Here is a 69,693-nt window from a genome sequence, read left to right on the forward strand (position 1 = left end):
GATGCTCATAGCTCCTTGGATGTCTCTCTCCATGTGCTTCACACCTCATCAGCCCACAGCTCAGAGTGGTCCCTTCCCCAAGATTTCTTCTAAAATCCCTGATGTCTGTTTCTGGCCAGGACTCTGACACGTCCACTCGTTTTATCCTCCCAGCCACCAGGCCAGGTAGCTTCATGACTCCCATTTTACAGATGAGAAAACTGAGGCCCAGAGAGGGTCTATGAATGACTCCAAGCCTTGTGGCCAGGGCATGCCAGGATTTAAACCCACATCTCTCTTACTCCAGTGTCTGGGACTTTGGCCCCAGGCAACACTCTGTTTAGCTTTTCTGATGATCACAGGACTAAAAGCTTAGAATGCTCAGGTGGAATGCCCAGCAATTAATAAAAGGAATCAGAGTCATGTTCCCTGACTCTCCGGCACAGCCCCGGGCCCTGGGCCCATTAGAAGAGTCCTTTTCTCTCCTCTCCCTGGCGGGGCTGTGAAGAAAGGAGGCTGGGTGGGCGAAGAGGTTTGTAGTAAGGGCCGTCTCCATCCTGCAGCCGGGGTGGGGGACAGGGCTGGGGTGCAGACAGCCCCCTCCCAGGGGAAGTCCCCGGCCGGTGAGTCCAGGGGCCAGACAGGCTCCTGAACTCTGCAGGTGGCCGGGGCTGCTGGATGACTTCATGGGCCTTTCCCACCCCTGAGTCACCCACACCTCACTCACTGGCCTCCTGGGCACCTTTGGAGGGAGAGGAGGCGGCTGGCTGGGCTGGCGGGCGGGGCGGGGCTCTGTTACCTAACGGTGCAGGGGGAGATAGAAGAAAGAGGGTAGAGTGCCGCCGGGCTCGGGAATACGCCATCCCCTCTGCGGGGGTCATCGAGAATTCCCCGCTCCTGCCTGCGCAGGCCAGAACCAGCCAGTTTAGGACCGTGGATGTGGCCGCACCAGCGCGAAGGAAGGAAGGAATATGTCCCTGTCTGTCTGTCTGTCTGCCTGTCTCCTCCCCGCCCCGCACAGGTGTGAATCAGCCCAGGTGAGGGAGCTGATTCACCTTCCCCACCTGGCCCTAGAGGAAGGGCCACTTTCTCTTCCCTGGGGGTTGGAATCGAACTTGACTGTTATGAAGAGAGCGACCCTGCCGTGGGGGGTGGAGAGACTCAGTGCCAGGCCTTAGGGTGTCGGGTCTCCAGGAGGACGTCGTGAGCACCTACTAGGTGCCCAGCTCGTGGCATCCACTTGACACACATCATCCCAGAGAATCTGCAAACCAACCTGCTGTTCATGCCCTCGTTTTGCAGATGAGGAAACTGAGGCTGGTCAGGGGGGTGACTCACCTAAGGTCACACTGCCCAGGTAAGTGCTTGTGGGTGGAGGTCTGACCTAAGCCCGGGCTTTTTTTTTTTTTTGGCCACACCGTGAGGCATGCGGGATCTTAGCTCCCCGACCAGGGGTTGAACCCACGCCCCTGCAGTGGAAGTGTGGAGTCTTAACCACTGGACCGCCAGGGAAGTCCCTAGGCCTGGGACTCTTGTCCTTGGAGGAAACCTCTCACCCCATCTTACACCCCCAGCCCTCCCTGTGAGTGCAGCCCCCCTTCCTTAGAGACCAGGGGAGGCTGGGAGGGGTGGGGGTACAGAGCCAGCCTCCTTCACATCCCTACCTGCATCACAGGGTCCAGGGGTCTCCTGGGAAGGAGTGATATCCTCCTCTGTGCTCCCATCACGGGTTAAGCCTTTCCCCCCCACCCCGTTCTGCTGTCGTTAACTTTTAAACAGCCTGATGGTTAATTAACTACCGAGACTCAGAGGGGCTCGGTCGAGTGCACCCGGAGCCTGTGACTGGGGAGCCCTCTCCTCGGCCCTTGCACCCCAGCCCCCAGTGTGAGCAGGGGGACACACAGGCAGGGCCCGCCAGAGTCCCAGACACAGGTAGGGGTGTAACTGTCGTTACTGTTGGCAAACCCTGCTCTGTCTTGGGCCCTGGCCATCACACAACCTGCAGTTGGCAGGGGACAGGGCAAGGGGCATGGCAGGGGCTGTCAGAGGAAGGAGGACAGACCACGAGGCCAGGCAGGGCGAAGAGGGCTGCTGGGGCCTCCTTCCGGCCTCTGCTGTGTGGGTCTGTTTGAGCCCCAGTGCGCCCTGGGAGATGGGTGTCATTGGCGCCCAGCTCCGTGCTGGCTCCGAGGGCCCTGTGAGCCCAGTCAGTGTCTGCTGACCGGACAGGATGGGCCCAGCTGGTTCTCCCTCTGCCCCTCACTGGTCTGAGCTTCGGATTCCCTCACCTACCTCACTGTCCTGCTTGCTTCACAGGATCAACTGGGAAGAATGAATCTGCAGTGGAAACACTGGGGGCTGCAGCTGCTGGGCGTGGAGAGTTGGGGGCAGGTCCTTGCTGAGAAGCAGTGGGATGGGACACATGGCTTCTAGTTCAGGAGATGACCTTGGCCAAGTCCTTCCTTCTTTTCCAGCCTCAGTTTCCCCATGTATAAAATGAGGGGCTGGGATCAATGAATGCCCATGACCCTGGGGAGACTTTCAATGGGTGAGCGGGTTGTTCGTGCCATGCGGAGCCCCCAGACCACCACTCCCCTTCCCGCCACCACCACACCCTGGGTGCTCAGCTCATCCCCTCGGGAGGTGCTGGGCTGTGAACACCAGCGGCCATCTCTCCAGTAACACGGGAGGCTCATGGTCTGGAGGTCTGAGGACCCCCGGCGACTGACAGCCTGGTCAGCCGGGGCCGATGTGGGAGAGCACAGTCCTGTCCACGGTGACCATTTTTACCTCATTGTTGGGGGGACTGGGCCTCCCAGGAAACCTGAGATGCTGGCCCTGGGAGACAGGGGATGTTGGAAGACATCTGGTCTTCTGGGATTTTAGAATTTTTTTAATTAAAATGAAATAACACACATAAAATCTAAGTCCATAAACACACCTTCATCATAGGAAAGCACATTCACCTGTCCCCCTGAGTGGGTTGAATAGTGTCCCCCAAATTCATGTCTACCCAGAATCTCAAACTGTGACCTTATTTGGAATAAGGGTTTTTTTGTTTTTTTCTTTGGCAGATGTAATTAAAATAAGGATTTCAAAATAAGATCATCCTGGAATTGGGTGGGTCCTAAATCCAAGGACAATGTCCTTATAAGAGAAAGGAGAAGGATTTGAAAATGGAAACACGGAGGCAGGAAGCAGAGAGACAGCGTGAGACGGAGCAGAGGCAGGAGGGATGTTGTCACAAGCCCAGGGTGGCAGGAGCCACCGGAAGCTGTAAGAGGCTGAGAAGGGTTCTCCCCTAAGCCTTCGGAGGGAGCCTGGAAGCTAGCCTGACACCTAGCTTCCAACTTCTGGCCTCCAGAACTATGAGAATAGATGTCTGTTGCTTTTAGCCACCCAGTTTGTGGTTGTTTGTTAGAGCAGCCCCAGGAAACCAACACACACTCCAATTGCAGGGCCCTTCCCAGTCCCCTGTCTGTCCCTCCACGGCTTCTCTCCGTTCCCCCACACAGAACTCTCTTGCATACAAGAGACTGTGCTTTTCAAACTTTTTAAAATTAATTAATTAATTTATTTATTTTTGGCTGCATTGGGTCTTCGTTGCTGCGTGCGTGCTTTCTCTAGTTGTGACGAGCGGGGGCTTCTCTTGTTGCGGAGCACGGGCTCTAGAGCGCAGGCTCAGTAGTTGTGGCGCACGGGCTTAGTTGCTCCGTGGCATGTGGGATCTTCCCGGACCAGGGCTCACACCCGTGTCCCCTGCATTGGCAGGCAGATTCTTAACCACTGCGCCACCGGGGAAGTCCTTCAAACTTAAATAGGCACGCACCGCACGTAATGTTTTGCAAATAGCTATCGCTCCCTGCCACTGTAGCTGGGAGAGGGCTCCGGGTTTTTACTCCTACAGCAACTTCATCCTTTCTAGTGGTTGCAGGTAGTCCGCCGTGTGACTCTATATCCCTTATTTAACAGGCTCTCGTGGATGGACGCGCAGGAAGTTTCCAGCTTTTCGTGATGATATGCAACGCTACTATGAACATCTTTGCACTGTCTCTTTTGCATATGCGTAAGGATTTCTGGAGCACAGAAGATTCCTTAGAAGGAGAATTACTGGGTCAGAGTGTGAGCTCCTTTACAATTCAATTGGTTTTATAAACTGAGTCGAAATGTATTAGAAACTTAGATTCCTGAGAAGGAGAGAAGCATGGAAATAGACTTTTGGGGGTTATAGTGTTGAATACTTCCAACCCCAGAATCATGAAATTTTAGGGCATAGGGAGAGGGGTCCTTGGAAAGGACATCTCTACTGGAGTCTCACTTGGGGTGACCCAGGAGCAACCACTCCCAAACCCTGTGTCCCCCTGGGGTGGGCAAGGAGAAAACAGAGGAGCTAGAACTGGGGGAACCCTGCGGGGCCCTGGGAGAGCTCTGGCAGGAGAGAGGCACCTCCCCAACCTGGGCACCCAGCTCCTCTGCCCCACTGAGGCCGCCCCATTCCAGCCAAGGTGCCAGGCCAGTTGGGCCTCTGTAGCCACCCACAATGGTCCCTCTGTTCATGGCACGAAAAGAGACATGAATGGAGAGGGCAGGGTGAGGATGGAGGAAACGACACCATCTGCTCTAGGACTGATCTGCTAGCCCTGGCTGGAGGGCTGAGGTCTGGAGCAGGGCAGGGGCATCTGGGCTAGACAGAGGTTGCCTGCTTTGGGGCCACCTCCATCTTTACTTTGGTGGTTTTAGAATATTCCCTGCCCCCTGCTAGTTGACAGTCTTCTTACAGAGGGGTGGAGGTCTGGGTCCCCTTCCCTTGAATCTGGGCTCTGTGGGTGCTTGGGCAAAATGCTGGAAGTGATGCTGTGTCAGACCCAGGCTGTAAGGAACAGCAGCTTCCACGGTCCATCTCCCAGGATGCTCACTCTTAGAACTCAGGCACCATGCTGTGAGGAAGGCCGAGAGCTCAATGCAAAGGCCACATTGAGGGGAACAGAGGCCCCCAGCCTCTACCCCAACAGGGCCAGTGCGTCCTCTAGCCCCCAGTCGAGTTGCCCCAGCTGATGCCATCTGGAGCAGGGATGTGCCTTCCCCGCTGAGCTCTGCTTAACTTGCAGATCTGTGAGCAAGACAAATGCTTGCTCTTGTTTTAAGCCACCAACTTTTGGGGTCCCTTGTTACACGGTGATAGATAACTAGACACCCTGATGGCCAAGAAAGTCACCACCAGGGCCTGAACATGGGCTTTGGGGTGAGTCCCACCAGCCGTATGCCAAGACCTCTCTCAGCCTCTTTCTTCCTCTGCAAATAGTGTTTATAACAGCGCTTGTCCCGCGAGGCGCTGAGAGGGTGGAATGAGATGAGGGTGGAGAGGCTGGCATGGAGAGCCACGGCACCTGGCGCCTGCCGTGGCTGTTGACTGTTGCTATTATTTTCATAGGTACCAGAAAATCACCCTCTCCAGACTTCATTAAAACAGGCAAATCCTTCACTGATCATTCCTTTAGGAGCCTCCTCCTCCAGGAAGCCTTCCCTGGCCACCCCCGGCTGAGATGCCACCTCCTTTGTGCACCTACAGCCCCCTACTTTCCCCCTGCCACTATGTGGGTCCCACTGTGTGGTCATGGCCTAGATGGGCCGGCAAGGGTTTGAGGTGTCCCAAGCGAGGACAAGGCATGTGTGCACACAGGTGGGGGCCCGGGGGTGCTTGCACAGCTGTGTGAGGCTCAGCCAGCCTGGGCACCCCGAGTGTGCACTGGGGTGGGGCTTGGGCGCAGGCCTCTGCATTCTGGCAGACCTGTGCTCGTGAGGATGCGAGTGCGCATGTCTGTAGTTACACGTGGGTGTGTCTCTGCATGCGTGTGGGCGCGTCCCGTGCGCACACCTCTGTGCATGAGCATGTTTGTACGCATGTGCTCATGGATCTGCATGAGTGCCGAGCGTATGGGTGTGTCCGTGTGCGTGTGCATGCGCGTGCTCCCGGGGCAGGTTGTGGCAGTGCAAATCCTCCCTGTAGCAGCTGCTTCATCCAGGTCTCACCGCTCCTCATTTGGGAACTAAAAATAGCCCGTGCCCAACCCTGTCCCAGCAGGCAGGGGGCTGACGGGCAGCCCCACAGGGCACCCCAGCCAGCTTACTGCCCTCCTCCCTTCTTGGGCCACTGCCCTGCCTGCCCGTCCCCGCCTCGGTCTCCCATGAGCTCATGCAGGCTCTGCTCAGCCAGGCCAGGGAGGGGGTGGGGAGGTGCCGAGGCCCTGCCCACATCCAGGCGGCTGGACACAAGCAAGACCCGATAAGGTCAAGCATGGAGTGGGGTCCGCCCCCTCCCTCCAGCCGGGGCCAACCGGGCGGACATGAGTCAGCACAGGGGGCATTGGGCAGCCCAGGCCTGACCACTTGCTGGTGGTGGGGAAGGCCCTGGGGGGGGGGCTGGCCTCCCTGGACAGGGCAGGAACTGGCCAGAAGGAATCACCTGCTGGCATCGCCAAGCCCTGACCTCATTCTCCACCTTGAGGAACCCCACCTCCACTTCCGCCCAGAAAGCCCCACTTGGGGGCTTCCTGCCCTGGTCTGGTCATCCGCTTGGCCTCCTGAGGGCTTACACCCACCCCGCAGAAGGACGCTTCCCAGTTTAACTGCACTGTCCCTGGGCCTTCCATATGCCCCTTCCTCAGGAAGTCCTCGCTGACTCTCAGGCTGGCCTGGGGTGTCCTCTGGGCTCAGGCTCCCTTTCTCGAAGTCAAACCTGTTTATTTGTCTCTGGAACCTGAGCTTCTAAGGGCAGGGAAGCATATCTTTTCCATCTCTGTGTTCACATGTGGACCCTCACTTCTTCCCCGTCACAGCCTACGAGGTGTCATTCTATCCTCCTCTACAGGGTAGGAAGCCGAGACCTGGCTAGGATGTGACTGGCCCAAAGTCCCCATTTGCTGTGTGACTTTAGGCTAAATGGCCTAACCTCTCTGGTCTCTTTATCAGAGGAATCAATGGGGCGCTAATCTCCTGGCGATCCTGTGTCTTGTCTAAGGGACACCATGAGTTCTTGAGGTATCCTGCCTGCAAATCCCACCCTGGGCAGGATGTAATGGGGGATCCCAGACACAGGCTCCATTGGGGGCTGTGTAGCCCCCAGCTGGACCGGAGGTTCAGGGCTGGAAATGCTTCTGGCTGGAACCCAGATGGCCTCCAGACCTGGGGTTGAGCCATTCCGGAAGGAAACTAGCTGCTCTGAGCCCAGCTTGATGGGCAGGAGCGTGAGGGTGTGGCTGGGGGGCCAGGAACTGCCCTACTAACTCTCAGGAAGGAGTCTGAAGAAGGAGCCTGGGGCCTGGGCTGGGCCATGACAGACCTCAGGCTGTGGATCTCCAGCGGAGAAAGGGAAAGGCCTAGGGAGGAGCAGGGACACCCTGGGAACCTGGGCCCTGAACTCTGAGCCAGCTTCCATAACATCTGGTCATGCGGCTCAGTTTCCTCATCTGTAAAATGGGGTCATAACTGCCTCACCTCCCAGAGTTGTGAGGACTGAATGGCTCGAGTGCACAGGACCTTGGCACATAGCAGGCCTCATGGGGGTAGCTCCCCTCCCCGACCCTCTCTAGCTCCCAGGGAGCTGGCCCCAGACCCCAGGACACCTGCAAATCCCCCTTCATGTCCCAGGCTCAGAGAATGACACGAGGGGAAGAAGAGGGGGCAATGAAAACAAACCAAAAGCAATACACTTGTTGAAGATGGTTGCTCACAGGTCCAACAATCAAAATACACCAAAGGGGGGAGAAAATACATCAAAGGGTGTGGAGTGAAAAGCTCCGACCCCACCCCCTAGTCCATTTCTCCAGTCTTCTCCCAGGGATGGCCTAGGCAGACACATGCAAAGAAAAGTTTATATTCTTTCCTCTCCTTAAACACATACTCATAAATGGAAGAGCTCTCTCTCTCTCCTTCTCACCTTGGAGAGTGGCCCCTATCGGTCCCTGCAGAGCTTCCTCGTTCTTTTCTATGGCTGGCCTGCAGGAGTTCCCTTGTTTGTTTGACCAGACCACAGACAGAAGCTTCCTTCCTTCCTTCCTTCTTTCTTTCTTTCTTTCCTTCTTTCTTTCAGCAAGGGTACAGCGGAATGGAAGCGTCCTCCCTCGAGTCAGGAACAGGAGACCTGGGTTTGGGCCTGAGCCCTGCTTTGCACCACGTGGGGGCCTTGCACGTCTCACTTCCCCTCCCTCAGCCTCGGTTTCGTCACCTGTAAGGTGGTGGTTGCTTCCGTCAACGAGGTAGCATCGCTAACTGGTGGCCCACAGGCTGTCTCTGTTTACGGATGTGTTTTGCTCTCCCAATTTTCCCCACATCTGCAGATTTCACATGAAAATCCAGATTTCTGGCTTCTCTTAAAAAACAAAATGGCTGGCAACAGCCGCCTGCAGCCAAGTAGCAGCTGCGCCCTTGGGACAGGGCAAGGGAGCTCCACTCAGCCGCAGGACCCGCCGTCCTGCTTCGCTCACTAACGCTCCATCTGACCCACGGGAGGGTCTCTGATGCTGGGGTTAGAGTCATGCAGACATAATGGGGGCTTTGGGAATCCCCCAAGGGCACGGTCCTCAGTGCCCGGCGCAGGCTCAGCCTTACCCTCTTGCCAGGTTCTCGGGTTGTCCGGGACTCGGTAGCCAGAGCTGTGAGTAATCCAGGCCTGGGGACCTGGGCCTTGAACAAGAGGCTCCAGAGGGTCTCCCCTACCAGAAGGGAAGCGGAAGTGCCGGCACCACGTCCGGGATGGGCTTTGGGCTCTGAGCCAGGCGGCTGCATCCTGGGAGGCGGCAGCTGAGGCTTCTTCCCTAGGTTGGAACCGGAAGCTAGGCTACAGGCGCCTGGAGTTCCCATCTCCGGGTCCCCAGGATGTGGATTCCTGCGCACGACCCCCCACGCCTTCCTCTTCCCCACCTACGTTTGGCAGCCACATCCGGTAGGTGTGGGCCAGGCCTGAAGGGGAGACAGGGACAGGGTTGGAGTCCCAGCGGGAACCTCAGGGGCATCCTTTCTCAGGGGCGGTTGAAATCTCTTCTTGGCCACAGGGTGCCTTGGAACACAGTTTGAAAACCACTGATGAAGCCTTTTTTGACAGATGGGAGAGGAGAGGCCTGGAGTGGGGAAGGGTGGGAGGGCCAGACCCCGGGGGCCTTTGTTGTCTCCCTCCCCACAAAGTCTACTACAGAGCCTGGCACATGAAAATGCAGCTAATGGTGCCCCAATCCATCTCCCCTGGAAAGGCTGCCTCCTCTACCCCGCACGCTGCTCTCAAATGCCCACCAAATGCCCACCTTGTGGGGTTGTGAAGAGCAAAAGAGATGATAGTGCAAGTAACAAGGCTACCAATCCTACCCACTACCACCCCTGAGTCTAACCAGATGCTGGACAGGCAAGCTTGGAGTATCTCAGTTGTTAAAATAGCTTTATTGAGATATAATTTATGTACTGTAAAGTTCACCCACTTAAAGTGTATGGTTCAGTGATTTTTAGTATATTTACATAGTTGCACAAACATCACCATAATCTAATTTTAGATTGTCCCATAAAGCAACCCGGTAGCCATTGGCAGTCACTCCCTATACCCCCGGCCCAGCCTCTGGAACCACCCATCTATTCTCTACGGACTTGCCTATTCTGGACAATTCACATAAATGGAATCATACAATATGTGGTCTTTTGTGACTGACTTCTCTCACTTAGTGTAATGTTGTAGCATGTATCAATACTTCATTCTTTTTTTTTTTTTAATAAATTTATTTATGGCTGCGTTGGGTCTTCGTTGCCGTGCACGGGTTCTCATTGCGGTGGCTTCTGTTGTTGCGGAGCACGGGCTCTAGGTGCACGGGCCTCAGTAGCTGTGGCTCGAAGGCTCCAGGGCACAGGCTCAGCAGTTGTGGCGCACGGGCCCAGTTGCTCTGCGGCATGTGGGATCTTCCCGGAACAGGGATCGAACCCGTGTCTCCTGCCTTGGCAGGCGGACTCTTAACCACTGCGCCACCAGGAAAGCCCAATACTTCATTCTTTTTTTTTTTTTTTTTTTTTTACTTCATTCTTTTTTATGGTTGAATAATATTTCCATTGCATGGGTATATTACTTTTGGTTTATCCATTCATTCATGGATGGACACTCGCGTTGTTTCCACTTTTCGGCTATTAGGAAGAATGCTGCTACCAACATTCCTGTGCAAGTCTTTGTGTAGACATCTGTTTTCATTTCTCTTGGTGGGGAATTGTTGGCTCATATGGTAACTCTTTGCTTAACATTCTGAGGGACTGTTCAACTGTTTCCAAAGTGGCTGAATCATTCTACATTCCCACCAGCAATAGGAAGACTTCAATTTCTCTACAGCCTCACCAACACTTTCTTCTGTCTGCCTTTGATTATAGCCATCCTTGTAGGAGTGATGTTTTAATTTTTATTTCCTTAACCACTAATCATGAGCATCTTTTCATGTGCTTATTCACATACATTTTTTGGAGAAATGTCTATTCAAATGGCAGCATCTCATTTAATCCTCACAAAAACATCATGAAATTTGTACTATTATCAGCTCCCCTGATGGCAGAGGAGAAAATCGAGGTTCAGAGGAAATCGTGAGGGATGGTGGGGACAGGGCTGGCGAGCTTCGGCCCACCACACTGGGGCACAGAATCTGAGAGGAGGGCCTTGTGCATCACAAAATCATGGGAGTGGAGGGCACAGGTGCTGGGGGGGACAAGGAGGTATGAGGAGTCCCCTGGGGGATTCCCTAAGGTCCAGGTGTTAGGGCTCCACGCTTCCACTGCTAGGGACCCAGGTTCAATCCCTTGTGGAGGAACTAAGATCCTGCAGGTAGCATGGCACGGCCAATAAATAAACAAACAGACAAACAAAAGAAAAAAGGGGCTTCCCTGGTGGCGCAGTGGTTGAGAGTCCGCCTGCCGATGCAGGGGACACGGGTTCGTGCCCTGGTCCGGGAGGATCCCGCATGCCGTGGAGCGGCTGGGCCCGTGAGCCATGGCCGCTGAGCCTGTGCGTCAGGAGCCTGTGCTCCGCAACGAGAGGGGCCACAGCGGTGAGAGGCCCGCATACCACAAAAAAAAAAAAAAAAAGGAGTCCCCCTGGGGCTGCAGGCTCAAAGAAATGACCCCTGAGTCCTATTTCTGTCTTCCTCTGTTTCATTCTGTGACCTTGGACAAGATATCTGCTCCGGCCTCAGTTTCCCCAACTAAAATTTCTTCTGCCGTGAGCATCAGATTTGGTGCTATAAGTGAACTCATTGAAAGCAAGATGGGGGGCTTCCAGACTCCCAGGGGGGCTCACTCTCTAGTCACTGGCCTGCCAGGGCCGGCTGGGGGCCGGGGTCTGTGTTCTGGGTCTTGGGCCAGCCTGTACTCCTGGGCCCCAGATGCTGGGAGGTTCTGGTCCTGCAGGGAAAGCCTCGCTCAGCCTGGTGATGGGCAGAGAGCAGGCAGGCAGTGCCTGGGCTGCTGGTGTGCGGGAAGCAGCACACTTGTCCCTGGGTGAGCGCCTCCTCTCCACCTGCTGCTTCCACCTGGGTGTGTGGGTGAGTCAGGAAGCTCAAAAGCGTGCTGAGCTGGGGTCAGGCTGGTGAGCAAACTAGGCTGAGAGGTGCTCCTCTGGTAAGAAACTGAGCAGATTGACCCATTCACTCGCTCATTCATTCATTCATCAGACACTCAGCCCACCCTGGGCACTGGCCTTCCACGGCTGGTGTGCTGAAGAGGAACTTGCAGCAGCTGAGGGATCTGGGTTTAAGCCTTTGCTCCACTGTCAAGATACTGTGTGACTCGGGCCAGCCTCCCAACCTCTCTGGTTTAGCTTCTTCACTGGTCAGCCAGAGGACTGCATCCGGTGCTCTTGCAGGGCCGTTGGCCGGGCTGTGTCTCAAGGCAGCTCTGGAGAGCATGCGGCGGGTCAGGGTTGGCTCTCTGGGGGAGGTATGGGTGGAACCAGGCTTTGGGAAGGGTGGCTGCAGCCTACGGGTCATTTTCCAGGGGACACTGGAGACTTGTCCCCCTCCCCACCGGCTCTGGCTGGCTTATCATCTGCCTGTCTCAGGCAGTTCTTCCGAGCGGCTCCTCGGATTTCAGCCCGGAGTCTATGATAGTGGGAACGTGGGAGACCCAGGGGGTAGGTGGGTGGCCCCGTTGCTAGTAGGGCTCTGGGCACCCCATCTCCCCTGGGTTATCTCTGGTCTGAGACAGGCTGGGAAAGTGAGAAGCTGTGTTATCTCCTCGACTTCCCTCCGGAGATAGGGCTGCCTCAAAGCCCTCTTGTTCAGCCCCCCTCACACCCAGCGGTCCCCTGGGAAGTGGGGGGGCTCCCCGGCAGCACGGAGGCCATGGTGGGGGGCCAGAAGTGAGGCTGAGTGGACTGAGCACTGGGCAGGAAGCAAGGGGCTGAGAGGGTTTTCAGCTCATTGAGCACCTACTATATGCCGGAGCAGAGGAGAGATAGAAAAGCGCTCACGCCCAGTGCGGCCCAGGCAGCGGCCAATCAGGTGACCGGGGGGGCAGGTCCAAGGACCCCTTCTGGGCCAGGTGAGACCCACTAGTTACCAGCTCATGAGGACGTGCTGGGTGCTCGGTGGGGGGATGGAGGTCTGAGCTACGTGGGGGCATCTAGAGGCCTGGAGTCAAGACTGGTTACCAGTGAATTTGAGTGTATTTCAGGATTTTAGCAGCCCGGAAGGCCCCCGTGGCTCCCAGCCTGCAGTGTCAGGGGGAGGAGCCTGGGGGCAGAGACACCTGGGGGCTAATGTGCCACCGGATCATCTGTAAAACGCGTCTGGGAATGCCTCGTTCTGCACAGACAGTGGAGGTGGAAGCAAGGTCCTCCATGCCTAGTTTGCCAGCACAAACTAGAGTGACCAGACGGAAATTTCTATTCGACCATTTTTGACAAAAATGGCCCTGAGTGCTGGTGAACGCAGGAATTCAGGTTTCCCAGGGCCTCGTTCCAGGTACTGGGGACACGACAGTGAGCAAGGCCGACCAGACCCTGCATGCAAGAGCGCAGGGCCAGTGGGTGGACAGGTAGTTGCCGGTACGGGGTGGCTAATGGCTCCAAGGGAGGCGTGGCAGGCAGAGCCACAGCGTCTCCCCCCACCCCCATGATGATGGCCAGGTCGTGATCCCTGGACATTTGCCTTACAGGGCACAAGAAATTTTGCAGATGTGATCTTGAGATGGGAGCTTAGCCTGGATCACCCAGCAAGGCCCAATGCAATCACAAGGGTCTTTATCAGAGGGAAACAGCTGAACTGCATCCGGGACTTCGCTGGTAGTCCAGTGACTGAGAATCCGCCTTGCAATGCAGGGCATGCCGGTTCGATCCCTGGTCAGGGAACTAGGATCCCACGTGTTGCGGGGCAACTAAGCCCGTGCACCACAACTAGAGAGCCTCTGTGCTGCAACTACAGAGCCCACACGCTCTGGAGCCTGTGCACTGCAACTACTGAGCCTGCACACCGCAGCTAGAGAGAAGCCCACGCACCGTGACGAAAGAGCCCGTGTGCCGTAACTAAGACCCGATGCAGCCAAAAAATAACTAAATACTTTTAAAAATAATGTAATAAACCACAAGTCATGGAATTGTATACTTTAAATGGGTGAATTGTATGGTATGTGAATTACATCTCAATAAAGCTGTTTTTGTTTTTATATTTTTAATTTATTTTTTCTGGCCGCGCCACTTGGCTTGCTGGACCTTTGTTCTCCACCAGGGATTGAACCTGGGGCCACAGCAGTGAAAGCGCCGAGTCCTAAGCCCTGGACCACCAGGGAATTCCCAATAAAGCTGTTTTTAAAAAAAACAAATGGAACGGGTTTCCCTGGTGGCGCAGTGGTTGGGAGTCCGTCTGCCGATGCAGGGGACACGGGTTCGTGCCCCGGTCCGGGAGGATCCCACATGCCACGGAGCGGCTGGGCCGGTGAGCCATGGCCGCTGAGCCTGCACGTCCGGAGCCTGTACTCCGCAACGGGAGAGGCCACAACAGTGAGAGGCCCGCGTACCGCAAAAAAAAAAAAAACACAAAACAAATGGAGGGACAAAATACCCAAGCAGCACTCCTCAAAAGTGTCAAGGTCAGGAAAGACCGAAGAACATCACAGATGGTAGGGATGAAGGTGAAAAATGCCACATGGGATCCTGGATGGATTCCGGAACAGGGAAAGGACACTGGTGGTAAAGCTGGTGACATCTGAATAAAGTCTGCAGTTTACAGGTATGATACATGCATTTAACATGTATCAAGATTAAGGTCTTCCTTTTGATAAATGTTAACAGGGGAATCTGGGTGAAGGTATGTGGGAACCCACAGAATTATCTTTCCAACTTCCGTGAAGCTAAAATGAGTTCTAAGTAAAAAGTTAAAAAAAACAGAGGGAGGGAAGTGGGTCACAGAGAGGAGATGTGACAGCAGAAGCAGAGATCAGAAGATGCTGTTGTTGGCTTAAGGGCCATAAGCCAGGGGATGAGGGCGGCCTCTAGAAGCTGGAAAAGGCAAAGAAACAGATTCTCCTCTAGAGCCTCCCGAAGGGAACACAGCCCTGCCGACATCTGGATCTCCAAAACCGTAAGATGAAAAATGTGTGTTGTTTTAAGTCACCGTGTGAGTGGTCATTTGTTACAGCTGCCACAGGAAGCTCAGAAGAAGGTAAGGATGTGATGATGACGGCCACAATGACAAGCGCTTAGAAAGGGCCCAGCACCGTTCTTGAAGTGCTTTACATGCGTTAACTCAGTTAATTTCAGACAGTCCTCTGCAGAGGGACTGTTAGTATTCCCATTTTACAGATGAGGCACCGAAGGCACAGAAAGGTTAAGTAACTTGCCCAAGGCCACACAGCCGGAAGGGCAGAGTGGGATTCTCCCCCAGGCAGGTGACAGCTGAGTGTGTGTGTGCAGCTGTTGCCCTCAGTGCCTGGCTTCACCTTGTGTGTGAGTTCTGGCTCCACCTGGTCGGTGTCAAGCCCTTTATGTTAAGGATTTGGTTAATTTCACAACTACCCTATGGGGTAGATGCCTTTGTCATTCTCCGTTTTACAGGTGAGGAAACTGAGACCCAGTGAGATGGAACCCCTTGCCCAAGTCACAAGGACAAGGCTGGGGAGTGTTTCCCAAAGATGCTGCTGGGTCCAACTGGGGCCTGAAGCCCCCTCCCCTGCCCCCATCTCCACATTCCCTGTGCTCCCTGAATGGGAATGGCATCCTCATTAAATATCCCCACGCCCCTGCATGCCAGAGGCTGAGGGACATCCCGGCCCCATTGTTCAGGCCAGGAAGCCACCCCTTCCCTTGATGGCCAGGGTAGGCGGTCTCTGGGGGGAAGAGTTCCTTCCCAGAGAGGTGACCGCTCAGGGAGCAGGCCCTGGCTGGGCCCAGGGCAGAAGACACACACACTGGCCCTTTAAGGGCAGGGCCCGGGGTCACTGAATCTGTTATCAGAAACATTTTCAAGGGGGGTGGACCCAGGAGCAAGGGCAGCTGGTGACAGCACCTGGGTGGGGTGGAGGGTAAGAGGCTCTTGTTTAAGGCATAGCCTCCTCCCTCTCTGAGCTCAGTTTCCTCAACTGTAAAATGGGAGAGAGGGGCTGAGGCGCTGTAAGCCCCCGGCGTTCTGTGAGCCTCTGACTCCGTGGGTGCATGCTCCCCGTTCATTCATAACAACAAGAGTGAGCACTTATTGGGGCGTCTGCATCAGGTCTTTTCCAGTTAAGTCTCGCAGTGACTGGGAGCTAAGCACTCCTTTACAGTCTGTTTTAGAAGTGAGGAGGGAATTCCCTGGTGGTCCAGTGGTTAGGACTCAGCACTTTCACTGCCGTGGGCTGTGGGTTCAATCCCTGGTGGGGAAACTAATATCCCCATATACCGCTTGACGTGGCCAAAAAAAAAAAAAAAGAAAGCATCGAGGAAACTGAGGCACAGAGAGATTAAGGAATGCCAAGGTCACCCAGCCAGGGAGAGTAAATCTGGGATGTGCACACATGACTCGGACCCTGAGGCCACCAGCCACACACACTGTCCTGCAGTCACTGCTCACTCTTCCTTTCTCTCCTAACCTGCATTGAGGAGCTGGATCAGGGGTTGGCAGTTGAAGGGTAAGAATTGCAGGGGCTGCGGGAGGGGAGTTGTGGGAATTTGAGAACCTGGATGCTGTTGGTGCTCCAATCTCTCCCACCCTGCCAGGTCTTGTGCCCCCTTTGGCCTGGACCAGGGTTCAGGAACCAGCTGCAAACTCCTCCCTGAGTCAGGGAGGGCTTCCTGGAGGAGGTGGCATCTCAGCTGAGCAAGAATAAGCATTAAGCAGGCAAAGGAAAGGGGGAAAGGTCATTTTGGGCAGAGGGAACCCCAGGTTCAAAGAAACAGGAAATCTCCAACCTGACCTTTCAGTTCCCGTCCTAGGCCCATTTTCTCAGCGCTGCTTCTTGGCCCTGGGGACCCCTCTGAGCTTCCTCTGGCCAAGGCAGGGCTGTTTGTCTGCCTGGGGGCCCTTCTGGTGCCTGACAGCTTCTGCACTAAACTGTCAGCTGGATGCAGTTGAGAGCCTGGACTCAGGAGCCCAACTGCCCCATTCAAATCTTGCCTCTCACTTGCAGCTCTGTCACCTGCCCTTGTGACTTTGCCTCCTTGTTACTTGTCTCAGTGTTACTATTGTTATTGTTCTTATTACCGAGTCCCTCCAGCCCAGCTCACATCACAAAAGGCCCGTGCACCGAATGTGTGCAGGAAGCACAACCCGGGAGCCGAGCCCAGTGTGGGCCGAGGTGGCCGGGTTTGGCGTGGCTGGGGGCAGGGTCTGGGTTGCAGCGTATTCAGGAGGTGCCAGAAATCCAAGAAATCTCTCAATTTTTAAGGAAAGCCCAAATTTTAAAAACCAGTTTGGGGTCAAGGAAAACTGGTCTGGATTCTGCCCTCGGGGCTGCCAGATGTCACCCTCTGCCTTCTCTGTTCCAGATGAGCACCTGGATTTGCATAGAGCCAAATGCCAAGGCAGTCTTCCTGTTCCCTCCTTCCCTCTATGCCTTTGGGATGGAAACGTCTTGAAGGCAGGGGTTTTGTCTGTTTTGCTTACTCCAGTATCTCCAGGACCTAGACCTGTGCCTGGCACAAAGTAGGTGTACTTTTTCTGTTGAATGAATGAATGAATGAGTGAATGATTAGAGGAACGTGTGATGGAGGAGGAGGTAGGTGAGGGACCGAGGAAGAACTGCAGGCATCACTGACTGGCTGAGTGACTGTGGACAGTTCACATCACCTCTTGGGGCCTCGCTTTGCTCACCTGTAGAATGGGCGTGGCTCAGGGCCTTTGAAAAGCAATTTGACCAAGTGTGCAAGAAACCCATATGACTCACTGACCCAGTAATTCCATTCCAGCCAAGGAGATATCCCTAAATATGGAAAAAGGAAAGCTTTACATTTGGTACAATGATCTACCAAAATATATTATTATTTTTTTTTCTTTTTGTGGTACGCGGGCCTCTCACTGTTGTGGCCTCTCCCGCTGCGGAGCACAGGCTCCGGACACGCAGGCTCAGCGGCCATGGCTCACGGGCCCAGCCGCTCCGCGGCATGTGGGATCCTCCCGGACCGGGGCACGAACCCGTGTCCCCTGCATCGGCAGGCGGACTCCCAACCACTGCGCCACCAGGGACGCCCAACCAAAATATATTATTTATAACATTGAAAAACTGGAAATAACTGAGATGTCCGACAATAAGGGAATGGCTAAATAAACTATGGAACTTCCACTTGACAAAATATTAGGCAGCCAATAAAAATGAGATTCAGAGAAGAGGAAAAAGAAACGAGGTTATAGGGAGTAAAATAACCAGAAAAGTGCCCATGATATAATGGCAAGTCAAAAAGGCAGGATACCACCGTTTTGTTTTTTTTCTTTTAATATACAGTATGATCTCAGCCAGGTTTAAAAAAAGGTCCCAAACAAAAAACTATGGAAGGAAATACATCAAACCTTAACAATGATTGTCCTGGGTGGTGGGGCTGTGAGTGGTGATTTTTCTTCCTTATTTTGACTTTTGTGCATTTTTCGTAAGTGAACATGTATTGTTGCTTTTATAGTAAAGACATTAAAAATGAAAAAGAATTTGAATTTGGGAGTGGGAGTCTATGCAGCCTAAGATCTGCCGAGATCTCTGAGAGGGAAGGTCAAACTCACCTCCAGGGAGTCAGAGAAGGTTCTGGGCTTGGGGTTGGAATCCGAGTCCAGAACCAGGGCTGTGTGACCCTGGGCAAATCACTCCACCCCTTTGGGCTTCAGTGGTGTCCCCTGGCAAATGGGGCCTGGTTCCCTACTTTACAGTAGCAAGAACAGCACAAGAACGTGGCTTTCTAAGACTTCCGGAACTCTGACCGAATGAACGCAATGGCATCGTTACCTGCTCCTGGGAAGGCCAGTTCTGCTTTCAGACACCTCGGGAAGATGTCAGCGTCTTTGTTAGGGAGTCCTTGGGAGTATTTTTGGCCCCTGAGGTACAGATGTTCCTGACTCATTTTGGAAAGTAAAACTGGGGTAATTTCCAGAAATGCGTCAGTGTGTGGAGGCGGAGCAGGGCTAGGGGCTTGGAATTCTGGGTTCTGATCCCAGCTCTGCCCCCACTGCTGTGTGACCTTGGGCAAGTCACTCAGCCTTCGTGGCCTCAGCTTCCCCTATGCCACAGGCTCTGGACACAGTGGTCACTAAGATTCCTAAACTCTCTCTGTTCACATGAGGCCATCTCACCCTGGCCCTCAGGGGCAGGGACACAGGAGTCTGAGAGGCAGCCCCTTACTGGCTGGGGTCCCTGGAACCTCCCATGTGTGGCCTGCGACCTCATTTCCGGTCCGTCATTCCCTGGGAGAGTGTGGGGTAGGATGGGTGGTTTGGGGGGACATGTCCCAGCAGGTCTCTGGAAGCTCAGTCTGCACGATGGGATTACCCTCAGTTTCCCTCAGCACCCACTTTCACATTTGACCCCTCAGAGGGTCCAGCGGTGTGGGGAAGGGCAGAGACTGCTTTCGGGCAGGCAGTGTGTACACGAAAAAGAGCGCCTGTGTGTGCGCAGCCCGCACGTATGAGTGACGCGTCCCATGCCTCCAGCCAGGAGTGACAGTCGCCCCATCCTCGGTGCCCCAAGAGACCTCAGAACCTCAGTCCTGGACACTCCCAGCCTCCTACTCTGACACACAGTAGATGTGTCCAACAAACCTGTCACGTCCCGTTAGCCGCAGATCAAGGACCTCAGACCTAATTATGGTCTAATTAACCTGATGGTTAACACGTGTCCAGTGCTTTCCACAGGAGCCACAGCTGTGAATCTTCAGACAAATTCTGCGAGATACGCCCTGAAGCTCTTCAGCACCTACAGATGGGGAGCTGGAGGACAAGAGGGGTTAAGAAACTCGCCCACGGTCACACAGCTGGCATGGGGGCAGGGCCAGGATTTGAGCCCAGGCCGCCTGGCTCGAGTCCACACTTGTGACCCTGATGCTTTGAGATCATTTAACCTCTTCCAGCTGCTGCTTTGGCAAATGAGGAGAGCTCAGCACAGGCCAGTGGCTTCCCAAGGTCACACAGTAAATGAGTGCAGAGCCCAGACCTGCTCCAGAACCCTGGCTTTGGGGAATGGAGTCTGCGCACTTGAATGCGAGAGGGTCTGTCATCGTCATCCCTAACTTCTGTGCCCAGCACAGGCCAGTGGATGACACACCAAGTGGACCCAGGTAACTTCCTCGTTTGTCCATTCACTTATCCATCCATCTACTAAGCTCCTTCTTGGTGCCAGGCCCTACACCCGGCCCTGGGGTACAGAGATGGGCAGGACCCACCTTCTGCTCATAACCCAGGGACTTCCAGGAGGAGGTGACAGCTGAGATTTGGTCAGAGGGAGGAGGGAAGAAAGGGTGTTCTGGGCCCAGGGAACGGCTGATGCATTTGGGGAACCCCCATGGTTTCTAGAAGGGTTGCTGAAAGGGAAGGAGAGGAGGCTACCAGGGTCTGACGCTACCGGGGGCCAGTGCGTGGGGAGGGGTGGGAAGGCAGATGGGAGTCAAAAGGGAGTCAGCCACTGACTGGGGGCCAGCTGCTCTGTCCACTGCCATCCACTCTGGAAGTCCAGGAGGGAGTGAGGGAGAGGAGATGCAGTTTATGAAGGATGTGGTTCCTGCCTTCCCAGGTCACAAGTGGAAGGGGAAGTGGGGGCTGGGGACTGGGGCTGGGTGGGGCTGAGGCCACGAGGCAGGAGGGGCGGCGGCAGAGCAGCACCCTAGCTCGGACCTGGGGGCGGGTGGGGCGGGCAGTTCTGCAAGTGCTAGTCTGTCAGAGGCAGGAAGGGGAGAGGGAAGTAGACCCAGCGGCCGGGCCCCTCTGACGGCATCTCCTGCTGCTGCTTCCTCACTCACTTCCCACTGGCCATGTTGCTGTTTCTCCAATGCATACAGCTCCTTCCTATCTCAGGGCCTTTGCACCTGCTGTTCCCTCTGCCTCAAATGGCTCTCTTCTTTTAATCATTCACCTCTTAAATGTCACCTGCTCAGAGAAAACACCCGACCCCTCTGCGCTGCACTGCCCCCTCCCCACCCCCCTTCCCCAACCCAGGACCACTTGATTGTACATTATTGCCCGCATCACTGCCTGCCTGTTTTTTTTTTTAAATAAATTTATTTATTTATTTTGGGCTGCGTTGGGTCTTCATTGCTGCGTGCGGGCTTTCTCTAGTTGCGGCGAGCGGGGGCTACTGTTCGTTGCGGTGCGCGGGCATCTCATTGCGGCGCTTGGCTTGTTGCGGAGCACGGGCTCTAGGAGCGCGGGCTTCCGTAGTTGTGGCTCGCGGACTTAGTTGCTCCAGGCATGTGGGATCTTCCCAGACCAGGGCTCGAATCCGTGTCCCCAGCATTGGCAGGCGGGTTCTTGACCACTGCGCCACCAGGGAAGCCCCACTGCCTGCCAATTTCCTCACTTGTTTTGAGAGTTGAAGGGGTGAGGGAGCGAGCCAGGAAGACCTCTGGGAGGAAAAGCAATCCTAGGCAGAAGGGATAGCATGAGCAAGGGCTCTGAGAAGGAATGTGCTTGATGAGTTTGGGGAAACTGCTGGAGTGGAGTGAAGGAAGGGAGAGTCGGGGGAGCTGAGGTCAGATAGGTCGTGGGGGCAGCGCGTGTAGGGCCTGTGGGTCGCCGTCAGGTCTTGAGGGAGATGGGAGACACTGGCGGGCATTGAGAAGAGGTGTCTCTGCTCCACGGGTGCGCTCTGGCTGCGGTGCAGAGAACAGACCGCGGGGTCGAGGGCAGAAGCAGGGAGACCAGTCAGCAGGCTACTGAGTTGTCCAGGCAAGAGGTAATGGTGGCCCAGATTAGGGTGGTGGGTGGAGATGTGAGAAGCAGTTGGATTCTGGATTTTTTCTTTTTAATTTATTTTTGGCTGTGTTGGGTCTTCGTTACTGCGCGTGGGCTTTCTCTAGTTGCGGAGAGTGGGGGCTACTCTTTGTTGCGGTGCGCAGGCTTCTCATTGCGGTGGCTTCTCCTGTTGCGGAGCACGGGTTCTAGAGTGCAGGCTCAATAGTTGTGGCACATGGGCTCAGTAGTTGTGGCGCACGGGCTTAGTTGCTCCACGGAAGTGGGATCTTTCCGGACCAGGGCTTGAACCCATGTCCCCTGCATTGGCAGGCAGATTCTTAACCACTGCACCACCAGGGAAGCCCGGATTCTGGATTATTTTGAACATCAGTCCAACAGGATTTGCAATGGGTCATGTTCTAATTAGTTACAGCTACATAATGAACCAACCCCACACTTAGCAGCTTAAAACAACAAGAACCATTTTATTATTATTATTTTGTTGTTGTGGTTTTTTTTTTTTTTTGCGGTACGTGGGCCTCTCACTGTTGTGGCCTCTCCCGTTGCGGAACACAGGCTCCTGGCGCACAGGCTCAGTGGCCATGGCTCACGGGCCCAGCCGCTCCACGGCGTGTGGGATCTTCCCGGACCGGGGCACGAACCCGTGTCCCCTGCATCGGCAGGCGGACTCTCAACTGCTGCGCCACCAGGGAAGCCCAAGAACAATTTTATTATTTCTCATAGTTTCTGTGAGTCATGAATTTGTGAAGGGCTTGGCTGGGTGGCCTGGCTTAGGGTCCCTCATGCAGTTGCAGCCAGTGGCTGCAGTGTGTGCTGGCCGGGTGTCTTTCTCCTCCTCCTGTCCTCTCTGGGCCCTTCTGTTTGGTCTCTCTATGTGGGCTGGTTGGGCTTCCTCCCAGCATGGTGACCCTCAGAGCCCCAGAGATGAGTGTCCCAAGAGAACCCTGCAGAAGGTGCACTGCATTTTCTGACCTTGCTCAGAAACCACAGAGCATTGCTTTTGCAAATTCCAAGTCCATCCAGATTGGAGGAGAGGGAACACGGGAGGAGCGTGTCTCCACGGGAGAAAGGTCAAGGTTGTGCTGTAAGAAGAGCATGAATACCGAATGCAAGGATACCGAATCACTCAGCGTGTTCACACCTCCGCTTCCTCATCTGTAAGAGGGAGCAGCTACACCCTAAGGATGGGATTCCTTCCACGTGAGCCATGCCTCTCACAGGGCCGGGCCTCAGTGAACGAGAGCTTCCCCTCCCCACTTCTTGCCAACCATGTTCGCTCCGTTCTGTGCAGCCTGGAGAGGTTCTCCTCTGCAGGGAAGATGGAAACAGCCAGGCTTTGAGCAGCTGTGCCTCTCGGCGGCCATCTGCCTGAGCCTGGGCTGCCCTCTTCCTTGTGTGTGTGCACAGGTGTGCTTGTGCTTGTGAGTGCATGCACACCCATGCGCTCAGGTGCCTCTGGGCGCATCTCTCTCCCAGGCAGGCCAGCGACGTCTCCTGAGCTCGCGCTCCGTGACGGCCCCCTCAGTCTCCGCTCCTCTCAGCCTCTGGTCAGCTGCTCCAGTGGAAACCTCGCCTCGGCCGCCACAGCCAGTTGCTCACCTGGTCCGAGGGTTCCTCTCAAACCCTCCACCTTTCCTGGACCAGGCCTGTCACCGTCACCTCCATCCTGCCGGGTCCCTCCATCCCCCTCGGCCCTCCTCGCCAGGACCCACACAGCAGCTGGCACTGCCTCGTCAAATGCAGGTGTGATCACGTCACTCCCCTGCTTACACAGAATTCTAGAAAGTGCAACATGACCGTACGAGAAGGCAGGCCAGTGGTTGCCAGGGGCGAGGGGTGAGATTCACTAGGAAGGGCCCCGAAGGGACCTTTAGGGTGAGAAAATGTTCTCCATCCTGGTGGAGGTGGTGGTTACCCCACTGTACACGTTTGAGGCTTGACAGCTGGTGACTTTCATGTATGTGCATGACGCCTTGATAGAGCCGACAACAAAACTATCCATCCACGTGCTTGTTGAACACCTACTGTGTGCCTAGCACTGGTCTAGGCACTGAGGCATAGCAGTGGACAAAACAGGCAAGATCTCGTTCCTCATGGGTGCGGAGAGACGGCAGATGAAATAACTACAGGAACTATAACAGGCAGTGCTGCTATGGGGAACTTCAAAGCTGCCTGGGAGACAGGAGAGACAGCCCATTTTGAGGCCTTCAGTGACCTGTCCCCTCACCATTTCTCCCTCCCAGAGGTCTCCCTTTTAAAAAAATGTTTATTGGAGTCTAGTTGATTTATGATGTTGTGTTAGTTTCTGCTGTACAGCAAAGTGAATCAGTTATTCATATACGTATATCCACTCCTTTTTTAGATTCTTTTCCCATATAGTATTGTATTATATAGTATTCTTTTCCCATAGAGTATTGAATAGAGTTCCCTGTGCTATACAGTAGGTCCCTATTAGTGATCTATTTTATATATAGTAGTGTGTATATGTCAATCCTAATCTCCCAATTTATCCCCACTCCCCACTTTCCCCCCTGGTAGCCATAAGTTTGTTTTCTACATCTGTGACTCTATTTCTGTTTTGTAAATAAGTTCATTTGTACCATTTTTTTTCAGATTCCACATATAAGTGATATCATATGATAATTGTCTTTCTCTGACTTACTTCACTCAGTATGACAATCTCTAGGTCCATCCATGTTGCTGCAAATGGCATTATTTCGTTCTTTTTTACGGCTGAGTAATATTCTATTGCATATATGTACCACATCTTCTTTATACATTCAAGAGGTCTCCTTTTGAGGCTGTTCCCCAGTGGCCCGGGGTGGAGCCAGGCTCTGGGCGTAGGGTCCCAGCAGGAGGAGATGCCAGCAGGAGGAGGCGTGTGCACACCCGGGCACACTCACACACATGTACCTCTTGGCTCTCCCATACACGTGATAAGAGCTGATGCGAATCAGTCTTCCCAGCAGCCCTTGGAGACAGGTCACGATCCCATTTTACAGATGGGGAGCTGGGTAGTTGCCCCACCTACAGAGGGCCGGGATCTGAAGCCAGGCTCTGGGGTCTGGTGTCTGTGGCTCTTCATAGAGACCAGCAGGTACTGGGGACACCGGTTTCCAGTGTCTCCTGCCCATCCAGAGGCCCTGTGTCCCACACACGTCCCCACCTCAGAGCTTACAAAGCTGTCTCCCACCCTGAGATGGGAGTAGGGTGGGTCGATTACCCCTGTTCTGCAGAAGAGGAAACTGAGGGAGAGGGATGGTTACGGGTCTTGCTCAAGGTCACGTGGAGGTTAATGGCACAACCAGGACTAGACCCCACTTCCCTGACTCCTGGTCCGCTGCTCTGGCCCCGCCCTCCAGGAGTGTTGAGCGGCCGGTCACTGCCAAGTGCACCGCCCTCCTGCTGAACAGACTCAGCGGGAGTTTTCTGGAGAGCTGTGGGCAGAGGGAGGTGTGCGTGGGCAGCGGTGGATCAAGGGCACTGGGCGGGGAGCCTTTCCAAAGGTGCGGAGTGTCCAGCCTGGCCTTGAGGGGGCTCTGGGCTGGAACGGGAATCGGAGCCAGCCCCTGTGAGGGGCCGGATGTCCTGGGTCCTACAGTCATTCTTGGGACTGGCCCTGTGGGGACCGAAACACAGCAGGTGTGCCTCATCCAGGCCCATCTGATGTGGCGGCTTGTCCCAGCCAGGGGAACAGGGACTATGGAAGACTCTGGAACCTGGACCCCTGAGGGTCCAGGGTCAAGGCCTGGGGTGGGAGGAACCCGAGCAGACCCTGTGCCCCTGTCAGTGGGAGGGCCGTGTCCCCTTGGCACCTGTCTGGAGGTGAGGAGTGCCGGCCTCGGAAGTGCGGCTTCCAGCCCATCCTCGCTCTCTGTCCTCTGCAGGAGGCCGTGCCTGGACAAGCATTGTTTGCAGGTTTAAAAATAAAGGCATCTTGGCCTGGGCCCTGCTGGCAGGGGGGAGGGGGCCTGAAGGGCATCTGGCTGGCAAAGGAGACCTCACCAGCTCCACCACCAGCAAAGCTGGGAGTGCGGGCGGTCCCCAGAGAATTGCTGGCCCCTCAGCTTTCCTGCCATGAGAGGCACAGGAGGGTGGGTGTCTGGGTGCTGACTGCTCTCTCCTCAGCCACTCAAGTGTGCCTCTCACCCTCATCAGATGCTTCCAACAACCTAGGGCTGCTGGGGTACACTAGCACCCCAATACCCTCTTTCCCCTACCCGCTAACAATGATAGCTATGTCCCGATGGCTCTGGTGGAGAAGGCACTATTATTATTACCACTGGACAAGTGAGGAAATCAAGGTTCAGAGAGGCTTAGTAACTTGGTCAAGGCCACACAGCTCATCAGTGGAGGAGGCAGGACTCAACAGAGGTCTGTCTGGCTCCTGAGCCAGGACCCTAACCAGGTGCTGCACTGCCCCTGGCCACTCCGGTGTCCCATCTCTCCCGGTCTCTGGTCCCAGCACAGCAAAGAAGCTTACTATTCCCCCTAGGCGGCCAGGGGACACAGGGATAGGGAAACCGAGCAGGAGAGGGTAGAGGAGGGAGGGAACCAACAGACAAGGAGCGCTGGAGAGTGCCAGGCCCTGGGGGTGGGGTGGGGGGTACCTTATTGCATTCTCACCCCATGTCCTTGTGCAGGGGCATCATCTTCATTTTGTAGATGAGGAAACTGAGGCCCAGAAAGTCCATCACTGTCAAGATGGGATTTGAACCTAGATCAGCTTCGGCCCAAAGCTCTTTTCCTCACTCCTGGTGTAATAGGAATCTCAGAGAGCGCTCTCTCCCCTCACCCCCAGCAGGGCTGCAGGGTAAACCTAGAGGCACTGAGGATGTGGGCCTGGAGGGAAGAGTGGGATGGGGGCACTGTTGCTAGGGAACCAGCTTCCCTGCTCCTGGAGGGATGGTGAGTAGAGAGACAGCAGGTCAGCAGTTCTGGGAGCCCTGGGGGCCGCTTCAGTGCGGGATGTCCCCCACCTGAGAAGCGGCAGGCAGGGCCCAGCCCTCCCCTGGCTCCCGGCTGACAGCCACCCCATTCCAGACAAGATCCGGTGCTTCCCCCATCCGCCCCCGAGGCCTCTACCAAGGTTGGCACGCCGCTGCTGGCACCGGAAAGCCACATTCCAGAGGCCCTCACAGCTCCCTGCCAACGCCGGAGTCTTGCAGAGCAGGAGAGCGGGGGCTTCTGAGAGGGAAGAGGGCTGCGGTGGGGGAGGACTGTGGGAGGGGCTTGGCCATCCCTAGTTTACTCACCCCCTCCCCAACCAGAGCAGGCAGGGCCCACGGCACAGCCTACAGACTGGCGGAACCGGGCTGAGGGCGGCCTCTCAGACAGGATGCTCTTGAGAAAAACACATCCTTTTCAGGTGGCAAGGCACCTCTTACTACCTCCTATAAAACGTTTTCCAGGCAGAGCTCCAACTTGCTGTGTGGCCTTGGGCAAGACACATACCTTTTCTGGGCCTCAGAGACCCATGAGAGGACTACAGCAGGTAAATTTTGCAGGTGCCTCTAGAAAACAGCTTTCATTGTGCCAAGACGTTAGGCTTCAGCGTCCTCCCTGGTCCCCCTGCTGTCCCGTCTCTACCCAGCAGCCAACAGATTCTCTTAAATCTGTGAGTCAGGCACGTGGCTCATCGTCCTGGGGGAGGGGCACGCCTCTCACACAGGGAATGTTACCCTGGCTTCTTCTCCATCTGGCCCCTGTTGCCTCCTTTTCCTGCAACTGCCCACCCTTATCCCTACTGGGAGTGGTCTCCTGGCCCCCTGGCTGCCCCAGCTCTACAAGTTTCTTCTCTCCAAGGCGTCCGCCCTTGTCCTTCCTCTAGCCTGGAGGTCTTGGCACCACCCAGATCTTCGAATAGCTCTTTCTGGTCATCCAAGACCCAGCTCAAAGGTCACCTCTAGAGAGGCCTTCCCTGCCCCCTTTCTCTAAAGCCGGGCCCTCTGCCCACGTTTTGCGATCACATCTCTCTGATTTCTTTCCTTCATAACATGTGTCACAATGGAGACGATCTTGGTCATTTATTGTTTACTTGCCGATTATCCTTCTTCCTCTGATCTGTTTACTGCAGGAGGGCAGGCTTATCTTCTTTCCCAGCACTGGGCCCAGCAGAGAGCAGGCACTCAATACATCTTTCTTGAACGGGGTGATGAGACTTTGTGTTTCTTCCAACACATCCAAGCCCCTGGTCTGTCAATGTGAGCCCCTTCCCTGGGTGCGTGCTCTTCCCTCCCTCCTAGGCCTCCCCCAGCCCAGGCTTGTGGCAAAGTTCCTGGAGACTCAGCTCTGGACCAAGCAGCCTGAAGGGCTGGGCAGGACAGGAGGGAGAGAGGGAACTAGGACTCGTGACCCCTGATCCCCTGGCTTTTCGTTCCCCAAGAGCAAAAGCGCAGCCCTGGACCTGGAAAACCCCCGGGTCTGGCTGCTGGGCAGGCGGTTCCGGGGTGACCTCATCGCCTTGAAAGGAGGGCAGCAGGGGCAGGAAGCAGAGGACGCATCAGATGGGCTAAATTTAGAGCATTTGATTCAGCCCAGGCAGGACAATATTCCTGGAGTCCCCATTGTTTGTGAGGGGCCAGAGGGCAGGCTGTCCACTGAATGGCTGGGTCTGAGCCATGCCAAGCTGTCTGGGCATGCAGGGGTGGGGGGGCGGCGGCCCCCTCCCTACTGGAGGAGAAGCCAGGCCAAGGGTCAGCAGGGCAGAGTCAGGTGGGGTGCAGACACTGGGGGCGCTGCCCTTGGGATTAAGGCCAAAGGTGGGAAGGAGGGTGCCTCACAGGCGAGAAGGGAGCTCTGGGTAGCCCTGCTCGCAGCTGCTCCGCTGTGCGACCCTCTCAGCAGCCAGGGCCGCCGTCAGTCTTCCCGCTGCTCTGCCACTTTACAGCCGGGGTGGGGCTCGGATCTAAGGAATGAGCTGCCGAAGGCCACATAGACGCCCTGTATCCTGACTCCCATCCAGGGTCCACAGCAATCAGCTGTACCCCCAGCCTGCGGCCCTCCCACCGGGACAAGTGCCCTGTCCCCAGCTTAGCCCCCTCCCCAGCAGGCCAGGCAGCCACAGGGGGACAGGAGAGGGTGGCTCAGCCTGCGCAGGCTCCAGAACCTGTTGCCATGGCAACGCGGGGTCCAGGCCTGCCCTGCTCTGGAGATGAGCCTGCAGCTGGGGACTTCCTTGGGCTAGCAGGCAGTGTGGGCTGGGGCTGCCCTCTGACCCCCCGCCTGCCAGAGCCCGGGACTGGGCCAGCAGCCTGGTCTAGCTGCCTGGACTGATCCCACTGGCTAAGCCGGTGATCCCTGAGGGTGTCCTGTTTCTGAACCCACGCCTCATGTCCACACCGTGGCCGGGCAGCCAAAAGAGGGTGGGGACTGTCCCTCGTTCATGGCCACCCTGGTGGGGGAAGGCTCAGCAGCCCAAGTGTCCAGGAACCTTGTGCTCCCGTCTAAACTTCCACCACCCATCCTGCAAGTCCCACTGAGGCCCAGGGAACTCCCTGGGCCACCTGCCTTGGAAATGGGGGAAGGAGACCAGAAGTTCCAAGAGACCTGCTCTTCCCACTGACTGTGACAGGTGAAGGGAAAGGACCCAATGCTTCGATGCTCAGAACTTGGCCCCTGCTCTCCGTCCTCTTCCCAGCTCAGGGAGGGCTTCGGGAAAGAAGCCCACCCAGTCCACCCTGCCCCATGTTCCAGGTGAGTGAACTGAGGGTCTGAGCTAGGAAGAGGCTTGTCTGAGACCATGCGTGGGATGGCAGCTTTGCCCGTTCTCCTGGGCTCTGCCCACTGCGGGTCTGCGGGCACCAGATCTCCTCCGCCTGCAGCCCCACTGCCCTGCCCGGGGCGGCGGCCCAAGGCTGTTCACTGCTCCTCTTGATTTCACATCATGACTCATGTTATCATGTTCTCAGGAGCTGAGTAACCACCTGAGTTATTTATACCCTGGCTAAGCAGGCTTCCTTCCCTCCTCCCAGAACGCAGGCAGGCAGGACGGGTGGGGGAGGGGAGGAACCTGGGAGGGGGAATGCGGACTGGCAAGAGACAAGTGAGCCCCCTCCCACCATATCCCCTCCCCTGGGGTACCACCCCCATAAAGCGCCCAAAAATAGCGGTGACTATCCCAGCACGACAGGATGGGCCTGTATCTATGGCATCGATTCATAGGTATTATGATGGTTTGGGGAGGGGGGAATTCCTTTCCAGAGCGAGTCACCCGTCTGGAAAAATAAAGAAGGAAAAAGCTGAAATTTTTTCCTTCCATCAAAACAGGAAGGAGCTGGGAGAGGTGGGGGATGGACGGAGAAATGATAGGTGGAGGCCGAGATGCACCCTCCACCCTGTGGTGGTCTTCTGGGAGGGGAAGCCCCCCGGATGTCCGCACACAGGGCCCCAGTGACCTCGGGGGCTGGCGCTGAGTGTCCCCCATGTGGGCCACCGCCGGCTCCCCGGGGCATTTTCGTCCTCCCTGACTCCCAGGCCTGTGTGCTTTCATGGACACACACGGATGCCCACATGCACACAGACCCATGTCCTCCCCCGACCTCACACAGACACACACGCCCATCTCCGCACGCCCCCCCACCAAAGCCCACAGGAGAAAAGATCTCACTCTGGGTGGGTGGAACTTGCGGAGGGGTCTGCCTTTCTGTCCTTTGTTTTTCCCTCCCCTTGAGCACTGCCCTGGGAGTCCTGCGACTAAAGTTCAAATCCTGCTTTGCTCCAACTCTAACGGGCAGGGTGATCTTAGAGAAGTCAGTTTCCCTCTCTGAGCCTCAGTTTTCTCATCTGTAATAAGGGTATGGTCATCCCCATGGTGCTTCCCTCTGGGGCAACCTGTGGGGACCGCCTTGTCCAAGTGAGGGGAATCACAACCACAGCTCCCGTTTACCCAGCGCTCTCTCTGTGCTAAGCACCTACATTTGGTCGCTGGATTAACCTCGTGACCAAATGTGGAAGGTTCCAGAATCATCCTCATCTATGGCCCGGAGGGCAGGAACTAGCGAAGGGTCACACAGCTGGGATGTGGTGGAGGCTGGCACAGTTCACACCCAAGGAAGAATGAAAGGGATCCCGTCAGAGCCCCGAAGAAGGGGTGGGAGAGGAGGAGAGGAAGGAGGAAGGTGGCCCAGCTTCCTTGGGCCTCAAGTTGCCACTGGGTCCATTGATGACAACTCCGTGGCTTCAGCAGGGATGTGCCTGGTGGCCAGGGAGCGTTATGCCCGCTGCCGTGGTGGTTACTATTAAGACGATTAGTCACTCCCGCCGGGCTGCCCTCTGTTTGCTTGTTGACTTACATAAGCACTACCTGCGGATGTTTGTACAGTTGTCTCGGTCTTTCTGTCTTCCACCTGCCTGCCTCAGCCTGTAAGCCCCTCAAGGGCAGGGGGCTCCAGAGAAGTGAGCTGGCAACGCAACACCCAATTCCCTGTGAGGACAACTCCGGGGCACCACACGGGGCACGTCTGAACATACTCCCCACAGCCAGGTGTGTTGGGACCCCATTAGGCAGATAAGCACGTTGAGGTCCTAGACTGTTCTTCTCCGAGCCCAGCACTGGACTGGCCCAGGACGGCTACCCCAGCAGGTGTAGCTCTGAAGCCCATGGCACTGGTTTACATCTGGCTTGGCCACCTCCTGACCATGTGAATCAGGGAAGTTGTGTGATCTCTCTAGGACTCAGTTTTCTTGTCTGTAGAATGGGGATAATATACTTCGCTCTCCCTGGATTGTCAGGTGGTTCAGGGGTTGAGCAGTGAAATCACGCTGTTGGGCCATTCGGGACCCATGCTTTAAGTCAGTGCTCCTCAAAATGTGCCCATGGATCACCAGGGCTCCTCTTAAAATTCAGATTCTGACTCTGCAGGTATAGGGTAGGCCTGGCACTGTGCATTTCTAACAAGCCCCCTGGGGATGCGGCTGCTGGTTGGTGGGCCTCATGGGAGGAGCAACGGTGGGGGTCTAGACCACGGTGAAAAGGTACTAACCGCACAGCGTGTTGAGCGAGCGCGCGGTGCCGGGCACTGGGCTGGTGCCTTCACAACATTTCTCCCGTTCCATCCTCAGAGGAGCCCTGCCGGGCAGACTCCAGACAAAGAAACTGAGGCTCAGAGAGGTCGATGCCCTGCCCATTACATACAGCCAGTAGCTGGCACCTGCAGGGTCTCAAAGACAGGCCTGCGGGGCTTACCCAGCAGGGTCCTTGTCCATCAATCCAAACCCTTCCCTCCTGCACCCAGCACCCCCCCCCCACCCCGCACCCCGGCTCACAGTCCCTGGCCTCAAGAAACTCGCCCTGGTGAGGACCTAAGACACACCTAAGGACGTGGCAATAGTCTCAAGTGACCTCCAGGCAGTGGTGGGAAGGGACAACGTGCTAGGGGAAGGGAAGAGAACTCACCCCCAGGAAAAGCTCCCAGCGGGCAGGCAGGCTGGGTGAGGAAGTGGGTGAGACCTGGGATGGAGAGGAGCATGAAGGGGACACCACGAGTAAAGGTGTGATTTGGGGTAAAAATAAGCCATCGGCTATTCCTTGTGAACCCCAACCGCACCCAGCCCTTTCCCTCCCACCCATGTGCTTCCGGCCCTCTCCCATGGAACACCCTTCCAGAATCACCGCCCTGGGGGCCCTCTCCACTGCAGAGGAGGGCCAGGGGTCCCTGGAGTTGGCAGACTGTCACCCATTTCTGTCCTTGACTCACTGCGTGACTTTGGGCAAGTCACATGATGTCTCTGCACCTCAGACGTCCCTTGGGAACGCCCGCAGCTTGTACCGCATTGTCAAGGTCTTGAACATCGAAGCCGTGTCAGACCTCCTCCCAAAGGGGAGCTTCCTGATGGCAGTGGTGGGAGATGGGGATGCGGGTGGTAAGCTGAGGCAAGGGAGAGAGGAGGGCCAGGACAGGACCATGCCTACCTCCCACGTGCATTCCCTTTCTAGCAGCCTCTAGAGTCCCCCGCCCGGTACGGTGGGGCATCATTCATGAGGCTCCTTCAGCAAGGGGTCCAGACCAATGCCCACCAGAGGGCCCGCCCCAGAGAGGGGTGGAGCTAGGCCAAACTGTGGGTGAGTGAGGGCAGGGCTCAGGTGAACTGGGCACTTGGGCGTTTTCCTCTTCGCCTGGCTGGCAGATGGGCGCAGATATCCAGAGAGTGGTGTTGGCACCAGCTGCCGAGGCGCAAATCCCAGCCCTGCCCCCACTCATCCCTGATCTTGCAGAGCTGCCCCAGGCCTTGGTTTCCCCATCTGTAAAATGGGAGTGATCACGGCTCCTCTCTTGAGGCTTAACTGAGTGAATACACCTGAAGGGCTTGGAGCGAGTTGCCAAGAAAGTGAGTGCCATGTAAGCATTTGCTCTTATAAACATTGATGGAAAACGTGTGACTTTTACACTGTGGCTGGGTTCCCACTCTTTGCACAGGCCCTTTATGTTTCCTGCAGTTCCAAATATATTCCTCTGGAAAGCTGGTAAGGGTGTGTGTGCTGTCCTAGCTGGACCCCCACCAAGGCGGGCTGCCTGTTACCTGCCTGTCCCCATCCCTTCCAGAATTCCTAGTCAAATCTTCAGCAGCCGGCAGCCAGGACACCCTGCTTCGGAGAGGGCTGGCTAAGCCAGATCCTGCAGGCAGCTTCCTAGCCCCGGGGTGGTAGGTGGGTTCCGGGGGCCACGGCGTCCAGCCCTGCACAGCCTCCTTCATCCAGCTTGCGAAATTTGTTTACTTTTCTGCGTGCAAAGTGGCATGAAAAGCTCGGTGGCTCTGATCCAGGCCACACAGGGAGGCGTCGTGGAACGGGGAGATGGCAAAAGTGCGGGTTTGGGCGTGACGGTCCTGGATTCAAATTCTGACACTGTGACTTCCTTGCTGGGCGACGCTGGGCAAGCTAGTATCCCTCTCTGAGCCTTAGTGCCCCCTCCCCCAGGTATGAACATGATGACAAGAGCACCAGCCCTCCAGGAAGCAGGTAAGGACACAACCAGCCTTGTTCCTTTGCTGCTAAAATGGTAATAATTGCTGTACTTCTCTCCATGCTGTCAGTTCTGGTAAAACTCTTGGCCCAGGGCCTGGCCCAGGGCGAATGCTCTGGAAGTGAGCTTGTCACAATTAGCAGGGTGCTCCAGGCCCAGCAGGTGAGCACCAGAAGGTGCAGTGAGAATGACCCTTCTCTAAGGGAGAGCCAACCAGGTCCCGGGTAGGTCATCTCCCAGCCTGTCTGGCCCAGCTCCCCTCACCCTGGGGCGCTTCGCTCCATTTCCAGCCGGCTTCCAGGACAGGTAGATCAGAGCTGCCCGTCCAAACATCCTCTTCCTTGTCTGGAGACTGAAGGAGCTAAAAATGCATTGCCTTGGCCCCGGGAAAACAAACACGACGCTTCCCTTGTCTTTGTATACAGGACACGAGGCCCAAGGCCGCAGAGGCAGTGCAGTGGGCTCCTCCAGGCTTCCCTAGGCCTGGGGGCGGGGGGTCTGTCTATCTGCCTTCCTGGGGTCTCTTCTGCCTCCTTGTTACTCACGGCCACAGTGGCCAGGGCCTCGCCAGGGTGGGGGGTCTCTAACAGAAGTGGTGGGGCACTCGGTGAGGACACCACCCCCGCCCCCCGCCCCAAGGTGACAGGCTTGTGGCCTTCCCAGCTGTGCACTCCACTCCTAGCCCTGCCCCTGGAACTCACAGGTGGGTGTGTGCGTGCACGTACGCGTGCAGCTTGGAGTGATAATAATGATCACAGGAATAACCGACAACGTACTTGGAGTGCCCGCTCCTGCTTTCCACACAGGATGTGTTGTAACTCATTTCACTCCATAAGGTAATTACTATAGTCATCCACGTTTTACAGATGAGGAAACTGAGGCTCAGAAAGGTCGAGTGACTTGTTCAAGGTCACCGGCTAGTAAATGGCAGAGCGGGGGCTTTGAACCCAGGCAGTCTTTGCTGGGAAGCCTTGTCCCTTGCCCTCTCTAAGCCTCAGTTTCCTCATCTGTAAAATGAGCACATGCGATGTAATACCTCTCTCCCTGGGTGACCGTGAGGGTGAAGCAAGGGCAAAGCCTTGCTGATGGGGAGTCAGGGGACCGGCCAGTGAGGGGGCTGGGGGAGCTGATGGCAGCTACAGGGCGTGGGCGCAGAGGATGCCCTTTGCCATCATACAGCCTGGGCTGGGGTCTCAGGCCATCTGTGGCCTGGTCTTGGACTGTTCCCAGTTTGGAGGTCCAGTTCCTCTTCCATCAAGCTGGGAAAAGCAAACTTGCCTGGCATGGGTGTTCCCAGGGCTCCCGCAGCAGAGCGGCGATGCCCAGGACACATCATTCCCACCCTTCTGGACTTGAGGGCACAAGTCTGCCCGCGGGATTGAAGCCAGCTCTTTCCTCAGCCCCTAGCCCCCAATCCCATGGTGTGAGATGCTTTAAACGGACGAGAGCTTAGATTGCTCTAAACGCAGTCCAAAAGCCCCCAGCCTTGGGCAGGCCCCCTCCAGCACCTAGCTGAGGGCTGTGGCCCCTCGTTTTTCCACGTGGCTCAGACCTACTGGGAGTGGAAGGGGTGAGAGTTATGGGAGTGTGGCCCCCCGCCCTGCAAAACCTGCTCCCAGCCCTCCTGGAAAGCCTGGTTCCTCAGCAGCCCCAGTGCCACAGATGGGTTGGGGTCTTCCCGGGGTCTGTGAGGGCAGTGCCCCTCAGATATCCTGTGCATCTCAGTTTAGAGGCTCATGTTACAAGCTCCCCCACCCCCCTGCAACTCGTTCCACCCTTCAGGCGGGTGGAACCAACAGGCCAGGAAGAAACAGGCAAGATGTTTACTCATTCATTCGTTCCTTCAGCAGACATTTATTGAGCAACTATTGTACGGTAGGAGCTGGAATGGGTGCAGACCCATAGCTGGAGTCTAGTGCTAGACCCATATACGGACAATGACAATACTGTGGGGGACGTGCTCTGGGGACCCAGAGCGAGCACCGAGTCTGGGGGCTCTTCCTGGAGGAGGTGTCGGCTAAGACGAGCCTGACAGGAGGAAAAGGAGGGGGTGTTCTTCCCCCACCCTCAACATGGGCGTGGTGTCTGCAAGGAGAGGTGCTACAGGAAAGGGGTTCTGCTCAGCACGGCATTCAGGCCCAGGTGCCACGTGGTCCCTGCTGCCTCTGCTGTCCCAGTCCTGCCGCTTCTAACCAGTGCGCAAAGCCATCTCAATTTACGTCTGCCTCACTCAAGAGCCGGGCGGTCCCAGAGTGCCAGGAGTGGCTCTCCTTCCCCTTTCCATTTCCCAGTGCTTGACACAGCAAACCGCAGGTGCCCGATGCTGCCGCTCCCAGGAGCCCTGCCCCATCACATCCCCCCTGAGGCCGAGCTGTGTGCTCCCTCGTTGTGCTCCTACAGCACTTTGTATGTGAGTCAGAGCTCACATTGGTCCAGCACCCTCAGCTGGCAAAGTGCTTTGCGGGTATTCGTGTGTTTGATGCTCACCGAAGCCCTGTGTAAGAAGTGTCGTTGCGGTCATCGTCATCGCCGCCAGGACACAGCACAGCATGGTGGCTGAAGCAAGTGTGTGGGCTCTGCAGCTGGACTATTTGGGTTCCAGTCCTGACTCCACCACTATGTGACCCTGAACTCTGTGGCTATGTGACCTTGAACAAGTTGCTTCACCTCTCTGTGCTTTGATGTCTCCATTCATAAGAGTAAACATATCTCATTGGAGCATTGAGAAACCACGTGCAGAGTAGGAAGAACACCACCAACCATAAGGCACCTCAATAATAACAGTGGTGGCTATTGTCAATTATAAATAAGGACACAGAAGATCAAAGTCAAGAACACCTAGCTGTCCAGCGGAGCAGGCTTTTATCTCTAAGTCTCTAGACTTCAGGTCTTGTGTTTGGGGATTATCTTCCTATCTCCCCCACCCCATCTCCCTTGTCACCCTGTCTCCTGATTTATCTGTTTATGCGTCTGCCCGTCCTTCAGCATGGGGGCTCCTCCAGGGCAGTATCGGCATCATGCCGTCTCCCCAGTGCCTGGAACAGTGTCTGTTCCGGTGTCTGAGGGAACACGCAAAAGCTTTGTCGAAGGAATGATGTACTCCGTGTCCCAGGCATCCTGCTCTGTGCTTCCACACAGATTACCTCATCTGAGCCTCCAGACCACGCTATGAAGTAGATAGAAATCTTTCGACAACAGTATTGAGCTACAATAAAGCACTTATCAGTCTAGATATGTGTGAATACTCGTGAACTCATCATCACCAGCAAAGATGACAAACATTTCCACCACCCCTAAAAATTTCCCATGCCTCTTGGAAATCCCTCCCTCCCTCCAATTACAGTTGTCTCTCCAGTGTACAGGGAAGGAAGTCGAGGGACTGAGAAGTTGGCCAGCAAGTGGCCGTTGCAGTATTTGAACCAAGGTGACCTGCCCCTGGCCCGCCTCTTGGCCACCGTGCCATGCTGCCTAGGCAGTAATGGGCAGAGGGCGGGTGCGTGTGGCTGTTTGTAGAGAGGCCCTCCTGGGACATCCGCCCTCCCTGCTGCCCCCGCTCAGGGCCAAGAAGACAATTCATGAAGAGACGGTGAGTGTGCCTGTCTCAGTGACTAAGGGTGTGTGCACACGTGAGGAGCAGGCTGCCACCCCGTAGGGATGTTTGGGTACAAAGGGCAGATGACACAGACAGCACAACGGGACCAGATAAAGGCGTCCTAAAGCCAGGAGCCGGGCGATGCGGCGCGTGGGTCTCGTGGTGGGTGCTGGGCTCAGCGTGCGAGCGTGTGACTCTGTGACTGTCAGCGTATGACTGCTGAAGGAAGGGACGTAGCAGCTCCCGGAGCTGGGGGGCGGAAGGCGTTAACCGTGTGAATGCTGGCATGGGTGGGGGGCCCTGGGTCTCCAAGCTCTGGGCTGAGAGAGGTAGTAAACATCAGGGCGACTGGAGGATCGTGATGGCGGCCCTGCAAGGATGCTGCAGGGTTGTGGAGGTTTGTGCGACTGCAGTTCAACAAATTCAAATTCAACCAATGCCAGCAACGCCTGTTGTGTGCCAGGCAACCAGCTAGGAGGAGGAGACGTGCACCCAGCTTTCAGCTGAATGGTACTGGCTGCAGGGTTTGTGTGATCACCTTGTGGCTTTTTGGGGGCTGGCTGCTTTTGGCCCTTTCTGCCATTAAGTCCTCACAATAACCCTATCCCACTTTGAGGCAAGATGGAGGTGCACAGAAAGGAAGTGACTTGCCCAAGGTGACCCAGCTACTCAGCACCAGGGCAGGATCTGCAGAGCCTGAGTCCTTCACCACCATGCCTGTGCTACGGTGCAAATGTCTGGCCCTGAAGGTGTGGGCTTGCACTTCTGCAAGCCAGCGGCCTTGGAGACACCCCTGCCCCCAACCACGTGGGCTAGAAACCAGGCCACAGACACTGTGCTGAGAGGCCCAGCGTTTGGTTGCTCCTAGCTCTACCTTCCCAGGGACCAGATTTCTGGGCGGAGGGGCTGCTGGGCTTTTGGAAACCCCTAGGCACCCCATCCTCGCCTCAGGCCCTCCAGGAGCTCCCGCCCCCCTTCCCCCCTCCCGGTACTGACTCTCGGCCAGAAGAGGAAAGGCTGTCTCCACCCACCTCTCGCACTCTCCCTTCTCCTTTATAAAGGCCGGAACAGCTGAAAGGGTGGCAACTTCTCCTCCTGCCGCTGGGAGCAGCCCGCCTGCCTCCCCGTGCGCCCGCAGCCTCCCCCGCTGCCTCCCTGAGGGCTCCCCTCTGGCCGCCAGCGCCCATCTTTCATTCCCGAGATAGGGATATTTTGCGCGCACACACAGACACACACGCGCAAAAAGGGGGAAAAAGCCCACCCTCCAGCCTCGTTGCAAAGAGAAAGCCGGAGCAGCCGCAACTCGCAGCCCGTAGAGGACGCCCAGAGCGGCAAGCGGGCGGGCAGACGAACCGACCGACTCGCGCCGCGTCCACCTGTCTGCCGGGCCCGGTCCAGCGCGCAGCGGGCACGACGCGCGCGCGGAGCAGCCGTGCCCGCCGCCCGGGCCCCGCGCCAGGGCGCACACGCTCCGGCCCCCCCACCCGGCCCGGGCGGGAGTTTGCACCTCTCCCTGCCCGGGTACTCGAGCCGCCGCTGCAAAGCCAACTTTGGAAAAAGTTTTTTTGGGGAGACTTTGGCTTTGAGGTGCCCAGCTCTGCGCTTTCCGACTTCGGGGGCCTTTCCAGAAAATGTTGCAAAAAACCTAAGCCGGCGGGCAGAGGAAAACGCCTTTAGCCGGCGAGCGAAGACGAACCATCGACTGCCGTGTTCTTTTTCCTCTTCGAGGTTGGAGTCCCCTGGGCGCCCCCACACGGCTAGACGCCTCGGCTGGTTCGCGACGCAGCCCCCCGGCCGTGGATGCTCGCTCGGGCTCGGGATCCGCCCAGGTAGCGGCCTCGGACCCTGGTCCGACGCCCAGGTCCTCCCCAACCCCCCAACGACGGAGCCCGGCCTGGGGGCGGCGGCGCCCGGGGGCCATGCGGGTGAGCCGCGGCGGCGGCTGCAGCGGCCTGAGCGCCTGATCGCCGCAGACCCGAGCAGAGCCCACCTCCCTCCCCAGCCCCCGCCCCCCACCCTGGCCGCGGGGGCGGCGCGCTCGGTCCACGCGTCCGGGGCCCCGCGGGGCCGGGCCCGGAGTCGGCATGAATCGCTGCTGGGCGCTCTTCCTGTCTCTCTGCTGCTACCTGCGTCTGGTCAGCGCCGAGGTGAGTTGCGACGGCGGCTGGGGCTGCTTCGCTTCATTCATTACCCCCGACCCCTACCCCCTGATCGCCCCCTCCTTTCACTGCAGTGAACTTTGGACCCATGCAGCCCCTGGGTCTGGCGCCGGGCGCTAGGTGACCTCCGAGGGCTGGGACGCGAGGTCCGGGAGGTGCCAGGCTCTAAGAGGAGGGGGCAGCGGTGCCTTTCTTTCCCAGGGGCGATCTCAGATCTCCGAGCTTTTAGGCGTCAGGGGAAGGTGTGTGTGGTCCTGCCTCCCACCCCTCAGGAACCCGAGAATAAGCCCCCTTCTAGCCCAAGGGAGAGGGCTGGGGTGGTGCCGAGGCAGCAGGCAGCGCGTCCTCCCGAGCCCACTCCGGCTACAGCTTAGGTCCTGTCCCGGACCCGGCTTGCACGGGAGGTGCGAGCTCGCGCACCGGTGGTGGCAGCCACTCCAGTGTTCGGCGGGGGTGTCCGTCCCACCCTGGCTCCAGCTCCCGGTCGGGCTGGGTGCCCTCGGGGCCCGTGCAGGTCTTGCCCGGCCCCAGAGTGCGGTGCAGGAGCAGCCTGTGTCTTGGGCGCAGTGGGTGCCGAGACAGGTTTTGGGCACTTGGGATTAGGGGAGGAGTGGGGGTCTTAGGGAATTCAGCCCCCGGGGCGGTGTGTGCCTGAGGTCGCGCCATACCTGCGCCCGCACCCTGCGAGAGAACGCACCTCTCTCCCCCGCTCGCAGGGTGCGGAGCGCGCCGCCTGTAAAAGCCTAGCAGAGCTGGGGTGTAAAAACGTCTGCGGGAGCTATCAGATTGTATTGAGTCCCCCGCACCCCTCCCAGCCTCACGTAGCAGTGAGTTGGCAAGTCTACCCGGAATCCAGGTGGGAAAGGGGGCGGGGCAGCGAGGAGGCGCGAGGTGCCGGGGAGAAGAGGGCAGCGGGGAGCGCGGCGTGCCTGGGTCCCGTCCCGCCTCTGCTCGGCCGCGGCCGGCAGCCCGCACTTCGCCTGCTCCCGGGGAGGGCCGGCCCCTCTCGGCCTCCAACGAGGCTTAGGAAGGAGGAGGCGGCGGCGAAGGGGTTAAGGTGAAGAGCTCCGAGGCCGCGGCCGGGCCTTGGGCCGCCGCCAGCGCAGGTTGTTTTGACCACGGAGGAGCCGTAGCCGTCTCCTTTTGTTCTCGGGGCTCCTCGAGGGCCGCCGGCAGCCCGCCCTGGGGCCCCGCCCTTCCGCGGCCACCCCCTGCGGCCAGCACCCGGGAGGGAGGACGCGGGGCTCAGCCCGGCAGCCTACAGGCTCCTCCCGACGCCCCCTCCTCTCCGCTCCCGCAGCCCCCCGGGCCGCGTCCAGCTGTTGCGAAGGGGGGCGCCGGCCGGCCCCAGCTGCCGCTTTGCCTCGCCGCGGGGTCTGGGGGCTGGGCCCGGTGCCAGGGCGTCCTGGGAACGGCGGCGCCCCCGTCGCTGCTCTCCGCAGCCCACCCCGCCCGGCCCCCCGACTCGCTCACTCACCCCACGCATGCACACTCTTGGCCGGAGGCGATGCTGCGCTCCGGCGGGCGGGCGGGTGCGCAGAGCGACGGGCACGCACTACCGCGGCCGGGTCGCGCGCCCGCCGCCGCCACGCCCGTGCACACGCGGGGCACACGCGCGCGCACCGCATACACACGTACGCACGGCCCCTGAACACGCAGCCTGAGCACACGTGCGCGCACACCTACGCACGCACATAGGCATGCACGGCCCCTATACCCCCATGCACCAGGTGCCCACCCCCGCGCAACAGGTGAGCCCACCGTGGGCCTTGGAACCTAGTTATCTCTGCAGCGACCCCGTTTCCTTCCTGGGTACTATGAGGGAATGGAAGCAGGGACCCTCCCGTCAGGTCCCGGCTCCACAGCACCCACTGGTTTTTGCCTGGTCAGGTCAGCTCGAAGCCCCTCAAGCATTATCCTTCTGTGGTCGCTTTTTAAAACCATGCTCGTGTGGCCGATAATGGGGGGCGCTGTGATGTTCAGAGTTTTTCTCCCTTCAAATAAGCCCTTCTTTGAACCTCCAAGACTGGATGACCCTGAATGGCTGAGGGGGTTTCCCACCCCTGACTGTTCTATCCTCTTTGGGGATCCCAGCCCGTTCTGGAGAGGCTGGGTGACAGCTGGAGAAGGCCTTCCCAGGCCTGCCCTTTCCATTTCCAGCTTCATCCAGCAACTCCTCCTCCTTTTCCAGAGCCCCAGGGGTATGAGTGTTTGGTGGGGAGCCTAGGGCACGGAAGCTGGTGCCTTTCTCCTCACGTGAGTCACAGCATCCTTGAACATGGCCTTCAGGAAGCCACAGGTGTGTAGTGCTTTGCAGTTTACGAAGCAATTTCCTGCAGAGCCTGAGTAAGCCTCAGGAGTCTCTAAGGGAGGAGACCTAAAGGGAAAACCTACTGACATGGGAGCCAGTCCAGGAGGGCTTGCTGGTGGAGGTCGCCTTGGGATTGGCCATGTCCTTGGCATGCTTGTACTGAGCCTCAGGTGGAGGCCTCAGCAGCTGGGAAGGAGGGACGGGGAGCTCTGAGGTGGGGCCTGGCTGAGGGTCGGCGGAGGCCCATAAGGTCCCATCTCCATCAGCTGAGCTGGCTTCCGGGAGGGTGACTCTCCCTGTCATGTGATGTCTCTGGCCTCTGCACCCTTCTGCAGAGAAGGAGTGAAGGGGCCCGCAGACCTTCAGTCACCCGGCTTCTTTCTGGTTTGCTAACGGCCTTAGGTAGTGGGAGACTGACTTGCTGCAGGTTCGGATCAAACAGAATTTGGAGGCTCTGGCGCAAGACCTAGGAACAGTGTGTGTGTATGTGAGAGAGAGATTGATTCAGCAGGAGTGTAAAGCGATGCTTGCCATCGGCCTCAAAAGTCCCTTTCAGAGTCTTCCCTCACCCCGCCCCCACTGAAATGCCCTTCTAGCACAACTATTTTCATTTTCTGATTTATTTAGTTGTTTATTATATGTTTTTTCTCACCAGAGTATAAACTCCCCTAGAGAGCTTTTGTCCTGGTCACCACTGTCTCCCCTGCTTAGAACGGTGCCTGGCCCATGGTGCATAATCTGTAAATATTTGTGGAAAGGACAGTGAATCCTTGCGGGGGCGGGGAGGGAAGGACCAGACGCGTATCTAGGGCTTGCTAAGTGCTTTGTAAACGCGGCCTCATTCAGTCCTCCCGCAGGGCAGCCAACGGTAGCCATGCTGCCCTCCAGTAGAAGCATCTTCATTTGAGTGCCCCTGCATCGCTCCCTCCCCCCACCCCCTTCTTGAGAGACAAGCACTTCTTTCTTTTCCATGTCTTGGTACTTGGACTGCCAAGATTAGACTGGACAGAGAGAAAGAAACAGAAGGAAAATTAGATTGCAAAGGTTCTGGGTATCTTGAGCTGGGCCTCAGTCTATACCATCTACAAAAAAAAAAAAAAAAAACCGAGAAGGTTGGATCAGCTCAGAGTCCCCCAAGAGCAGCAGAATTACCTGGCCTTTTGAAAATGCAGATTCCTGGGCCCCACTCGGTGCTGGGCGTTGGGACCAGGGGTGGCTGGGGTCAGCGATTGCGATGTGCTGCCAGGGTTGTAATTGCTGCCCTGGCCTCTCTCTTCCTGGTCTAACAGTTTTTCTGCTGGAGGGAGACGCGGGAGCCCAATGGGGGGCTGGGCTAACAGTAATAGCGGAGGGTCCCAGGAGCAATACGGCAGGGAAATACTAGGTGGGAAAGGCTGGTTCTAAATGGCTTCTGCGGTCTGCCCAGAGAAGGCTTCTTCAAAGGGCTTGGCTTTGGCATTGACTCTAAATCAGGCCTGAGACTCCCAGGCAGGCGGGCGCTCTGAGGCCTTCTCCCTCTGCCAGCCACGGACAACGCCCCTGCTTGCTTGGGCCAAGCCCGTGTTGTCTCCCTCAGCTGAACAGCAGGCAGGCTGGGGAGTGTATATCTGTGTGTACAGCTGGGGCCCAGGCGGAGGGTGGGGTCCAAGCCCCTTTAATCCTCCAGCCCGGCTGGGAGCAGGTAATTCACCTGGCCTCAGCTAGCTTGTGCCCTTCCTACCTCGCGCAGCTGACGTTAGGGGTGAGGTGGGGAGGAGGCTGTTTGCCTTGGCTCCCACGGCTGGCTGTGCCCCAGCTGCCTTCTTGCCACGCCCTCGCCCTGCCAGGAACCCCAGGCCTGAGATCTGGGGCAGCTTCATCAGGGTGCCTTTCCTATCTCCGAGGGGGAGCTGCCCACCTTAAGGAGGCTTCTAGAACCTGTGCCCCTGAAACCCGGGCTCCGGGCTGCTCACCCTCCCACACCTCGAGTAACTTCTGACCCCCAGCAGGTGCCCATGTGAGCCTCTCCCAGGGCATTGCATCCTGGAGCTGACCACAGGCTGAATTTGCCCATCTCTCAGCCACCCCCAGCCCCGGAAGGGACCCACTCACCAGCCCCAAGGCCCGAGGCAAGTGCCAGTGTGGGGCTCAGGTGTCATTTCCTGTGGTCCGGCACGGGGGACAATGCAAAGCCACATGCTCTCCACCTACCCACCATCATCCTCAAAAATGTCCTGCCCTGCAGGCCCCGCGCATGCGTGCTGCTCGCTGCTGCCCTCAAGGAACCACACTGAAGGAATGCATGGGGATCACAGCAGGACTCATTAACTACCCATCATTTGCGGGCTGCTCTGCTAGGTGCGGTTCCGCCTCCCAGTAATGCCGCTGAGGTATTATTAGCCCCATTTAAAAGATAAAGAAGCGGAGGTTGTGTTAGTTTCTGCTGTATAACAAAGTGAATCAGCCATATGTATACATATATCCCCATATCCCCTCCCTCTTGCGTCTCCCTCCCACCCTCCCTATCCCACTCCTCTAGGTGGTCACAAAGCACGGAGCTGATCTCCCTGTGCTATTATACTCCAATCAAGATGTTAAAAAAAAAAAAAGAAAGCAATTCCATTTATAATAGCATCAATAAGAATAATATACTTAGGAATAAAATTAACAAAAGGAGTATAAGATTTGTACGTTGAAAAGTACAAAGCATTGTTGAAAGAAATTTTAAAATATCTAAATAAAAAGAATGACATCCATGTTCATGGGTTAGGATAGTAAATACTGTTAGGATGGCATTAGTCTTCAAATTGATCTACACATTCCACTCAATTTCTATCAAAATCCCAACTGGCTTCTTTGCAGAAATTGGCAATTCAGAATTCATAGAGTTATGCAACCGTCGCCCATTATTTAATTTTAATAATACTAATATGCACCCAAAGAGAAATATAAGAATTTTAATAACAGCCCTATTCATAATAGCCTCAAAATGGAGACAACCCAAAAATATATCGAGTAAAACGTATAAATAAATTGGGGAATACGTATTTAATAGAATGTAAATGAATGAACCACTACTAAATACAGCAACCTGGATAAGTCTCACAAATATAATGTTGAACAAAGAAGCTCATGACCAAAGAGAACATAGTTCAGAATCAGACCAACCTAACAGTAATAGAAACTGGGAACAGGAATAGAAACTGGCCACCCTTAAAAGGAGTTGTGACTAAGAGGAGATGCAAGGAGAGCATCTCAGGTGCTGGGATGGCCTGTTTATTTCTCAAGGTATGTGTTTACTTTGTGAAAATTCATTAAGCTGTATACTTATGACCTCTGTACTTTAATGTGTGTATGTTACACTTCAATAAAAAGTTGGACTTAAAAAAACAAGAAGCTGAGGTTTTAGGTTGTTAAAAGCCTGACTCCAAGAACCCAGGTTTCCCTGGCAGCTGAAGCCCTTGCTTTGTCTTCTACGGAGCTTTTCCATCTCTTCACTGTGGATGTTTGGGACCAGAGAATTCTTTATTGTGAGGCTGTCCTGTGCACAGAAGGCTGGTTAGCAGCCTCACTCGCCTCCACCTACTAGATGCCAGTAGCATTCCTCTATTTATAACCACCAAAAATGCCTCCAGACATGACCAGTGTCCCCAGGGGGCCCACCGGCCCCTGATTGAGAACTGCTGTTCGTGACCCCTGCAGGGTGGGGAGCTGACAGAAACTGAGGTTAATGTCCAGGCAGCTCCATGGCACTGGGAGGGAGGGGCCCACTCTGCCACTTACGAGTCGTGTAGACCTGTAGCTGTTTCCTGAATTTTTCTAAGCCTCAGCTTCCTCATCTGGAAGATGGGAATACAAAAAGTGCCAGGCTCTTGGGGTTGGTAGTTGGTACAGCATTTAACTCAGTGTCTGGCCTGTAGTTAGCACTTCACAGAAGTTAGCTGTGGTTTTAGTGTCAAATCCAGGGGCTCTCAGGGTGTTCTGGGCATCCAGTGGCCAAATTACTGAAAAGCACGTGCAGGAATGGCATCTGCTTAGAAGAAAGTGGACCCTTTAGGAGGCAGTGTGCTCGGGGGTGGTCCTCCTGGTGGGGGGGGGGGGGAATCATACAGGAGACAACTCCAGAGACAAGGGGAGGGTCCTTCATGCATTTTACCAGTATTTATCGAGCATCTACTGTGTGCTTCTCCCACCTCTCCCGTCTGTATCCTGGGCTCTTCCCCGCTCAGCCTGGGAGGTTGTGGGTTTGTTTCCATGAGACGGCATCTCCTTTGCATCACAGGCTGGGTCCGGGGCATCTGCTAGGTAGGCCTGTCTGGGAGTCTGCCTACTCTGCCTTGGCTGGCGGCAGCAGCGGCAGCCAGCTCTCCAGGGGCGAGGAGGTCTTGGCACGAGTGCTCTGTGCCATTTGGTCCTGGGCCTTTGGGCCCCTCTCCTGGGGGGTTAATTGAATCATTACTCCGCAAGCAGCCTGGGAGACCTGGCTGGGGACCCCACCCTGGGCTTTCCTCTGCTGCTCCTCCTGAGACCCCCAGGCAGAATTAGAATTGAATCAAATATTTTCAACCCCTTCTATTTGCAACGGAGAGCCAGGATCAGAGAGGGGCGGTGGCCAACCTGAGTTCACGGGGAGGTTAGTAGTGGTAGAGGTGAAACCCTGCTCTTTGGACTACCAGATCTGGGGCAGACAAAACCCTCAGGGGCAGTGGCCTGCCTTGGGCTCCACTGGAGACCAGCCAGCCGCTTTCCGTTCCGTGGGTTGGGTCCTGTGTCCACATTTGGAGACCACCAAAGGCGTGGTCTCTCTGGGTTGGAGGAGGCAGGCCACGTGGAGGTGGGAGAGGAAAGTGAGGGGCAGCTGAGTTGACATCCCTCCCCATCTCGCACACGCATCCCCTGGTTTCCCGGCTGTGCCGTCGTGGACCCCCAGCTCCCAGCCAAGCTTACTGCTAGACCCCCACCCGTCTCTCCCTCATACCTCCCGACCACCCTAGGCACCAGGCAGGCTTATAAGCTCCACGTGCGAATGAAGGAACTCAGCTCAGAGCTCTCAAGGAAGTTGCTTTAAGAGCGGACATGGCCACACTCCACCCTGGCCTTCTGACTCCAGGGCTGACTCCCGAGGCCAGGCCCACGTGTGGTGGGACCCCTGGAGGAGGTGTTGATAAGTGCTAGAACCTGGTCAGTCACCAGGCTCCTAACAGACCTTTCGGGGAACACCCCGGGGACTGGCCACGAGGCAGGGCGAGGGCGGCATTCCTTCCTCGAGGCAGCCTGTGGGAAGCCTCTCAGCACTCCAGTCTTTGGAGTGTTCAGTGCACCAGCTCGAGCAGGGGCGCCTCCCTTCTTAATCCAGGGAGACTGAGGCACAGACTTGTGTAACCCAAGGTCAGGCAGTAGTAAGTCAGGTCTGCTGAAACCCTCCCCAGGGGCTCCTCCCACAAGGCGGAGCCCTCCTGTGTGTTTACGTGTGCACGTGCATGTGTCTGCATGGGTGTGAGTTCGGACACGCAGCAGATCTTGCGCATTTTCTTTGCCCCGAGGCACAAGAAAGAGGCCCTCGCCTCTTTTTCAAGACCTTTGGCATCAGCCCCTCAGGTCTCCCTGGACCGTGGCGGACGGGGCCGTGACATTCCTATGAGGGCTGCTCTCATGTTATTGTAGGACCTGTGATTTCCCTGGAGGAAGCCCGGTCTCCAAATGGGGCCTGTTAAAGTGCTTATTAAGTTTCAAGTGTTTTTGGCAACAGGCCAGAGGGGCTCTAAAAATAGGGTTTGGTTGGGCACGGGGCACTGGGGAGCTTTCAGGGTTCCCCACTGTATCTGAGGATTCCCTTCCCTCCTCTTTTGAGTGACAGACTGAATAGATAACGCTAGTACACGTGGCCACCTGAGACCATCCAGTTCTTCAAGCATCTGTTAAACACCTTGTGTACCCAGGAGGCTGGGGGTACAGGCTCTGCCCTCAGAAAGACCTGGATCTGAAAGCAGGTTCTGCTGATAATCGGCTGTAGGATTCCGACAAAGGATGTCGCCTATTTGAGCCTCTGTTTTTACCTCTGTCAAATGGGGGTTTTTCGATCTCCCATGACAAATGCTGGCCGCCTTTAGCTGTCAGGCGTGGAGGGGAAGCAGAGAGAAATCAGGATGTTGGAGCCTCCAGAACCTGTAGTGTGATGGGGGGACAGATACATACGATCAAATCTAACTTAAAGCAAGCTGAGGTTCTGTGTGGGGGGGAGGGACGCAGAACTGAGCTGCATCTTAGAGGCTTCCGCAGGTTCCGGTCCCGGGCCTTTGTGGTCCTGGTTGTCGGGCCTGGAATCACCCCCGACCCCTGCCTGCCCCCGGCCTGGCTGTCCATTTGTCCGTGGCCAAGGGGCCCTATGGGAGCTTGCCACAGGAGGGAGTGTGCGTGTTGGGGGGAAGAGGGCCACGGCTGGGAAGCCCTTGCTCCCAGCTCACTTGTCCCCTCTGTGTCTGCCTGGCAGGGGGACCCCATTCCCGAGGAGCTCTACGAGATGCTGAGTGACCACTCCATTCGTTCCTTCGATGACCTCCAGCGTCTGCTGCACGGAGACTCCGGAGGTGAGTGGAGCCCTCGTCCCAGGCTCTGGCCCTCCGCTGAGTCCTGGGGAGCCGGGCGGGCATCCCCGCTGCCAAGAGGGGCAGGGCATCTGGCAAGGGCATCCCGGCTCCCTTGGCATCCAGAGACCCAGAGGCCTGTGGCAGCCCCGCAGGGCTTGGCCACACCTGTCCCAGGCAGGCCTGGGTAGGCGGACGGGTTGCTACCTGGGATGTGGGGTGTGGCGGGAGAAGCTCCCACATGTGGCTCTGGCGGGGTGCAGAGGGTGGGGTGCCGAGAGGAGGGGCCAGGGAGAAGGTACCCAGGGCATCTGCCGCATGTGCATCTGGGTGTGGACCCAGCCGGGGAGGGAGGTACCAGAGCGGCCCTCTCCCTGCCCCTCCGGCCGAGGGCCCAGTCTCCAAGGTCTCCGGGGGACACCTGGCCCACACTAGTGGGCAGCCCTGCCCTTGCCCAAGAGCGCGCTCAGTGCATGGGCACGTGCTTGGCGGCACACACGTGGCGGGGCTGGGTCGGGAATGTATTTATAAACGCTGCCTTCAGAGCAAATTCCATTCTATTCTAACCTCTGGCCTGTTCCCTGGAGCCCTGGTCGGCAGCCCCCCTGCACCCCCAGCTCCCCTTCCCTCTGGGGTTTTGTCTCTTTGTCACTTTGTAATCCTTGCCCAGACTGCTATCTACGGGGGACAGCATTTCCTGCCTTTGTTTCCTCTCCCCGTTGGGCCCCTGGCTCCCTCTCAAAAGCATTCCCGGGCCCTTTCAAACCCGCCTGTGCTGGGGGCTGGCGAGGCAGGCGGGAGGGGGCCCCAGCTGGGCCCACCTATTGTTCACCAGGCCCCCCGCCCCACGTCTCCCACACCTCCCACCCCATGCCCGACTGGCCAGCCCTGGTCAACACAATGGGGCAACTTCCAAATTTAGCCTCTCTGCTGTTTCTTCCCAAGGCCCTCGGCCCTCACCCTCGGGCAGCCCCTGTGTACCCCGGGTGGGAGTCGGGAGCTCCGAGATGAGGTTTTCAATAGCAGGCCTGTTTCAAGGCAACCGTGTGGCTATTTTTTCCTAATCAACTTAACCTTTCCACAAAGCACATCTTTTCCCCATCTCCTCCCCACAAGGGACATTCCAGAGATGGCAGAGAGAAAGGAAGGGAGTGAGAAGGACAGACAGACGTGCTGACGCAGAAGCAGTAGGCTAGACGGAAAGGCACCAGTTATAGCAGTCTCCTCCAAACAGGACCCACTGGGAGCCTGCACGGATGAGCTGGAGCTTTGTCCTGGGCAGGGCCAGTGGGCCGGTGGGCTGGGGAGACAGCAGGAGTGTGAGGTGCTGCATGGAGGGAGCAGGGCTTGTTCTCAACCCCCGTAGTTTATTTGCTGGCGCTGCGGCCGTCAGGAGGTAGAAGGGGCTGCCCACAATTCGGTGAGGAGCTCCACATCTCTGCAACCCTCACTTCCCGCAGCTGCTCCGGCCGCCATCTCTAGAGAGAGGGATGCGTCCAAGGAGTGCCAATGATGCTGAGATGAGGGCCACCCAGGATAGAGAAGGGAGCTGTGGTTTGTGACTTTAGGAATAAATGGACAACTTAGGGCAGAAGTGGGGCAAAAGGTTAGGGGGAGAGGGACAAACACGGTGAAAGACTGGGGGCTGGAGAGAGACTAGGGCCAAAAAGGGGGCAGGGCAAGCGCTCCCCCGACACCCACCCCCTGCCCCACCAGGCCTGGCTATTCACCCCCTGTCTCTGCCTTCAGCCTCCACCCCCATCCCTCTCCTTCCCTCCCTCTTCCCCGCCCAACTGGGCCATTGTCCGGGGCTCCAGAGGGGCTGTGTCCAGGGCATGCCGGTCCCCCCTGGGGATTCTGGGAATTTCTCCATTCAGCACTTCCTATGGGAACGCTGGGTGGAGGGGCACTGGAAACTGGCCTTCAGAGCTCTGGGTCCTCACCCTGCCCTGGAGGCCAAGGAGGGTTCTCTTACAGTAGCAAAGGGGGTGGGTTATTTTTAACTCCATTGACATGGGTTCTGTCCAAATATGTGGTTGAAGGGCCCGGAGTGGGGCTGACGATCCCTTGGCGATGCAGTCAGGGCCCCACCACCCTCTGGGCCCCATGGCCACCCTGGCGTTTGTCTGGAGGGGCCCCTCCTCAGAGCTAGGACCCTCAGGTTTACAGGGAGCCAGAAGGGGAGACCGTTTTCTGGAGTGGTGTGCCGGCGCAGGGACGGGGAGGGAAGCAGTCCTCCCGCCTGCCCTGGAACCCACAGCCGAGCCCCCAGAGCCGCGGTCGAGCCAGCCAACAGTTTGCAGCGTGTGTCTGACCTCCTCTTACAGATGAAGACGGGGCTGAACTGGACCTGAATTTGACCCTGTCCCATCCTGGAGGCGAGCTGGATAGCTTATCCCGCGGGAGAAGGAGCCTGGGTAAGACTGAGGGTCAGAACGGTGGCCTCTCAAAGGTGGGAGCCAGGGAAGAATTGGGGATGCAGCCAGCCCGAGGCCAGAGGGCCTGCTCCTTCGTGCTGACACTTAGGACCGAGTGGAACTGAAGGAGCACAACCATCCTTAAATACCCTCTACCGAGCAGCTAAGTCATCATCCTCCCCCCACCGACTCACACTGTTTTCTAAATATAGTTCGTTAAAACCTCATTGGTTCATTAGTTCAACCTTGGAGGTAGAGATTATTAACCCCATTTTATAGAGTTGAAAACTGGGGCCCAGAGAGGGTAGAAAAGCAGCTGGGGTCACACAGCTAGCAAGTGGTGGGGCTGGGATCCTAAGCGGCTCTTCTTGCTTGAACCCAGTGCCGCTGGCAGGCTGCACGTCTCCTCTGCAGTGAAGTGCTGTGCCTGTGACGGCAGGCGTGAAGCAGAGGAGGGTGCGGGTCACTGGGTCCCACCGAAGCTTTCTTAGGGAGGCGGGTACCTGCTCCAAGCCCCCCTTCCTCTCTGCCCACCTGCAGCCCCCAAAATTCTGTAGACCGTGGCTGGGGGGCCCACCACATAAGAGTCAGGTGGCCTGAGTTTCACTCTTTGTGAATTTGGGCAGCTAATTCAGCTCTCCGAGCCTCAGTTCCTCTACATGTGAATAACGACAGAGGACAGTCGCCCCAGCATTGACTGTAAGCCTGCTGTAGGCCAAGTTTCACTTACTCCTTTGATCGGCAAGTACAGTATAGGAACTGTTATTTTCCCATTTCATAGATGAGGAGACTGAGGCTTGAAAGAAGCAAAAACGTAAGAATAGATTACAGTGTAAACAGCAATGTGAGAGTGGCTACAAGATAATACACAAGTAAGGGCCACATGCCAGGCAAATTCATAAACGTGTGAAATCATCGAATAAAATGGTTGAGGGCTGGCGGGAGGAAACTGACATGTACCCCACGCCAGCGCTCTCGGAACGATCTCACTTGATCCTTACAGTGGTTTTGGGGTGTAGATCTCATCATCCCCATTTTTATTTATTTCTTTGGCTGCATTGGGTCTTCGTTGAGGTGCGCAGGCTTCTCATTGCTGTGGCTTCTGTTGAGGCAGAGCACGGGCTGTAGGTGCTCGGGCTTCAGTAGTTGTGGCTCACGGGCTCAGTAGTTGTGGCTCACAGGCTCTAGAGTGCAGGCTCAGTAGTTGTGGCTCACGGGCTTAGTTGCTCCGCGGCATGTGGGATCTTCCCGGACCAGGGCTCGAACCCGTGTCCCCTGCATTGGCAGGCGGATTCTTAACCACTGCGCCACCAGGGAAGTCCCTGATCATTCCCATTTTGCACATGTGGAAACTGAGGCCTCAAGCCTGTCAGCAGCCTGCCCAAGTCCTGTGGCTGGTAACCCTCCACACTGGGGTTGAAGGAGATGGGACAGGCCAGCGTTTCTGAGGACGAGCAGTCCCAGAGGGGCTCCGCGCTGAGCTTTCCTGTTGATGGGGCTTCTGGACAGGCCCACCACCCTGATGGAGGTCCCCGTTCCCTCCAGGTTCCCCAACAGTCGCTGAGCCAGCCGTGATCGCCGAGTGCAAGACACGCACCGAGGTGTTCGAGATCTCGCGGCGCCTCATAGACCGCACCAACGCCAACTTCCTGGTGTGGCCGCCCTGCGTGGAGGTGCAGCGCTGCTCCGGCTGCTGCAACAACCGCAATGTGCAGTGCCGCCCCACGCAGGTGCAGCTGCGGCCCGTTCAGGTACCCAGGCCTCAGCCAGCCCGAGGGTAGGGGACGCGGGACTCGCTGACCAGGCTTCGGGGGGCGTCCAAAGGCCTTCCTGGCGGGCTCCGGGGCTCCGTCCAGAGAGGGCTGATATCGAGAAGCTCCCTCCCGACAGGTGTGCAAAGGCTGCCCATGGGTCCGCTGAGGCCATCCAGGCTGCGGTGACCATGAGCCACAGACAGGCCCCCGGGGTGGGGCCATATGGAAAGGATGCTGCCTCCTCCTTTACAGGGATCAAATCCCCAGACATCCCTGGAACAGACAGGTCCACAAACACATCGGACGCTCAGAACGTTCTGGACAGCTGTTCAACTTCCCTCAGAGATCTCCCCTATTCAGGGCTCTCAGTTTTCTTCAGTCCAAACAGAGAGAGGCTCAGCTAGGTGCCCCAGCACCTTTAACACCTGCCCATCTCCCTTTGACAGGTTGTGTCTTTAGCAAGGAGGGCAGAGAGACCCCCCCCCCCCCGCCGCCCCAGGCAACAGACCCTGCAAGAGCTGGGGCAGCCCCTAGCAGAGAGTCAGAATGCTGAATCCTGTCCCCTTTCTGGAAAGATTGGGTGTACACTCTGACTCAAGGGAAATTTTAGAGTAGAGGACGTCCTGGGGAGCTCCTGGTCTCACACGGGGCAGGGCAGGGCCAGAGAAGTCTCAGCTGTCTGCTGATTTACGTGGAAAGGTTTCTGCACCCCTGGGGGCAGCCTCGCCCCCACACCAGCTCAGGCTGGGCCGAGCTGCTGCTGGGCGGTGGGCACGCCTCTCCAGGACTCAGGACCAGCTTGGTACTTCCCACCTACTCTTGCCAAGTGCCCTGCCTACCTCATCACACTGCCCTCCCCTATGGTCAGCCGTGGCCTTGCCTCGTGCCCGCCTTCCATCCCAGGCCTGGGCCTTGGGCCCAAGATTACCAATGTCACTTTCTACCCCGGTGCCCACTGTCATGGTATCTCCTGTCCCCAACACTGCCAGCTCTGTCGATGGACACCTGACAGCTGACCTCCCCCTTCCCGCCTCCCTCCTGGATAAAGCCTCCCCCCACTTCCTTCCAGACAACCATCTCCCCGCCTCTGCTGCAGCCCCTGACCTTGGCTGGCGCTCAGGGAATGAGGACACCACAGGCCCCACGCTTAACCGGGAAATGCCTTTCTCCCTCTCTGGGGGATCTGAGGGGGGCTGCCGGAGACCAGGTCAGGGGGGCTTGTTTTGATGGAAAAGCTACGAGAAGAGCAGAGGGCAAGGTCCTGCCATTGTTTGGGCCAAAGCGTCTACCCTGCTGCAGTCCAGGCTTTCGAGGAAAGATCACCGCAGGGGATGCTGGGTGGCAGAGCGGGCAGGCAGCTCTCTTGGCCCCCGCCTGTGTGGTCTTACGGAGGCACTTTGGTGGTTCTGTCTTCCAGGTAAGAAAGATTGAGATTGTACGGAAGAAGCCAACCTTTAAGAAGGCCACGGTGACCTTGGAGGACCACCTGGCGTGCAAGTGTGAGACGGTGGTGGCACGAACCGTGACCCGAAGTCCTGGGAGTTCCCAGGAGCAGCGAGGTAACCGCCCGTCCAGGGTCTGCCTCTAGTTGCTCAGCCCCCTTCTTCTATGGCAGGTGCCGGGGGCACGCTGGGGGAACTGGGTCTGGCCTGCCCCTGGTTAAGTTCGCCTGAAGCCTTCCACGTCACTGACGACAATCCAGGTTCCTCCCCTGCCTGGGAGGCCTTATGTGAGGATGCAGCCCCCTGTTGGCCCTCTGGCCCTGTCGCCAACCAGTCCCCCTCACTTATGCCACCCCAGCCAGGTTGGCCTGTTTGAGGGGCCAAATAAGTCTCTGCCTCAGGGCCTTTCTTTGTACACGTCACTCTGGCTGAAATTCACTCCTCCTGGCTCTTCACAAGCCTAGGTCCTGCTCTTCACTTGGGTCTCAGGTCAGAAGTCACCTCCTCCGAGAGGTCTGCCGGCCGCCCCATCCAGAGCAGCCCCCATCCCAGTCTTGCTACCGTAGCCCCCTACTTTGTTTTGTGAGTGCATGAAATGGTGGGAGGAACCATGGCCTGAATAAGAGAACGCCCTAAGGCATATATCGTAACCAGATATTTGACGACTTGTCCTGGGGAGGAGAAATCAGACTAATTCCTTGTAGCCTTGATGAGGGAATTAGGACCAGTGGGGGGGAAAAAATCACCAGAGAGAGATTTTAACTACATATATGCAAAAGCTGGTGATCAGTCAGGAGTCCAAGATGGAATTGTCTGCCTTGTGAGGTGGTGAGTTCTATGTTCTGGGAGGTATGCAAGTAAAGGCTGGGCAACAATGTAGCAGGGATGTGACAGATAGGGTTCAAACGCACGGATAAGTTAGAACTGGAATTCTGTTCCTGTCCTTAAATTTCACGAATTCACAATTTCAGGGGCAAGTATGACTTCAAGAGTTGAAAGGGACTAAAAAAATGGCCCAATTGCCTCCTCTACATTTTATGGAGGAGGTGCCTGAGGCCCAGATAAGCTGAGGTCTTGCCCAAGGTCACACAGCCAGTTCCAGGTAGGGGCATAGCTAGAATTCAGGTATCCTGAAGTTCTGTTCTTGGCTCTTCCCTCACCCTGACAGCTGTCACTGGCTCTTAACTTGCCTCATCTTTTTTTTTTTTTTTTTAAGGATTTAAAAATTTTAGAGCTAGAGATGATCTTACAAGTCAGTCCTCCAGTGTTACTAATGGGGCTGCTGGAGCACAGAGAGGTTAAGGGACTTCATGAAGGTAGCACAGCGGCAAAGTTGAGCCTGGAACCCGGGTCTTGGAACATCTAGTTTTGGGTTCTTTTTTTTTTCGGGACGCGGGCCTCTCACTGTTGTGGCCTCTCCCGTTGTGGAGCACGGGCTCTGGATGCACAGGCTCAACGCCATGGCTCACAGGCCCAGCCGCTCCGCGGCATGTGGGATCTTCCCCAGCCGGGACACGAACTCGTGTCCCCTGCATCAGCAGGCGGACTCTCAACCACTGCGCCACCAGGGAAGCCCTAGTTTTGGGTTCTTTTGACTGTATCTTGCTGCCTTTTCTCCCTCGAGGAGAAAAGTAAGGATCAAGTGAGACTCATTAAGTTAATAGGATTAGATGAGCATAAAAAAATCATGCAAGTGACTGTTTGGATTTTCAATAACTTTCTTTGGTTAGGGGACAGGACAATCTCACTGTCATTTCTTACTAACAAGCCTCCTGAAGACAGGGCCATCTCAGCCTCTTCCTCCTGTTCTAAGTGCTGAGCTGAGTCATGGATGACCTAGGAAGGCTGAGAATTTGACAGCTTCAAACTGACATGTTGTAAATTATTTGTAGAGTTAATATGGAGAATGACTGCCGTTCAGGAAAAATTATATTCTTCTTTATGTTTAGAATGGGGTTCTTTTCACTGCCTTTGTTTCATGTGATTTTCTGAACCAGTTTCTTAGGAGGCATGTTCAACCACTTGACATGTAGGTCTTGTCATTTTAGTTTCAGCATTTTGGCCCTGGGTGACAGTTCCTGTGGCAGCTGGGGGTGTGGCACGTGTGATAGTCAGTGTCAGACCTCCTGGGCTCAAATCTCGCCCTGTCACTTATGAGCTGAGTGATGACCTTGAGCTTTTGCTCAGGCTTTTCCCAGCCCAGCATCCTGCTGGTGGCCCTGTCTCTGGCCCTTCAATGGTCCTCTTGGGCAGCCTCCCTCAAGTGAGGACCTGAGACCCCACTGAGTTCCTAAATTTCCTACTTGCAGCAGTGGGGTAACTGCCTCATGGGGGCCTGTGTCTGTGAAGTGGGAAGTCAGGTGTTGGCCCCAAAGTAGCTGGGTGGGCTGGGGAGAACTCTGGAGGCTCCCAGGAAGAGCCAGGCCTTGAGCCTGGCAGAGAAAACTTTCATTGCTAGGGTGTCTACCTAGGAGCCCAGGAGGAAGAGACACATAAGTGCTCATCTTAACCGAGACTGGCAGGCACTGTGATTTACAGCCCCGTGGTTGAAAGCATGGATTCCAGAGGCAGATCCCTGCATTCAAATCCCAGACTTTCTGTCTCAGTTTCCTCATCTGTTAACTGTACAAACCTAGACCTGCTGTGAGGATAGATAAGCTTAGAACGTTGACAGGGGCATGCTAGCTAAGGGTTTCTGGCGATTTCCATGTATTATCTCCTAAACCTAGGGGGCCAGGGCTGCTGTTCTCAGTTTTAAAGATGTGGGAATTGAGGCACAGAGAGTGTATGTGACTTTCCCCAAAGCATACAGCTAACACTTGGGAGAGCCCAGTTTGGACCCAGGTGGTCTGGCCCACCCAACTGTACTGCCTCTCGGAGTGGCTAGGGCCAGGCAGGTGACAGGTACCACGGAGGGAAAGGCCCAGGTCAGTGGGGGAGGGGTGTGGTTATGCCCGAAGCCTAGTGGCTCCCGTATCCCATGACCTCCCATGACCGGAAGAGGCTGAGGTTGGTGGGAGGAAACCTCAGTAGGGGGTCAAAGGAAGGAAAAAAGAAACAAGTGAATAAGAGCAGCTGCTGTTTACTGATCACTTCTCTAAACTTAGTGGCTTAAGACAATAGTCATTTTCTACACTCTCTCCGTCTGTGGGTTGGCTGTGCTCAGCTGGGTGGTCCTGGTGGCATCTCTTGCAGTTGCAGTCAGTTATCTGGAGGCTGCACTAGGAGAGCTGGGCCTCTATCCCTCTCCCTGTAGTCCAGGGCCTCTCCTCCCCATGTGGCTCCCACATGTGGCAACCCCAGCAGGCGAACCAGACTTCTTATGTGACAGCACAGGGTTCCCCAAAGTGCAAAGGTGGGAGCTGCCAGGCCTTCTTAAGGCTCATGCCTGGAACTGACCAGCACCCGTCTGCCTCATTAAATTGGTTAACAGATCCAAGTCCAGTCCAGGTACAAGGGGCGTGGAAATCAGGGGCATATCAGTGGGGTAATGACAAAGAGCTTGAGGCCAGAGTTCATCTGCTCCCCTCTGTGTTTGCCAGCATATTGTCAGTTATTCCTTCCACTAGTCCTATGAGGTGGGCAGTTTGTTATCCCCATTTCACAGATGGGGAAGCAGAGGCACAGAATGGTTCAGTAATTGTCCCTAAGGTACAGCTGGTGAGCGGTGGAGTTGGGACTTGAACCCAGGAGGTCTGGCTGGCTTCCAATCTAGACTCCCCTCCCACCCCTTCTCTCAGCCCAGAGGATATGGGGAGGTCTGTGGCAGGCCTTAGTCAAGGGGATAGACACCCCCAAATCCCCGCCATTGTTCATCCACCTGCTAACCAGACCTTTCTTTCTCTCAAGCAGCCAGGACGCCCCAAACTCGGGTGACCATTCGGACGGTGCGAGTCCGCCGGCCCCCCAAGGGGAAGCACCGGAAGTTCAAGCACATGCATGGCAAGAAGGCGCTGAAGGAGACCCTCGGAGCCTAGGGGCATCTGCAGGAGAGTGCGGGCAGGTGAGGGCCCGGCGGGGAAACTGAGGCCCAGCACCCCGTGTTCCTTCTCCCTGGCCTGTGGCTTTGGCTGAGGAAGGGGTGGGGGGCAGAGGCATTTTCCTGTACAAAATCCAGGCTCTAAGCCTTGATCTCCTCTTCCAGTTATCACGGCACAGGTTGGGTGAGGGGCTTTAGGGACCCCTGCCCAGCTGTGTCTCAGGAGGCCCTAAGAGGATGGGAGGTCTAAACCTCAAATCTTCCAGCCCTGAGCCCTGCTGGAAATCAGGGGCAGCTGGTCGACCCCAGCTCCCTGCTCCCGGTTGCCTGTGAGAGTGGGATGGAGCCCTAGGCTGTTTCTGATCCCCGTGTTCCTCTGCTTGGCCTACAGGGTTATTTAATATGGTATTTGCTGTATTGCCCCCATGGGGTCCTTGGAGTGATAATATTGTTCCCCTCGTCCGTCTGTCTCGATGCCTGATTCGGACGGCCAATGGTGCTTCCCCCACCCCTCCACGTGTCCGTCCACACTTCCACCAGTGGGTCTCCCCTCAGTGGCCTCCAGCATCTTGCCCAGAAGCTCAAGAAGGAGATGAAGGACCTGGACTCCATCGCTGTCTTCCTCTCCTGACCTGGAGAAAATGGGATGAAAGTGCAAGAGAGACTGATGGGGTCGCTGTTGGGGGAAAGGAGCTTCCTTCTCCAGCGCTGTGGACTGGCCTGAAACCCTGCACGTGGGCCTGAGGACCTCTCAGCATGGCCTGCCTGGTCCCTGGACCCGCAGCCAGCTCTGACGGGAGCACCCCCAGGCAGGCCAGGGTACTCGTACTCCTGTGGCTGAGACCATGTTGGGGAGCATAGACTGGAGAAAACCCCCTCCTGCAATGCCCAGGCCCGGTCACCTCCCCTTGGTTACCTCTGCTCACAGTGGCTTCTTTTCATTTTATACGTTTGAATTCTTTGAAGATGCGGACTCTTCCAGGCAGGGGTGGCCAGAGCACCAGGCAGCCGAGTGCCCTCTCAGACGGGTTAGAGATGAAGTTTGCTCCGGAGGTGGATGGAGATGGTGACCTGGGCATGCAGCGCCTCCTTCCACTCCCCCTGTTCACTTTTTCCTCTGTTTCATCTCTCTACCTCCACCCTGTGTCTCCTCCTGTCCTGACCCTTCAGTCTGCTCCACCAAGGGGCTCTTGGACCCCTTATTGAGGCCGCAGATAACCCCAGTCACTGCTCTGTAGGACAGAAGACCAGGGCCCGGGGCAGCAGGGGGCCTGCCTGTCATATCCCAGCCCAGCCAGGACTGCCACGTAAGGTTGTACAGGGTGTGCACTGCACAAGGGCACTGCATGCAGGGAGCACAGGTCACACACAACCGTAGACATGGCCAATTTGTATATTTATTATGACAATTTTTTGGCAGATGGAGGTAAAGTGTCTTGAGGAAAGGGATCCTTTTCCTAATTGACACAAAGGCTCTGTGTGGACTGGCTGTGCCTCTGACCCAGCCCACAACTTGGAGCGGTCAGACAGGACTGAGCCCTTGGTGGGGGACAGGGGAGCAACACTTGTCCCTGTGGCCTCCATTTCCCCAAGTCCTCAGCTCAAGCAGTCTCCCCTTTAGGCGGGTGTGAAAAACCCAAGAGAAAGTCTCCAAGGGTAGGGGGTAGCCCTTGCTCCGCCCCTGCACACGCCCCTCTTCTTAGATCTTTTTGAGTTCCATCTCTGGTGGCTCCTCCCAGGAAACCAGCTATTGGGCTGGGAGTGGGGGAGAAAAGGGAAAAGATCCCCAGGGCCCCCTAGGGGTGGGGTCTGAGCTCCCACCTCCCTTTCCACCTTCTACTGCACTTTCCCCCCTCCCCCCATCTCCCAAATCTGCTTCCTTCAGTTTGTAAAGTCGGTGATTATATTTTTGGGGGCTTTCCTTTTATTTTTTAAATGTAAAATTTATTTATATTCCGTATTTAAAGTTGTAAAAAAAAAATAACCACAAAACAAAACCAAATGAATCCGCTGGAGCTCTGTCTGTTGGCACTGCATGTGACAATTACCCTTTGCGCATTGGCAGGCTTTGCCGACAGCTTACAACGGGTTCCTCTCGCGCTGGGAGACTCAGGCGCAAACTCATGCGCGCCTGCGCGCGCGCACACACGTTCACACATGCATGCGCACACGCCGGCCCGCGGCTCTGAGAGAGGCTCTGTCTGGGAGCCGGTGAGAGCCAGACAGCGCGCTCTGTATGGCTTGGTCCCGCTTGCAGCTCCTGATACCTGGACCCCACGTCCCTGTGCTTGTCACTGGCAGTGACAAGAGATGGGTTTCTCCAGCCTGAGGGTCTCCACAAGGGAAATGGATCCTCAGCATCATGGGGTGGGACTGGCTGTGGGGAGGGGTTACCTAGCGTGGGGAAGGCTGGAGGAGGTCCTGGAGGGGCCGTGGGGTTTAGAAGGAACACAGCTGAAAGTTGGGGCTGGGGTCTGATCTTGGCTCAGCCCTTAGCCATCTGTGTGGCCTTGGGCAAGTCATAGCCCCTCTCTGGTCAGAATACCATCTGCAACAGAAGAAGATGGCCAGGAGACCTGTGGCCTCCAAGGTTCAGCTGTGTGGTTCTGTGCTTCCCCTCATCCACGAAGACTTGGGTCTGATTCCATGAAAAAGATGCCAGATGTATTCTGGGTCTTACCTGCTGGCAGACTAGCGCTGACGGGGAAACCTAGGAGGTGGAGAATCTGACTCATCATACGGACAATCTAAAACTAAAACCATTTTGCCCCTGGAAGTAGTGAGCTCCCTGTCACTGGAAGTATGTAAGTGGCAGCTGGGCTGAGGTTACAAGAGACAAGTTGGCTGAGGTTAAACTGAATAACATTTGGGCTCCCCGTGATTGATTGATTGGTTGATTGATAGATTGACTGACTCATTCATTCATTCACTCGCCTTGATCCCCTACCATGTGTCTGTCTCTACCAGGGGCTTTTATAGCAATTTGGTGTAAATTCATCCTGGGATTCATAGCCCTATGCTTGAGGTGGTGGTGGTGGGCAGTGCCGATCAGAGGGATTTACCTGAAAACTCCTACCCCCTCCTGCCCGACCTGTCTCTAGGACCCTCCCCATTCCCCAAACCCCAGGGTTCTGGGTTCCAGGGCACTAGAGAAGGCTCAGGCTGGGGGGAGGAGGGGATGCGATTCAGAGGGCCGCTGGGGAGCCAGTGCATGTGGCATCTTGACATCTGCAAACAGCTGTGCTGTTCCATGGATGGCTGCAGGAACTTCCTGGGTGAAACAGGCAGAGCTGCCTGCATCTTTCCCTTTCCCAGACACCATCCCAGGCAGGTGCCAAACCAGGCAGCAGCAGTGTCCAGCCTGTAGGCCTCCGGGGTCCTGGTGGGCCCTCTCTGGGTTTTAGAACCGCCAAGCTAAAATGGCATTCTTCCAGAATCCCTTCTGCTGGGAACAAGGCATTCCCTTCTTCATCCCTTTTTCTGCCCTGTTGGCTGTAATACAGGCATGATGTCTGGCACTTAAGCAGCCATTTTGAGCATTGAGGTGGAGGCCAAATGCTGAGATTGGTGGAGCACAGTGGAAAGGGCCGGGGGTCCCTGACACCTGACTGCCTAGCTCGGGAGTTTTTACATAAGAAACGAGGAAATGTCTGTATTTGAGCTACTCTTATTTGGGGTTTTCTGTCCTTTGTAACCAAACCCAATCCTAATAGAGAGACCCATTCACTCTGGGAAAGAGACGATGCGGCCCCCACGCTGGTCCATTTGTCTTCCACAGTCCTGGGGTGCTCAGCATCATATTATGAACTCTCCTTTATTCAAGGCCCACTCAGATGTCAGGTCTCATTCCCCCCTGCCCTCCGCCCGGCCCAGGAGCCTTCTCTGTCCCAGCCAGCAATCCTCCTCTCTCAACTAGAGCAGAACCATAGCCCCCTTTGGAGGCTTAGTGTCGGCTCCCTCCATAAAATAACAAAATGATGACCTCTTTCACTTCTAAAGTAAAATATCTATAACCTCTTAATACTCTCAGGACTGTTTTCAGGAACGGAGGAGAAAAGGAAGGGCAAAGGGATGGCCAACAGGCTTAGGGAGAGGAAGTGACCTGCCGAGGACCACATAGCTCCTGAGTGGCTGGATCCCAACCCCATCCTCCTCTGCTGACACCACGTCTGGTGTGTTACCACTGTTTTGTAGCTTCAGACCAGGAACCCCAGAATCCTAACACCTGTATGTAACCTGGGGTATAGTCCTGATTCAGGCATGTAGTTACCATGTGATCCTAGGAAAGTCACTGCTCCTTCCAGATCTCAGCCTTTCCTTCAGGCCTTCGTGCAAGTGTCAACCCACCAGGGAGGCTTGCCCTCTCTGACCTTTCCAAAAGAGCAGACCGCTGTCCCGTAGCCCCCCTTTCTTAGCCGCTTTATTTATCTCCATAGGACTTATCCTCTTTGGGCTCACTCTGCAGGTATAGTTGACCCCTGAACAACACGGCGGTTAATCTATATATAATTTATAGTCAGCCCTCCCCATCTGCCTTTCGTCCACGGTTCCTCCTTATCCATGGATTCAACCAACTACGTACTACTGTAGTATTTACTGTTGAAAACTATCTGTGTATAAGTGGACCCACACTGTTCAAACCTGCATTGTTCAAGGGTCAACTGTACATCTTTCCTGTCTCCTCCCTCCCCCCAGGGAGTTATTTTGTTCACCTCTCTGTCCTCAGAGCCTAGAAGAGTGCCTGGTTCATAGTAGGTGCTCAGTAAATGCCTGTTGAATGAATGAACATGAAGGTCTGTTACTGGAGCAATCAAGCGTGTCTGCCCCACGTCTCAGCTTGCCTGGCTAATCTTCATCGCACATGCTGTGGTGTGGCTGGGAAATTGCACTGACTACAGATGAGATATTTCAACTTCTCAGCCAGCTCCATGCTTAGTGCTGCATCTTCCTTGATTGGAAGATCCTTGAGAGCTGGGGTCGTGTCAAATGCATCTTCTAAACTATCCAGCCATCATCTCTCTCCATATCTACATCTCTCCGTCCATCTATCCATCTATCTATCCGCCCACCTACTCTTCCATCCATCTACCTATCCTTCACCCATCCATCCATTCACTCATCCATCCATTCACACATCTATCTGTCCATCCATTCTCCCATCCACACACCCATCCATCTACCCATCCATCCATCTGTCCATCCATTCATCCATCCACCCACCCATCCATCCACCTACTCTGCCATCCACGCATCTCCCTCCTTCCTCTCCTATTTCTCACTTTACCATGTCCCAAGCTCCGTACTTGCCACCTCATTTTATTACCTTCCGAGGAGTGTGGTGCCAGTGAAGAGAACAGAGGTTTAGAACAGAACACAGCTATAGCCCCATCCCAGCAGCGCCAACCCCGCTGCATGGCCTCAGAGAGCAGCTGCATAGGTTAGAGACACTAGAGCCGAGCACTGCTCCTGGCACGTGCCTCACCTCTGCCAATGGCAAGGGTGTTATTAACTCTCAGCAAATGGCTGATCATACTCCACTACAGTGGAGTAGAGATGGAAACAAAGAGAGAATGAGCACGAAATCACACAGGGATAAAAGGTTCAGCTGCAGCCAGCGCATGCATTTATATTCCAGGCACTGCCCCATTATTCTACTCAATTAACCCCACAATCCTTTCAGGCAGATATCATTGTCCTCCGTTACAGATGAGGAAACAAAGACTCAGCGAGGTTCAGCCCTCCCCCCCCACCCCCCGCACTGCTCCCCAGGGCATAGTTCTTCCACAAATGGCCATGGTCCCCTCGGGGGGAATGTTGCAGGGAGATCGATGGGGACAGACTTGGAATGTAGTCAGGTCCTTTCCTCACTCAGGGAGCTCTGGGTCTGCGAAGGGACTCAGGTTTGGGATGGGGGAGGGACCACACATTGTCTCCTGTCAAGTCAGACCTGGTTATAAAAGCCTTAGGTCCTTGTGGGTTGCTGATCCATTTTTACCCCGGGGACTTTGGAATCCATTAGCCCCACCCTTCCTGGCTGATCAGACCCCTGGGATGACCACCCGCTCCTGCTGTGATGGTAATGCACCTGCCCCACCCCTGCCAGTCACTGCTGCCGTGGCCTCTGCCCTCCGAAGGGCTCTATCCCCCCCCCCCCCCGGAAATAAGGAGTCGGATCACTGGTAGGACCCCCAGCTGGACGCTGAGACCGTTGAAGGCTGTTGGGCTGCCTCAGCATCACGGGTCTTACCCTCTCGGTGAAGGAAGGCACGATGGTATTTTGGAGCGCGCTTAGGAGTAGCAGGTCACCCGTGGTTAATTCATACAACTCTGTCTCTACGTTACACCTCGGCATTTCTCTTATCCCTGCCTCAGCGAGCGTGGGCCACCGCTGAGTCAGGCTTCAGCGTACTTGCCAACCAATAAGTTAACCCTGGAGACAATGAGAGCCACCCCAGCTGATCAGCCTGACACCCTGAATCCAGAACTGCTGCTTGGTACGTACGTATTAAGTTCAGCTCAGTCGGTCCATTCACAGATTGTCTCCAGATTTTTTTTTTTTTTCCTTTTTTTTTGCGGTACGCGGGCCTCTCACCGTTGCGACCCCTCCCGCTGCAGAGCACAGGCTCCGGACGCGCAGGCTCAGCGGCCATGGCTCACGGGCCCAGCCGCTCTGCGGCATGTGGGATCTTCCCGGACCGGGGCACGAACCCGTGTCCCCTGCATCGGCAGGCGGACTCTCAACCACTGCGCCACCAGGGAAGCCCTGTCTCCAGATTTTTGATGATATGTAATAGCAAAGCTTTGCCCAGATTTTGATTTGGGCTTGATATTCAATCCTGCCCCATCCCACTGGCCATCTGGGGACCCCACTGTGATCTGAAGACCCTGAGGGATGGTGGGGCACAGGGAGCTCATTAAAGGGGCCCTGGGCAGGGCCAGCATCATCAGATAGCAAGGAGAGGCTGCTTCAGCCCACAAGGGGGCTCAGTGAGTATGGGGGTTCGGGGGGGTCAGCATCACCCCACACCCCCCCGCATGGCTCCATGCAAAGGCTGAGCTCACTCTTTCCCAGTCAACGGTCTGACGTCCATGGAGCAGAGCTGGTGAAGCCACGGCATCAGGGAATGATGTAACTTGCCATGCTGCTGGCTCAAATTTTGAGTGTCGTTTTTGGCTGTCTCACCCTTATGGCTGCAAGAATTGAGATACTTTCAGGATAGAAGTCCTCGGGGTTTGATCTGGGTCTTGAGCCAAAAATTTAGGATTTAGGAGATCATCTTCTGTTTCTTCAACTGTCCAGCACTGTAGGAAACAGCAGCCCATTCCCACAGTCTATTTCCTCATTCCTCACATTCTCTTCTAAGGCAATGGAGTCTCAGTCTCAAAACCCCTGCTCTCAAAGGGCTCTTCGTTCCAGGTGATTCCTGGTGGCAGATTGGAATTCCCATTTCCCTCTGCATGGTGTAGGATTCCAGGTCTGCTCTGAGTTTTTAGTGTCTCCAGTCCCAAGCAGTCCAGATAACCAACTTCAGCTTCTCTAAATATCCTCCAACATCCATGTAGCCTGTAAAACCTCCTGGCACCAGTTTCTATATAAGGCAACATTCTTCATTGCGGACAATAGAAACCAAGTCACGTTAACTTAAGCAGAAAAGGATGTTCAAGGAACAGATACTCAAAAGGATATTCAAAGAATGTTGGGTGACTCATGAATCATGAGTGAACTGGAGAGTGGACCTTGCGGTATACACAAAGGCTCAATACCCCCAGATGGCCCGTGAGGTCAGCACTCCAAACACCTGCTGAATGCCACAGCCCCTGTGACCTGCACGTCCCACACGCAACACCCAGCCCTGGGTACTGCTGTCCTAGGGGCTCAGTGGGGAGGGGCTCTGCTTCTTGGGAGCACGAGTTTTGTTTTTAAATCTTGGGTTGGTGCATCTGATGGGTGAGCCTTGAAGGCCTCAGCTGTAAGGAGTCTGAGAATGTGGGTGGCTGGTATTTTTAGTTTCTATAGAGGGGGGTGGTCCATGGGCCTAAGACCCATGGGTTCAGAGAGTGGGTGGGCAAAACACCTAAGGAGATCAAAAGTCAAATGTCTGTCTCCTTCTGCACCACACTTCCTTCATCTCTTCCAGGCTAGCCCAGGAGGAGCCTACCTGCCCAAGTCTCCCTCCCCCCTGGTTTATTATCTCTATCTGGTCTTAAACTTGAGGACAGAGAACTACAATTATTTCACTGACTTTTGGATCCCCAGACCCTATCACAGTTGCAGGCACACCACAGGCTCACAGCAAGCACTGCTGGATAATTGGATGAATCTGTCCCACGGACCAGGGTGGGGTGAGTGAGGCGCTCCCCTCAGGTGCAAAGTTTCAGGGGGCACCCAAAACTTAATGATCAAGGTAAGTAATATTTCAACACAAGTTTAAAAAATTTTATTGAAGTATAGTTGATTTACCATGTCATGTTAATTTCTGCTGTACAGCAAAGTAATTCAGTTATATGTATATATATGTATACTATTTCTTATATTCTTTTCCATTATGGTTATCACAGGATATTGAATATAGTTCCCTGTGCTCTACAGTAGGACCTTGTTGTTTATCCATCCTAGATACACTAGTTTGCATCTGCTAATCCCAAACTCCCAACCCTTCCCTCCCCCCCGCGGCAACCACAAGTCTGTTCTCTATATCTGTGAGTCTGTTTCTGTTTGGTAGATTTGCTCGTTAACAGAAAAAAAATTTTTAATCAAAATGAATACAAAAAAATATCCATGGTGAACCAAATACCAAATTTCAATTAAAGACGGGATCCAGCCCTACACTCGCACGTTGCTTCAACACCGCCTCACCTTAATCCTGGCTGAGTCAGATCCTTTATTTAAATTAAATATAAATATTTTTATTTAAAATTTTGTGCCCAAGGTGAGCACTTCACCGGCCTCACCCCAGTCCTAACCCTGCTGTGCTGGCTCCACGTTCACTGCTTTTGCTTCTTCTTTTTGGGGACTTGGTCTCCTATCGTCACTTTCTATTGCACCAACCATCAGAAGGCTCCTGGGTTCCCCACCGCCCAGAACGTTCTGCCGCAGTCCACCTCACCTCAGCTGGCCTGTGGAGCTGCTGGGGGCAGAGTGATCAGGTCCCTGCTTTGCTCAACGCCTTCTGTGGCTCCTGATCCCAAATGAGAGTCACACTAACACATGAACGTGCAAAGGCCTCCGCCCTGATCAATGTTCCGGCCTCTTTCTCCCCAGCTGCTCTGTGCGCAGCCCGCCCTCCTGCCCACGATTTGGGCTGCACCTTCTCCCTTCATCCCTCCTGTGCCGTGTCATTCCCCACATCTAAACCTCACTGACCATCTCCAAGGTCAACCTCAAATTTGCTGTAAAGCTGCCCCCGCAGGAATGTAAACTAGCGCCGCTGCTGAGGAAGAGCGTATGGCTGTTGCTCAAAAAATTAAAACAGAATTACTGTCTGACCCACCAGCTCCATCTCTGGATGTATACACAAAAGAACTGGAAGCACATTCTCGAAGAGATGTTTGTACCCCATGTTCACAGCAGCACTATTTTACAACAGTCAAAATGTGGAAGCAGCCCAAGGGTCCGCTAACGGATGAATGGTGCGTACACTCAGTGGGTTATTATGCCGCCACTTTTTTTCTGGCCGTGCAGCTTGTGGGATCTTAGCTCCCTAGTCAGGGATCGGACCCATGTCCCCTGCACTGGAAGCGTGGAGTCCTAACCACTGAACCGCCAGGGAATTCCCATAGTCAGCCTTGAAAAGGAAGGAAATTGTGACACATCCTACAACACGGACGAACCTTGAGGACATTCCGCTATGTGAAATAAACCAGTCACAAAAAGACAAAAACTGTATGATTCCACTTCAGTGAGGTCCCTAGAGGAATCAGATTCATGGAGACAGAAAGTAGAACGGTGGCTGCCAGGGGAAGGGGGATGGGGAGTCAGTGTTTAATGCGTGTAGAGCTTCAGTTTTACAAGATGAAAATGGTCCAGAGATGGGCGGTGGCATGGTTGCACAACAATCTGAATGTACTTAGAAGCACTGAATTGTACACTGAAAAGTAGTTAAGATGGTAACTAGTATGCTACGTGTATTTTACCACAATTAAAAACATTTTTAAAAAACGGAGGCAAAAAAGACTGTCCTTGTGGCCAGAAGTGAGCTTTTTCTCCGCTCAATCTCTTAATCATTCTACCCAAGATTTCTTTAAGGTAGGAGAGACAGGGTAGCCAGGTCTCTCCGTGAGGGCAGGATCTGTGCCGGAGCCACCCATCTGTTCCCCCCGAGGTCTGGCTGGGTGCCTGGCATCAGCAGATGCTGGATGGATGAAGGAACAAGATGGGGGCGATGTGGGGGAGGGTCAGCCTATGCCTCTGGCCAAAGCACAGTGGCTGCAGTGAACTGTGGGAACCACCCCCCAGACATGGGTGCAGTCACCTGTCAGTACCTGGGCACCCAGGTACTCTAACCCTGCACACTCGGAGCCAAGGGAGGGCAGGTGTGTGATGAGGTTGGTGGTGAGTGGGGCCTGATGTGGTCCCATTGGACAGTCTCCTGCCTTCCTGGCATTCGAGTCCCTCCATGCCCGGCAGTCTGGTAGAATAGCTAAGAACACAGGCCAGCTCTGCAGCTTGCTAGCTTCGTCTCTTCATTTGATAAATCTGCATAAAACAGTCCCAGCTTCGTAAGGCTGTAAGAGGACCAAGTGAGACGTCATAGGTAAACTGCTTGGCCTCATGTCTGGAGGAGCACCCCTTGCCCATCGCCTCACCTGCCCAGTGGCCATCCTCCCTTCTCCCGATAGACAGAACTCTGATCTGCTTATGGAGCCGGCAGAAATGCTGTGATCTCAGCACCAGAAGATGAATTGTGATTGGTCGAACCCAATCGTGGACATCTGATCCCACTGGATCAGTGATTGGTCTAAGTGTGGTCAGCTGACCCTATTTTGACTACTGAGATGTAAGAGGAAGCGTGTTACGTATGGAAGGAGGGTGACAGTGGAGGCTCTTCCTCGATAAAAAGACAGAGACTTCGAGGGAGAGAACCCTTCCCTATTCTCCCTTCTTCCTGCTTTGAACGCAGATGTGATGCTTAGAGGATCAGCAGCCATTTTGCAGTAATGAGGTGATGAGGATGATGACAAGGTCAAGGGAAGACTAGACACTCCAGCCCTGACCTTGTCAAGCTGTGGAGCAATGCCAGGGTTACTGTTGCTACCTCTTAATTTCTTATGATGGAAGAAAATTAAGCCCCTGTTTTTCTTCCCTCAGCTGACATGAATTAGATTTTTCTCTCTTTTACTTACAACTAAATTTATTCTTACAGAATACATTGTCACATAGCCCAATATATGTTAGCTTTTATCTAACCTCATATTCTTTTCTATCCTTGGGCAAGATGTACAATTCTCTGAGCGTCTCATCATATATAAGTTGGAGGTAAGACACCTGTCTCCCCAGGCTCTTGTGAGGATTAAATGAGACACAGGCTGTGAAATTACTCTGTGAACTGTGAAAGCTTCAGCTGGGAAGGAGGGCTGCTGTGGGCCTCTCTCCTGGAGACCACGGCTCCCCTGGGTGAGGAACAAGTTAACTGTAACAAGAGAAAAAGCAGAGCCCAGCCCCAGCCAGTGGGTGGCCTCACCCCTGTTTCTGGGGCAGAAGATCTGGTGACAGAGCATGATGGGGTGGTTAAGCACTCAAGTTCTGGAACTTAGCTGCCTCTGCCCCTCCCTTAGCCTTGGGGTGCCCTCTCTGTGCCTCAGTTTCCTCATTGAAAAAGGGGGCTAATGATAATAGTGAATCAAAGAAGCTTAGTGAATCAAGTGAAAAAGTACATGTGAGTTCAGCCAACATCAGCTGTTTCAGTCAGCAGTTGACACGCTAACACCGTGTAACAAACTCCAAACTCAGTGTTATAGCGCACTGAGCATGTGCATCTCCCTTACCGGCCTGAGGGACGACTAGACTCGGTTCCAAGCTGCAGGTCGGGTCTAGAGTCCCTCCCCCTGTCTCTCGTCCTATTTGGACCAGTGACCATCTGGTCTTCCTTGGAGAAAGGCAGAAGTGCAAGAGGATAACTGTCAAGCACGTTTCAGACTTTTGCTCATGTCCTGTCCACTGACATCCCTTTGG

At 55.6% G+C, this 69,693-nt stretch overlaps 1 protein-coding gene across 3 annotated transcripts; it reads left to right on the top strand.

Moving 5' to 3' along the window:
• The first annotated feature begins 38,909 nt into the window (after nucleotides 1–38,909).
• PDGFB (platelet derived growth factor subunit B) lies at nucleotides 38,910–59,536 on the top strand. Of its 3 annotated transcripts, none has more exons than XM_033866019.2 (7): nucleotides 38,910–39,043; nucleotides 47,836–47,932; nucleotides 50,257–50,346; nucleotides 51,892–52,097; nucleotides 53,518–53,659; nucleotides 57,392–57,545; nucleotides 57,913–59,536. In XM_033866019.2, the coding sequence occupies exons 1-6, from the start codon at nucleotides 38,981–38,983 to the stop codon at nucleotides 57,517–57,519; spliced, it is 726 nt and encodes a 241-aa protein (XP_033721910.1). In that variant the 5' UTR covers nucleotides 38,910–38,980; the 3' UTR covers nucleotides 57,520–57,545; nucleotides 57,913–59,536. The 3 variants fall into 3 exon arrangements, with proteins under 3 accessions (XP_033721910.1, XP_073644268.1, XP_033721911.1); XM_073788167.1 differs by having other exon boundaries at nucleotides 58,488–59,536; XM_033866020.2 differs by having other exon boundaries at nucleotides 57,395–57,545.
• Nucleotides 59,537–69,693: the final 10,157 nt, after the last annotated feature.

The sequence above is a fragment of the Tursiops truncatus genome, chromosome 11 (assembly GCF_011762595.2).
Source record: "Tursiops truncatus isolate mTurTru1 chromosome 11, mTurTru1.mat.Y, whole genome shotgun sequence".
Lineage (NCBI taxonomy): Eukaryota > Metazoa > Chordata > Mammalia > Artiodactyla > Delphinidae > Tursiops > Tursiops truncatus.

Excerpts from the sequence above, each read along its gene's own strand:
- PDGFB (XM_033866019.2), top strand. The coding sequence starts at position 38,981 with ATGAATCGCTGCTGGGCGCTCTTCCTGTCTCTCTGCTGCTACCTGCGT. Across the intron at positions 39,044-47,835 it reads TGCGTCTGGTCAGCGCCGAG|GGGGACCCCATTCCCGAGGA; the intron begins GTGAGTTGCGAC and ends TCTGCCTGGCAG. Across the intron at positions 52,098-53,517 it reads TGCAGCTGCGGCCCGTTCAG|GTAAGAAAGATTGAGATTGT; the intron begins GTACCCAGGCCT and ends TCTGTCTTCCAG.